We start from the raw sequence: 72,089 nt of genomic DNA, 5'->3' as shown, positions 1-72,089 counted from the left end.
AACTCTTCATACATAATATGTGAGAGGTAACATTTAGATTTATTTTACACAATGGTATCAAATTCAAAGAGTTTCTCGAGTTTCATCCTCCTGCCATCGGAGTCGCAGTTTCTCATTTCTCCAGTATGGGTCAAAGTGTCCGTGGAGGACCGCACATTCTCTGTGTAAGGGTCAAATAGCCCTTACACAGCCTAGAGGTGTGTTGGGTCATTGTCCTGTTGAAAAACAAATGATAGTCCCACTAAGTCCCACAAACCAGAAGGGATGGCGTATCGCTGAAGAATGCTGTGGTAGCCATGCTGGTTAAGTGTGACTTGAGTTCTAAATAAATCACTGACAGTGTCACCAGCAAAGCCCCCCCACACCATCAGACATCCTCCTTCATGCTTCACGGTGGGAACCACACATGCAGAGATCATCCGTTCACCTACTCTGCGTCTCACAAAGACACAGAGTAGGTCTCACAAAGACACAGACATATTTACACCGGTCTAATGTCCATTACTCAAGTTTTTTGGCCCAAGCAACTTTCTTCTTTTTTTTGGTGTCCTTTAGTAGTAGTTTCTTTGCAGCAATTCGACCATGAAGGCCTGATTCAAACAGTCTCCTCTGAACAGTTGATGTTGAGATGTGTCTGTTACTTGAACTCTGTGAAGCATTTATTTGGGCTGCAATCTGATGTGCAGTTAACTCTAATGAACTTATCCTCTGCAGCACAGGTAACTCTGGGTCTTCTTTTCCTGTGGTGGTCCTCATGAGAGCCAGTTTCATCATAGCGCTTAAAGGTTTTTGCGACTGCACTTGAAGAAACTTTAAAAGTTCTTTACATTTTCCGCATTGACTGATCTTCATGTCTTAAAGTAATGATGGACTGTCATTTTCCTTTGATTATTTGAGTTGTTCTTGCCATAGAATGGACTTGGTCTTTTACCAAATAGGGCTATCTTCTGTATACCACCCCTACCTTGTCACACCGCAACTGATTGGCTCAAACGCATTAAGAAGGAAAGAAATTCCACAAATTAACTTTTAAGAAGGCACACCTGTTAATTGAAATGCATTCCAGGTGACTACCTCATGAAGCTGGTTGAGAGAATGCAAAGAGTGTGCAAAACTGTCAAGGCAAAGGGTGGCTACTTTGAAGAATCTCAAATATAAAATATATTTTGATTTGTCTAACACTGTTTTGGTTACTACATGATTCCAAATGTGTTATTTCATAGTTTTGATGTCTCCACTACTATTCTACAATGTAGAAAATAGTAAAAATAAAGAAAAACCCTTGAATGAGTAGATGTGTCCAACATTTTGACTGGTACTTTATATAAACAAAGTGTAAGACAAAAATTGCTTTTCCAGTAAATTCTTCTTTTGTATAACTTCATATTATCTTCTTACTCACCTGCAAGTAATTTCCCACTCGAAGTACTGGGTGCATTTCCTTTTAAAGACTCACAATTTGTTTAAGAGATGCTTGTATTAAAGCATGGTTGAGCATCTAACAGTTTTCTCTGCTCTGTCTCCTGTGTGTCAGGGCCTGCTTTGAGGAGCTGCAGCATAATCACCTAGTCACCTGGATGATTCTGGACTACATCTCTGATGTCCTCTACCTGGCTGACATGGCCTTCAGGACCAGGACAGGTGTGTGTGTGTGTGTATGAGTGTGTTTTAATTTCCTTTCATTTAATGTTTTATGTCCGCACTTTCAAATTGATACATCACATGTCGCAGTTCTATTATTACGCATGATACTTTTATTATTTCTTACAATATATTTTCTCAGCCTACCTGGAGCAAGGCCTGCTGGTCAAAGACAAGAAGCTGCTGTGGGAACGTTATATCAGCAGCCTCCAGTTCAAGCTGGACGCCATCTCCATGCTGCCCACCGATGTGTTTTACATCTACCTGGGGATCAACTACCCCGAGATCCGCCTCAACAAGCTCCTCCGAATCACGCGTATGATGGAGTTTTTCACCCGCACCGAGACCAAGACCAACTACACCAACCTCTTCCGCATCTCCAACCTGGTCATGTACATCATCATCATCATCCACTGGAACGCCTGCCTCTACTACTCCTTCTCTAAGGTCTTTGAGTTTCTCAGCTGCTGGATGTACTTATTGTGATGTCGATATCTGCTTGTCATATGCATTTCTTAGACGTGTTTTGTCCTATGCCCAAAAGTACTTGTTTAATGCTTTCATTTCTTTGTGCTTTTATGGTGTACATTTATTATACAAAAATCGGGTAATCAATTAATCAATTAATCTAGTCCATCGGCTTCGGCTCTGACCCCTGGGTCTACCCGGACCTGAATGACCCAGAAGAGCCAGAGTTCGGCGAACTGGGGAGGAAGTACTCCTTCAGCCTCTACTGGTCCACGCTGACGCTGACCACCATCGGCGAGACGCCATCACCGGAGCTAGACTCAGAGTTCTTCTTCCATGTGCTGGACTTCCTTGTGGGTGTGCTTATCTTCGCCACCCTGGTGGGAAACATCAGCTCCATGATCTCCAACATCAGCGCTGCGAGGGTCGAGTTTCAGGCACGCATCGACAACATCAAGCAGTACATGCAGGTGCGTGTGTGGGGTTCGTAAAGGAGCCATCAAAGTACTGAGGATTTGTTGATTCAAATGTTGGTGCACTATTACACTTTATAGAAATTATGTTAGCGCCCATTGTGGGGTTGGAAGGGCAAGTGGTGCGTCACAACTGTAGTTAGTTGTCTTATATATCATGAATACGAGTCAATTTCTCCCTATAACACCTCTACAGAAGTGGAAGGTGGATAAGGACCTGGAGCTGCGAGTCATCACGTGGTTCGACTACCTGTGGACCAACGACAAGGCTCAGGACGAAAGGGAGACGCTGCGGTACCTGCCCGACAAGCTCAGGGCCGAAATCGCCATTAACGTCCACCTGGATACTCTCAAGAAGGTCCGCATCTTCGCTGACTGCGAAGCGGGCCTGCTGATTGAGCTGGTGCTCAAGTTGCAGCCCCAGGTCTTCAGCCCTGGCGACTACATCTGTAAGAAGGGCGACATCGGCCGTGAGATGTATATTGTCAAGGAGGGCAAGCTGGCGGTGGTGGCTGATGATGGCATCAAGCAGTTCTGCGTGCTGGGAGACGGCAGCTACTTTGGGGAGATCAGTATCCTAGCGATAAAGGGTTCTAAGGCAGGGAACCGGAGGACGGCCAACATCCGCAGCATTGGCTACTCAGATCTCTTCTGCCTGTCCAAGGATGACCTGATGGAGTCATTGACTGAGTACCCAGAAGCCAAGGGCATGCTGGAGGAGAAAGGTCGTCAGATCCTGCTGAAGGATGGCCTGCTGGAACTGGACCCTTCCAAAATTATCCCCGAAACCACAGAAATTGAGGAAAAGGTTGGAACTTTTAAAACTTGCCTTAAAATATATTTCCTTTACATAACTGCCTTTTTGAAGAGTTATCTGTTCTTGTTTTTAGTATTTTAATGCACAAACTGTAAGACTTAAAAAATGTTGTACAACGTAAAGTGCATTCTAAATGTGACATTTTATTATTATTATTTTTATTTAAGGTGAACCGCATGTACAGCAACCTGGAGTTGATGCAGGCCAAGCTGAAGAAGCTGCTGGGAGACTACAGCATCAGCCAGAGGGCCACGAGGGAACGCATCGCTGAGATAGAGCGGCTGACTGGAGAGGTTGTAGCAGAGGAGGACCTAGATGAGGAGGAGAAGGAGGGAGGGGAGGAGGAGAAAAAGGAAGGGGAGGCAGAAGAGAAGAAGGATGATGAGAAGAAAGAGGAGGAGGAGGAGAAGTAGATTTCTTGTGAGGAAAAAACAGACACTTTTTTGTGTGGTCTTAACACAATTTGAGCTAACTGGATATAGACCATTAGAAAAATAAAAACTGCTTGAATTGAAGTCTGCTGGAATATTGGTTAAAACTATTTTTTTCTGGTTGAAGGGTTTTCAGCTTTTGGGAAATCTATGATTTTTGAAACCTGATGTAACAGACTTATTACACTATTTGTATTAAGATAATTCAACTACTAGAGGGCACCAGAGGCCATAAAACTGTGGATCACTTTCACACTGGTCTTTTTAAAGTGTTTGGACCCCATATGTAACACACAAACTGACCACATGAAGAAAGTATATGATATGAATTGGCAAACTGCCAGTCGGAAAGAAATACTGCCCAAGCTTGACTATTGTGCTGTAGTTAACCCTCAAACTACTCAAACTACTATCAATATTTTTTAGCATAGCCCAAAGTTAGTTTATTAAATTCTTCAAATGTTTCATGACTTTGTCAATCAAAGGGATCTGTTGGAGTGATCTCTACCTGATAGACAGATAACCTGCACAGATGGAGCATGTTATGTTCTCACCTTTGGTTATAACTAAGTATGATCGCGTAAAAAATCTAAATTGCCTTAGATATATGCTTAGTTGCAGTCAAAACAGCTCATAAATGTCTGTCAATGGCATAAATACTTGGTAGAACTGTGATACAATAACCAACTACCCTCTGAATGTAGACATAGTGCTGTATTGGTGTGTATTCATAAAAAAATACCGGAATTCCTATAATGCCCTTCAACATTCTATGTATGCAACTTCTTATGGTATTTTGATTGCTATAACATTTGGTTTAAAGTGACTTTGAGGATTTAGGCATGCTTTTTGAAGCTTCCTGCCATAGACCATACTACTCCCATTGCTTCACTAGCAGTAAATAAAGAAAACTAAGACATATTTTTGGTCATTGTCTTGAGGGATCAATAAAATTAAGTGTATTTAAAATGTTGGTGTACCGCCCATTTGTACCACATAAATGTAACAAAATGTGTTTTTACAACAAAATTCTAAAAACTAAATGATACAACAATCAAATAATGGTAAATCTTCTTTATAGTACTTATGTGGATTCTACTTTGGAAAAAAGTTGCACATTATATAAAGGAAAAATATATATTTCATTTGACAGAATTAATTTGACAGAATTTTTCAAAAATAACTATGTATTTTGGTACATTTTTATTTTAGATTACATTATTTACATGTCTAATGATGTTTTGATAAGAATTAACTTGATAATTTTGCTATTATTGTTGCTTTTTCCAGTAATTTCTTATTGTGTGTGCGTGTTAGATCGAACGACCTCCTATAACTCCTCAACTCACATTTTCAATCTGATTTTAATCTCAACCCCTGCCAATGGTTTCCTCTTATAATTGTGAACTGGGCTGATGTTATTGAATTTAATATACAGTGCCTTTGGAAAGTATTCAGACCCCTTGACTTTTTATAAATGTTGTAACGTTACAGCTGTATTCTAAAATTGATTAAATCGCTATTTCCCTCATCATTCTACACACAATACCCCACAATGACAAAGCAAAAATATGTTTTTTCCAAATTTTTGCAAATTTATTACAAATAAAAATGGAAATATTACATTTACATAAGTATTCAGACCCTTTACTCAGTACTTTGTTGAAGCACCTTTGGCAGCAATTGCAGAATCAAGTCTTCTTGGGTATGACGCTACAAGCTTGGCACACCTGTATTTGGTGAGTTTCTCCCATTCTTCTCTGCAGATTCTTTCAAGCTGTGTCAGGTTGGATGTGGAGCGTTGCTGCACAGCTATCTCTGGCTGGGCCACTCAAGGGCATTCAGAGACTTGTCCCGAAGCCACTCCTGCATTGTCTTGGCTGTGTTCTTAGGGTCGTTGTCCTGAGCACTCTGGAGCAGGTTTTCATAAAGGATCTCTCTGTACGTTGCTCCGTTCATCTTTGCCTCGACCCTGACTAGTCTTCCAGTCCCTGCCACTGAAAAACATCCCCACAGCATGATGCTGCCACCACCATCCTTCACCGTAGGGATGGTGCCAGGTTTCCTCCAGACGTGATGCTTGGCATTCAGGCCAAAGAGTTCAATCTTGGTTTCATCACACCAGAGAATCTTGTTTCTCATGGTCTGAGAGTCTTTAGGTGCCTTTTGGCGGGCTGTCATGTGCCTTTTACAGAGGAGTTGCTTCTGTCTGGCCACTCTACCATAAAGGCCTGATTGGTGGAGTGCTGCAGAGATGGTTGCCCTTCTGGAAGTTTCTCCCATCTCTACAAAGGAACTCTAGAGCTCTGTCAGAGTGACCATCAGGTTCTTGGTCACCTCCCTGACCAAGGCCCTTCTCCCCCGATTGCTCAGTTTGGCTGAGCGGACAGCTCTAGGAAGAGCCTTGGTTCGTTCCAAACTTTTTCCATTTAATGATGGAGACCATTGTGTTCTTGGGGACCTTCAATGCTGCAGAAATGTTTTGTTACCCTTCCCCAGATCTGTGCCTCGACACAATCCTTTCTCGGAGCTCTACATACAATTCCTTTGACCTCATGGCTTGGTTTTTGCTCTGACATGTACTGTCAACTGTGGGACCTTACAGTATATAGACAGGTGTGTGCTTTTCCAAATCATGTCCAATCAATTTAATTGACCACAGGTGGACTCCAATCAAGTTGTAGAAACATCTCAAGGATGATCAATGGAAACAGGATGCACCTGAGTTGAATTTCGAGTCTCATAGCAAAGGGTCTGAATACTTATGTAATAAGGTATTTCTGTTTATTATTTTTAATACATTTGGTAACATTTAAAAAATACGGTTTTCACTTTGTAATTATGGGTTATTTGTGTAGATTGCTGAGGATTGTATTTTATTTAATCCATTTTAGAATAAGGCTGTAACAACAAAATGTGGAAAAATGAAAGGGGTCTGAATACTTTCCGAAGGCACTGTATATGCTGCTCGAATAGCCTCACATTTTACCGTAAACCACATAGTATAATGACCTCTACCTTATGGTAATGCTTCCATTGTTAGTGTAACTATCCTAAGCTCCACATCCTTTTACTGTCATGCTGTATTTGGCCATTAACTTTAATGTGTTTAGTGGCAAGAACTGATAGGTGGGAGAAAAGAGAGGAGAAAAACAATTACCCATGATGACAGACGTGACACAGGGCATTAGGTCCTGTCTCACGTCTCATGGGAAGCCCCAGTATGAATCTCATTAATTAATCTATATTCTTCCTCAATTGCCTTGTCATTATTCATAGAAACCAGAGAAAGCCCTTTGGTTCAAATAATTGTCTTGTTAAAGTTTACATAGTATTGAAGAAAGGGAAAAAACTGGTGTGTGCATTTGCACGCGCGTGTGTGCATGCGTGTGTGTGTGTGTCTGTATGTGTATAATATTTTGCACTTCACATGAATGTTTAAAACCATGTTCCCCAGCAAAAAACATGTACAAGTACATTGCTTTACATGGTGACACCCTGGCTGCATTCTTTCCTGTTCAAGGAAACATTTGATTGTTTATTCTAGCCTTGGTGTAGGCCAAATGTGTGTGTGTGTGTGTTATATTTCAGTGTGTGTGTGTATGTTATCTGTGCAGATTTGTGCAGATGTGAACATTGCTTTTGTCATTAGACAAGTGTAGGAAAATACATTTTCAACACTGAGTTTGTTACAGACATGTGTAGGTAACTTCAGGACAAAGACTATGAAAGAAAACAGAAAGAGTGATTGCATCTCCCACCACCACTGCGGTAAAAACACAATTTATCAGAGATGGTATCGCACCTCTGCTGCACTGCCAGAGGGTCTACCCAGGAGGTCCAAGCCATGGGACCGAAAAACTAAACAGATGGCGACAGAGCATAAATTGACAATAAACATACTTGCATTTTATCGATGGTTATTTGACTGCACAGAGAAACCGTGACGAGATCCTGAGGCCTATTGTTGTGCCATTTATCCGCCGCCATCACCTCATATTTCATGATAATGCACGGCCCCATGTTCAAGGATCTGTACACAATTCCTGGAAGCTGAAAATGTCCCAGTTCTTCCATGGCCTGCATACTCACCAGACATGTCACCCATTGAGCATGTTTGGGATGCTCTGGATCGACGTGTACGACAGCGTGTTCCAGTTCCCGTTAATACCTAACAGATGCATATCTGCATTCCCAGTCATGTGAAATCCATAGATTAGTGTCACGTTCGTCGTAAGGATGGGACCAAGGCGCAGCGGGAATGTGAATACTCATCTTCTTTATTGTGAAGAAAACCAAAACAAACACTTAAACAAAAACAACGACAAAAAACAGTCCTGTAAGGAACATAGCTTACACTTGGAACAACTACCCACAAAAACCCATAGAAAAACACCCCTACTAAATAGGACCTTCAATTAGAGGCAACGAGGAATAGCTGCCTCCAATTGAAGGTCAACCCAATAAACTAAACATAGAAATAGAAAAACTAGAACGAACATAGAAATAACTAACATAGAGCATTAACCAAAAAACCCAGAAACACATAAAACAAACACCCCCTGTCACGCCCTGACCAAACTACAATAACAAACAACCCCTTTTACTGGTCAGGACGTGACAATTAGGGCTTAATGACTTGATTTAAATTGACTGATTTCCTTATATGAACTGTAAAATCTTTGAAATTGTTGCATGTTGCGTTTATAATTTTGTACAGTATAGATAGCGGTGGCCGACGTGAGTGCAGCCGAGCATTGACTATGAGAGAAAGAATGCCTATTCTATTTTACAGCCTTTTTGGACATTCATCCCTGATTTCTCAGTGGCTCGAAGTGAGACTCCACCGACAGAGTCCCTCTGCAGCAATCAGACTGGTGATAGTGGCGTCAAACAGATAGTTTTAAACTACCAATTTAGCTCTTGCTTTGAAATATCTCATATCCCTGTAATGATATAGACAGGAGACAGACTCCAAGGGAGCATACAACAATCTCCACTCACCAATGTAGCATTTTAGCTTCCTAACTGAGCCACAGTAGGCCTAATAACTAAGCACAGCAGGACATAAAGAGAAGTAGGCTAGCCTAGGCTAAAGGTACGGTAGTGAAACAGACAGGAAAAGGAGCATACACACAGGGACACTCATTTCATTCCACAAATGTATCGTTTTGGGGTCGTTTGAGACGCAGTAATAACCACAGAAGCACGAAATGAAAAGCAGTCTAGAAGGGAGTCTTAAGACCAGTAGCACGTTTCATTTGGGGCCAAGTGTGGTTCACATAGTTCTCCGAGGTGCCATATCCATGTGGATTGCAGTAGCTTGTTATGTGAATTCATTGTATTTCGAAGAGAGTTGTTATCTCGGACTAGGCTAATTCTTCACCTGTCTTTTCTTTTGTGTCCAAATTATAACAAGAAAGTTAACAATAAAACACATTGAAAGAACGTTTCAACCGTATCTATCTGCATGGATTGGATGCCAGTATCATCATCCTAATTCTTTTCAAGCTCAACGCTGCATTAGGAAGACCTGACCTGCTCCTATCTCTGTAAATAGTCAGTTTACGTATGCGTTATGCAGACCTCCTTATTTGTCTTTTTCCCTTTCAAGCTCAAGCTCAACATTCATATTATCCCTTGAAAAAGAGTTCATCTAGAGGCCACCTGTAGATTGAGTGTATGTGGTTCCTGGAAGACCCATATGCCTCCACTGAATTTTTTATTTAGGCATGTCAGTTAAGAACAAGTTTTTTTTTACAATGAGAGCCTACACAAGCCAAACCCAGATTACGCTGGGCCAGTTGTATGCTGCCCTACGAGACTCCCAATCATAGCCGGTTATGATACAGCCTGGAATCGAACCAGGATGTCTGTAGTGATGCCTCAAGTACTGAGATGCAGTGCCTTAGACCGCTGCGCCACTCGGGAGCCCAAAGGGTGGTGTTCAGTAATGCACACCATAGCAAAACTTTTTAAGAACAAAAAAACGATTTCTTAGTCCAGGTAGTCCCTCCCTATTTCAGTCCGCTTTCTGAGGAACCCAACCTTATGCTTGACTACCTCTTTAATATAGAACCAAGGCTCTCATAGATACTGTATGTAGGCTTACAACTGGGCTATACAGTATACACGCCCACATAAAGTACACACAATATCGAAAGAGGTAATTAGTTGGCTCTGTTCTAGCCTATTCTTCGGCCCTTATTCTCATCACGTTAAACTACTTTTTTGTCGGCCCTATAATTCTGCATTGGTGCAAAGGACCCAAACCATTGAAATACTTTTGTGTGTTGGTTAGTTAGCTAACATTGTTTCGTTCGCACACTCCTTGTGGAAAGGAACAGTAGCCTTTGTGTTGGTAATAGGGACGGCAGGTTGCCTAGTGGTTAGAGCGTTGGGCCAGTAACTGAAAGGTTGCTAGATTGAATCCCTGAGCTGACAAGGCAAAAATCTGTCGTTCTTTCCCTGAACAAGGCAGTTAACCCACTGTTCCTAGGCTGTCATTGTAAATAATAATTTGTTCTTAACTGACTTGCCTTGTTAAATAAAGGTAAAATTGAGAAATGCCCCTGTAGACACAAATCTATTCAACCCATGGTGAGAGAATCATGGTTTCTCTAGAGTGTGGATAGGATAAATGGTATGCACGAGGTGATTTCCCAAAGGAGACCTAATTGTGTTCTCCTACAGTATGGATATAATTGGGTGATGGGTCTAGAGCAGTACCACACTATTGAAATATCTGTGAGAAAACCAGAGTTAACACACACTGCTGCACAATATGGCCTTAGGAGTCTTAAATGTATTGAATGAATATAACATGACTGTAGCATTTGGGAAGTGGACTGAAAATCTGACTTTTGTAGTGGGGTGCAAGACTTGTAGTTTTGATGGTATCTCAAGACCGGTTAAGCCTTGTTCACACTGCAGGCCTTAATGCTCAAATAAGTTTTGCTTTTCAAAAACGTTTTGGAATACTGACTGTCCAAACAGCAAGTTACAAGTGACCAAATCAGATTTATCTGGGTTCAGGCAGTACTCATTGCCGACATGGCTACGCTAGTTGTCATAGTAACAACGGGTGTTTGCGCAGTGGTGTAGGCTGATTGGTGGTGGTGCTCATGCTTCATATCACGCAGAAGTTATGTAGCAAGCTAAGGTGACAACAATGTCTGCCATGGACTTTTCCCAGTAGCTTCGTATGTTCAAAATCATAGTGTAAAAACACTTTTAAAGCCTCAAAGGATAAGATGATCCAACTTTCAAAAAGATTATTTTTTGGCTAGCCACAGCAGTCAACTAGCTATCTAGGTAGCTGTTTCTCTTTCTAGAACATTCACTTATTTGTTTGTAAACAATTAATAAGCTAGTTTAGCTACCACACGTTCTTGTCAAAACTGTCAACAGAGTAACTAGGAAGCAACAAGATATGCTAAAACCACTTGAGGGGAAATAAATCAGATTTGACTGTTCAGAAACAAGTCACAAGGCCAGGAATGAGATTTGTATCTGATTTCAAACCACCTACGAAGGTGGTTTGACATTGTCCCTGCTATACGCAAGTACAGCTTGGCTTCTTCCAAGGGACTTGGTCCTTTATGGACTACACATTGACCCCGAAGGCATGGGTTTAAACCCGACTGCGCCACTGCAGCAAAGTAAGTGGATATTAGATCAGGGGGATTTAAGCAATTATTCTCCTAACTCCCCTCCACTTTGGCAATATCCATTTTGGGCAGTCAGTGCGTAACGAACGAGACAGGGAGGGAGAAAACTCTTCGCCTCATCAGAACCCGAGTGACAGCCATGAAATCTCTGCCAATGCCCCTGTCACTTGCATTTACCAGAGCGTTTCTGAAAGGAGGGGAAGTTCCCGCCGTGCGCTGCTCGGCAAAAGCCTTTGCTCACAGGTCGTCACGGCGTTAAACCTTCCACCCAACGAGTCCCAGCCAGCGCAGGTGCGCTGCTTTACTAAAGTGCTTGATGATTGGTTTTCCTCTTACAAATCATGTAGCTTATTGTTCAAATCATTACCATCGAACTGGTCGAAAAGACATTTGAGCCAGTGAAACATTGATCCCTCTTGAGTAATCATTCAATTTATGTGAGCATCACTCCTGGTATGCTAAATGTGAGATTGTAATTAGGATAGGCTACTCAGTAATTGCATTAGAAAACAGCTGATGCATTTTCTATGAATTCATTAAGTCTGATTTAGGTGAAGTGGGTAGACCCTATTCTGTTCATCAATTTATTGGTTCTGACCTGTTGCACCCTCTACAACTACTGTGATTAATATTTAACCCTGCTGGTCATCTATTAATGTTTGAACATCTTGAAGAGCAATCTAGCCTTTTTTTATTTATTTTTTATTTAACCTTTATTTAATGACCATGTACTTAATGACTATGTACTCTTATAATCTCCAACCAGCACAGTCAGAAGAGGACTGGCCACCCCTCAGAGTCTGTTTCCTCTCTAGGTTTCTTTCTAGGTTCCAGCCTTTCTAGGGAGTTTTTCCTAACCACCGAGCTTCAACATTTGTATTGCTTGCTCTCTGGGGTTTTAGGCTCGGTCTCTATGTAAGCACTTTGTGACAACTGCTGATGTAAAAAGGGCTTTATAAATACATTTGATTGACTGATTGATTGGTGGTGAGAGAGAAGGCGGGAATAAGAGATGGAAGTAACGGAAAACTTAATATGCTCGACTTCAGATACAGAGATAGGGATACGTAGGCAATATGATATGTTTACTCCCTACCAAACCCGACGCCCTCCAGGCTACAATATAATGTCCATACCTACATAGACCTACCACATAGAATGCAGGGTCCAATACAATGCTTCACTCCAAGGCAGTGGTATTCAAAGTTGGGGTCGTGGGGGAACTGCAGTGAGGTCGCCAAAATATAAAAAATATTACATTTTATTCATTACATGTATTTATTGGTTTCTTTTCATTTTGATAAGAGATGAAAATGCTGTGACAGCATGGGCAGCGCCATTGAGGCAATCTCATTTTAAAGTATTCAATGTTCTTCTTCTTCATTGGCCCATTGTTCCCAACTCATAAGAATCCCCACCCAGTTGACTACTTTAAAATGGTGAAAGCCCTCAACCGCAATGTCCATGCAAAAAAATGGGTGTGCCTGTTGTCATAAAGATAGATAAGTTATATGCATAATGAGTCCTCTTTCTATCTCTATGACAACAGGCACAACCCCGATATAATGTCAATTTTATCAAAGTTGCCGAAATGCCATGTGAGTCCGCTTATATCAGTGCATTTCTAACATTTTAGTCATTTAAAATTTAACAATCTAACCACTACGAAACTTCTATGCGATCAAATGAGCCTCACGTAGCAAATTAGCAATTACATTTTTTGTTGACCAAATTCGACACTATCTCATTGACCTCACTTCGTGGGCTTATTTTGGTGGACAGATTTTGGGCGGAGTAAAACATCTCACCACTATATGCCTGTAGTGCATGCACAACCGGTTTATGTTCTGATTAGACAGCCCCTACCACTGCCTAGATAATGGAGCCCCAAATGTGTTGTTGTAACTCATCTTATGCTTCTTCTTATTATTATTCTTAGCTCACCAACTTTCTTCTAATTTCCAATTGTCTTTTCGGTGACACTTTACTTGACACCCAGTGTCATAACATGTTAAGACACAGTCATAACCATGTCATAATATGTCATAACTGCTGACATAACTTGTCATAACATGTCATATTTTGGACATCACACTGTAAAGACACATACAGTTGAAGTCGGAAGTTTACATACACTCAGGTTGGAGTCATTAAAACTTGTTTTTTAACCACTTCAATAACTTCTTGTTCGCAAACTATAGTTTTGGCAAGTCGGTTAGGACATCTACTTTGTGCATGACTAAAATGTAAATGTAAATGTAGAACGAGAGGACCAGTGTGCACTTCCAGAGAGGTGAAAAGCAGAAGGGAAGAGAGAAAAGCTTACTGTAGGTGCTAATAGGATGACGCGTTTATACTGTAAAACAACAAATGCTAATGCTGCCATAATGCAACCCTGAAGAAGCCCATGAGCTGAAATAACAATAAATACACTTTTCTATCAACTTCCACTGTCCTCCAAGAGTTGCTGAATATCCTCCTCACTTCAGTTTGCTCCTCAATTCATGCACCTTGGTTGGAGAGCGAGGTAGCGGCAGTGTTCCCATAATGCATAAGCTACCATAAAGTGTAACCATGTAAAACTGAGTGAAATGAAGAGGCTTATGATGATGAAAGAGGGTGTTAAACACGTCTCATATGAAGTAGTCGTATAGATGTCTAGAATGAGGTGGCCTGGTGTGATGTACCGCGGCCAGCATGAGTTCAAATCTGTCCTACTGCTTTTTCAGCACGCTCTCTCTTATCTTTCACCTCTATCTCTCTCTATCCAATAAACAAAGAAACTTTAAAGATACAATTGAAGTCGGAAGTTTACATATACTTAGGTTGGAGTCATTAAAACTCATTTTTCAACCATTCCACAAATTTCTTGTTAACAAACTATAGTTTTGGCAAGTCGGTTAGGACATCTACTTTGTGCATGACACAAGTAATTTTTCCAACAATTGTTTACAGACAGATTATTTCACTTATAATTCACTGTATCACAATTCTAGTGGGTCAGAAGTTTACATACACTAAGTTGACTGTGCCTTTAAACAGCTTGGAAAATTCCAGAAAATGATGTCATGGCTTTAGAAGCTTCTGATAGGCTAATTGACATAATTTGAGTCAATTTGGAGGTGGACCTGTGGATGTATTTCAAGGCCTACCTTCAAACTCAGTGCCTCTTTGCTTGACATCATGGGAAAATCAACAGAAATCAGCCAAGACCTCAGACAAAAAATTGTAGACCTCCACAAGTCTGGTTCATCCCTGGGAGCAATTTCTAAATGCCTGAAGGTACCACGTTCATCTGTACAAACAATAGTACGCAAGTATAAACACCATGGGACCAAGCTGCCGTCATTCCGCTCAGGAAGGAGACACGTTCTGTCTCCTAGAGATGAACGTACTTTGGTGCGAAAAGTGCAAATCAATCCCAGAGCAACAGCAAAGGACCTTGTGAAGATGCTGGAGGAAACAGGTACAAACGTATCTACCTGTAAAACGAGTCCTATATCGACATAACCTGAAAGGCCGCTCAGCAAGGAAGAAGCCACTGCTCCAAAACTGCCATAAAAAAATCCAGACTACGGTTTGCAACTGCACATGGGGACAAAGATCGTACTTTTTGGAGAAATGTCCTCTGGTCTGATGAAACAAAAATAGAACTGTTTGGCCATAATGACCATCGTTATGTTTGGAGGAAAAAGGGGGAGGCTTGCAATCCGAAGAACACCATCCCAGCCTTGAAGCACGGCGGGGGTGGCAGCATCATGTTGTGGGGGTGCTTTGCTGCAGGAGAGACTGGTGCACTTCACAAAATAGATGGCATCATGAAGCAGGAAAATTATGTGGATGTATTGAAGCAACATCTCAAGACATCAGTCAGGAAGTTAAAGCTTGTTGCAAATGGGTCTTCCAAATGGAAAATGACCACAAGCATACTTCCAAAGTTGTGGCAAAATGGCTTAAGGACAACAAAGTCAAGGTATTGGAGTGGCCAACACAAAGCCCTGACCTCAATCCCATAGAAAACTTTTGGGCAGAACTGAAAAAGCATGTGCGAGCATGGAGGCCTTACAAACCTGAGTCAGGTACACCAGCTCTGTCAGGAGGAATGGGCCAAAATTCACCCAAATTATTGTGGGAAGCTTGTGGAAAGCTACCCGAAACGTTTGACCCAAGTTAAACAATTTTAAGGCAATGCTACCAAATACTAATTGAGCATATGTTAACTTCTGACCCATTGGGAATGTGATGAAATAAATACAAGCTGAAATAAATAATTCTCTTTACTATTATTCTGACATTTGACATTCTTAAAATAAAGTGGTGATCCTAACTGACCTAAGACAGGACATTTTACTAGGATTAAATGTCAAGAATTGTGAAAAACTGAGTTTAAATGTATTTGGCTAAGGTGTATGTAAACTTCCGACTCCAACTGTATATTTTGGCTTGACATATATTGCATTGTTTTATGGCTGGTTATGACACCTACATAAGAGTGTATAAACCAACAAAACCTACCACACAAGGCAAAACATTCTATTACACCATAGCCTACTTGTCAACACTATGTTTATGTTATATACAATTTTCAGAAATTTACCATATTATATTATCATTGTAATTGCGCACACATTGAAGGAATTCTGGATTAGTACCTCTTCTGTTAGTGAGAAAGCCATTTGAATATGTATGCTGTTACTACTTTGAATTTTTATATTTTATTGTTCTCAGGCTGCTGAGGTATGCTCCTTAATGTCACAGTAAGTCGTACTACTCCTCACTGAGAAAAGCAGTAGATTCAGGTATGAACAGGGAACAGTATTACTTTCATTGTAAATGTACCTCAAAGTCACAGCATGGTTACTGTAATATGCTTTCTTGTCTATAGGAACAGATAACACTCATTTAGTGGAGAAGCGCCTATACTGTGTCTGGACTGGTGTACATCTTATGTAATTCTAAAGTACAAATGCATTACCTGTTTTCAGAGGGATCAATTATGCAATTAAGTTAACTGCACCAGTTAGTTGCAGTAATTGCATAGGCCCACAGGTTTTTGGGACACTAATGTGAAGTGTGACTGAAATCCACAATAAAAAAAGATTCTGCTCTTTCAAAACCAGATTACAGAAACTTCACATTCACACTCGTATGCACGCACATGCACGCATGCACACATTCCTCACCTGGCATAGTTGCACTACTCTTCTAAGGATTACTCTTGGGTGAGTTTGTGTTCAGTATTCACACACCATCAAACGTTATTTTGGGTTTCATTATCAGGCAATTTAACAGCAAAACCCCATTGATTCAGTACATCATGAGCAAATCTTCTGGCATTAACGATTACTATGTCTAAACCTGGGTTCAGATAGTTCTTGTTTTCTTTCAAACACTATCTGTGCTTGATTGAGTTTGCCTGGTGCAAAAAGTGCAAACCCCACCCATCTGGCTTTATAGGCAGGCTCAATGAAACTCTCCCAAAGTATTTTAAAGAAAACAAATAACTACTTGAACCCAGATCATACTCATCACATGCACTCAGACCTTGTATTCATAAAAATCAGTATCCCCCTGCTCTGTTGGGCTTACATTTACATTTTAGTCATTTAGCAGCCACTCTTATCCAGAGGGACTTACAGTGGTGAATGCATACATTTCATACATTTTTTTACTTTTTCGTACTGGACCCCCGTGGGAATCGAACCCACAACCCTGGCGTTGCAAACACCATGCTCTACCAACTGAGCCACACGGGACCATGTGACTTATTGATGATGTTGGGAGTAAGGCTGAATAATTTACCCACATCCCAGCAGGTTTGACCGGAGGCATGGAGCCAGGCAGACAGTGAAGGAAATGCATTCCTGTGATACACAAACATTTCAGTTTCAATTCAATTCAATTCAAGGGCTTTATTGGCTTGGGAAACATATGTTAACATTGCCAAAGCAAGTGAAGTAGATAATAAACAAAAGTGAAATAAACAATAAAAATTAACAGTAAACATTACACTCAGAGAAGTTCCAAAAGAATAAAAGACATTTGAAATGTCATATGTCTATATACAGTGTTGAAACTCTCAACCTTAATTAGCCTCCAGTAGCTAAGCAGCAGAGTCACCTTGGTTGTGTTGTGTTGAGGGGCCAATAGAAGGCCAACTGGGATGTTGACACTTGACAGACAGGTGGACTGTCAACTCAACACATAGTTTGAGTTTAACGTGTTTGCCCTTACACAAAACATCACATGAAACAATCACAAGTGAAACTTTAAAAATATATATATCCTGATTAAAAAAATAAAAAATACGTGTGGTTTTCACATGCATCTTTCACATAAAAAAAATCACATATCAATTTCGCTCAATCTCAGAATATTGACTGTTCAATTCAAGTTCATCTTCTTGTAGAAAGTATTTGTTTACATTAATTCCAATAGAAAACACATTCATACATTTTAAAATACATTAAAATAGGCCTTTGCATTAAAACCAAATGGACAGCTAACAATATCAGAAGGTTAAAAAGCAAGCTACGACAACATGGCAGGCTAGCTAGTGGTTAGCAATTAGCATGCAACCATTAGATAAAAATTCCATCAAATTATCCTTCAAAAATAAATATATAAGAAGAGTGTAAATGCAAATAAATACACTCACTATGAGCCCTTGTTGGTAAAAAATAAAACCATTGATGAGCCAAAATATTTTTTACAGAAATAAAAAAATCATCCGAGACGCCATATAGTTTTCATTGACTTGCATACAAAAGTGAGCTAGCTAGCTACACATGTAAAGGGGAAAATATCACTATTTCTTCACTCAGTCAAAACAATTTAATAATACATCATGTGACCAGAAAACTCATCACCGTTTATTTAAACATGGTATCTCTAGATTTTGAAAATATAACCATGTGTACAAACCAGAAAACAGGATCAAAATGAAGGAGACACAGAGCGCTATCTTCTCTGTTCTTTTCATTGCACTTCTTCCAATGGTCACCGAACAACATAGAGAGAGAGAGAGAGAGAGAGAGAGAGAGAGAGAGAGAGAGAGAGAGAGAGAGAGAGAGAGAGAGAGAGAGAGAGAGAGGCGTGCGCCCGCAGCAGTAACATTCCAAATGCCTCCTCCTAGTCGTAACGCTAAGTATGCCAAACATTAGGAACACCTTCCTAACATTGAGTTGCACACTCGCCCCACTCTCTTGCCCTCAGAACAGCCTCCCTTTTTTACAGAAGGGCATTACAGAATTTGCAGAATGTGGAAAGATTGCTACCAGGGTTGGGCTCAATTCAGAATTCTGGAATTCTATAATAAGAATTTGAGTTTGAATGACAGGAAGTAGAATTTTATTTAGGGCAATTGAAATACATTTCACTCATAGAACATTTATTAAATCTGACAGGTCACACTTCCAGATACCAAAAAATATGTCACTATTCTTTGGAAACAATATTCGTATACATTTTTTTAACCATTTAATTAGTTTGGCTTCTTTTTGAAGGCATTAGGGTCAACTTGAGGGTTAAACTAATGCATTCTGGGAAATGTAGTATTTTCCCCATATTGAACAAAATTAAAGTGATTAATGAAATATAATACCTTAGAATATTTGCATACAGGTTTTGTTTTCCTTGAACATTAATATTAAGTTTGTCCCGCAAATCAATTGTTTCAACAATATTTTATATAACGTATATAACGACATGTTTTATGTACAAGATGCATATCTGTATAGACTACACCTAATATAGAATAGATGAGGCATTTGAAATTCATTGAATTTCACTGAATTTAATTATATTTCATTTAATTCAAATATGAATTGCAATTCGGTATCCTGTTTACTACTTCAATTCAAATTCAATTCAACACTATTTCACCCCCACATGTAAACTTGCAATTTCACATGTGGAAGTTAGATTTTCAAATGTGAATGGGAAACTTCAACAACAACAAAAACACATATGTTTGTTTTTCACACGTGAACTAGGAATTCCACATGTGACTGTTAGATTTTCACATTTGAAAGCTTCTGTTATGTAAAACTGCAAATGGGATTTTGACGCGAATCAGCAAAAAAAAATCTCGTAAGGGTGGGGTGCTGTGTATACATTGTAGTATGTTTGATCTACAGTATGTGTTTTTATTGAGATGCCCTCTTGGCCAGCTCTCCCTCATAAAAGAGGTCTTCTGACCTCAATGGGACTCAGTATGCATGCCTATGCAGACCTATACATACATTGCTTCATACTTAGTGATATGCTAGTGTGGATATTAGAACAGAGCCAGCCACAACATCCCTTGTTCCCTCCCCCCTTTAAATATTGTATATCGAATTTGGGGGGGGTGGGGCCGGGCCGGGCCTAACGACTGTCAACCCAACACCTCAGCCATTACGTCAAGAGAGCCGAACCTCTTGACAAGGTCACTAGGTGTTGGGCTAAGGCTGCTATAATACAATAAACCCTTAGCCTCCTGATGAGTGTTGCCTTTTTTGTTATACATTTTTACAATACATTTTATAGCAATTCTTTTCAATAATTTGTATCCAATGGCAGGTTGTGAGCATTTTGAGCAATATGTCATTCTTACAGTTTTATTATCCTTATACAATACTGTTTTAATTCTCAGAGTAAAAAACTCAACGGACACTATGAAAGCTTAACCAAGTTTAATTCTTCCCAGAGGATCAATACAGCTGCATTAGACAACGACATTTCACACAAGCCCTGATATTTAACCCTTCCTCCTGAGTCTCCTCCTACACATCTGAACAGCCAATGCATCTCTGTTGCTAGACAAAACCTTAGTGATATCTGTTCTTCCTCACTTCATCTGACCTAACTTCTACCCCAAAGTGCTCACTCCTCCCCAACTCATGGCTGTCATGGTGCCTGGTACCAGACTGTGCCTCTTCTCCTCCGAGAGGATCCCTCCCATAGGATCCCTGATGGCTATCAATAACATATCCTGACATAATGTAAACGTTATACATTACCCTCTCTCCCTCAGTGACATGAATAAGTATATTTCATATTCTCAGAACCCAACAATACATACTGAACGTAGGACAAATCATCAGAAATAGGAGTATTGTAAAACAGTTGGCTACTGTAAAAACAACACAGTGTTGTATGCCATTTCTGCCCTGTGCAACATTGTACAATATCACCTTTTCTACATGTCAACTGATGCAGTATAGCCTGTCTCTCTGCTTGAAATTCATTTCAGCAGTGCATTGTACACCACACTATAATTCCAACACCATCTGGTCTCTCATCCAGGAGCCAAGCAGGACCAACCCTGTTGAGCTTCAGAGGGAAGTCAGCAGTGGGATGCAGGGTGGTGTCAAGCCTACTCCTGCTCCCTCCCTCTGGCGCCTGACGTTGCCGGTCTACTAACCACAGGTTCTGGCAACCATCATTGCGCACACCTGCTCACCATCATTAAGCACACCTGGACTTCATCACCATCCAGTCATCAGGCAGTATTGGTTTTGGCTCTGTTCAGTACGCTTCTCCTGTTTGGGTTTTCGTCATGTTTATTATTACCTTCTGCTTCCTGACTCCCTGCGTGTACGTTACAGGTGGTATGCTGCTGGCATATACTGTATGGATGTAGTATTTACTGCCATATCCATATATGATTTGGTTTTACCTTCCAAAGTAAATTATGCCAAATTGATACATGGTAAAAATAGACATTTACAGTGTTCAGAAGTTATCGAACTAGATATGTTAACTAGGCACTACATTTTGCTTTAGTAGTTATACATTTTGAGCAGTTTGATTAAGTGATAGTTAATTGTATTGTTAATATATCGAAAGTTAAGTAAATACTGCATTTTGAAAAGCAGATACTACTAGCCCAGTTTTTTAAATATATTTTTCACTAATTGGTCTTTTGACCAATCAGATCAGATGTTTTGCCAATAACTGAAAAAAATATCAGAATTGGGCTTCCAGTGTAAACACAGCCTTTTATTGAATATATATCCAAATTGAAAGAGTGATATGGTGCAGGGAACAAGTTACTGTGAATTTGTTTGATGCCACTTTGTTTCGATTTTTGTGCTTAGAGTTGTGAAAATGTATCACATACTTGTAAAAATTACACCAACATGATTGCAAAGAACCGTAATATGTCTAAACCTGGGTTCAAATCGTTCTGGTTATCTTTAAAACACTATATCTGCATTTGGTTGAGCATGCCTCCTGCAATTGACCAGTTGAATCCTCCCAAAAGTGCAAACCCCTCCCATCTGGCTCTATAGGCAGGCTCATTGAAACTCTCTCTAAGTATTTTAAAGAAAACAAATAACTACTTGAACCCAGATCATATTCATCACGTGCACTCAAACCTTGTGATCCTAAATCAGAACCCCCCCCCCCCCTTATCTGCTCTGTTGGACCTGTTGATGATGTTGGAATAATCCTGAGTAATTGACCCACAACCCAGCGGGTTTGACCAGAGGCATGCAGCCAGGCAGACAGTGAAGGAAATGCATTCCTGTGATACACAAACATTTCCGTTTTTCTCAACCTTAATTAGCTTCCTGAAGCTAAGCAACAGAGTGGCCTTGGTTGTGTTGAGGGGCCAATCGAAGGCCAACTGGGATGTAGACACTTGACAGACAAGTGGACTGTCAACTCAATTCATAGTTTGAGTTTAATATGTTTCGGGTGCTGTGCATGCACTGAAATCTGTTTGATCTATGTGTTTTTTATTGAGCTGCCTTCTTGGCGAGGTCTCTTGTAAAATAAGTATTCTGACCTCAATGTGACCTAGTATGCATCCTTATGCAGGCCTGTATATACAAGAGGAGACCCTTAATTGCATTTCTTTGATTCCTCGCATCCTCTCTCCACGTCTCCTCAAAACCCATTGGATAAGAAGGTCAGAGGTTCCTCCGCTTTGACCTTCTCATCCAAAGGATTTTGAAGGTGCCCCTGCTGTAAGTTGGAAAATTTCAAATTTTTCAAATGCCGGAACCAGATTTTCCCAGCAATCTAGAGCCATAATCATTATGCTGAATTCTATGTCAGAAATATGTTTATTTTTCTGTATATCTAAGCATATATCTTGAGCTGTCTGTATCGGCCTGACTGGTGGTATTTTTTTGGGAGAAACTAAACATGCTTCTCTGCATCACTGCTAAAATATGTGTAAAATATTGAAAGGAATGTGACTCTTATTCAGTATAAAAAATTATCATTTAGCAGATGCTCTTATCCAGAGCGAGTTACAGTAGTGAGTCGACCAGCAGTAAGTCTACCAGTAGGCATGCTAGCTACTCTAACTTGACTGATAGCCAGAAATTACTTATTGGTAGCTACTTATGAGGTTAGGAGATTGGGACCCTATCTGGGCTAGCTAAAGCCAACTTCATAAAATTTCTAGGTGGATAGTAATAGTATGCTAGTAGTATTACAGAGAAATTACAACAAAAAATATATACATACTGAACAAAAATATAAACATGTAAAGTGTTTCATGAGCTGAAATAAAAGATCTTAGAAATGTTCCTTCTGCACAAAAAGCTTATATCTACAATTTTGTGCACAAATTTGTTTATGTCCCTGTTAGTGAGCCTTTGCCAAGACAATCCACATGACCCTTGTGGCATATCAAGAAGCCGATTAAACAGCATGATCATTACACAGGTGCACCTTGTGCTAGGGACAATTAAAGGCCTCTCTAAAATGTGTACTTTTGTCACACAACACAATGCCACCGATGTTTCAAGTTTTGAGGGAGCCTGCAATTGGCATGCTGACTACAGGAATGTCCACCAGACCTGTTGCCAGATAATTGAATGTTCCTTTCTCTACCATAAACCACCTCCAATGTCGTTTTAGAGAATTTGACAGTACGTCCAACCGGCCTCACAACCGCAGACCACGTGTAACTATGCCAGCCTAGGTCCTCCACATCCGGCTTCTTCACTTGTGGGATTGTCTGAGACCAGCTGATGAAAATGTGGGTTTGCACAACTGAAGAAAATCTGCACAAACTGTCAGAAAGCATCTCCGGGAAACTCATCTGTGTACTCGTTGTCCTCACCAGGGCCTTGACCTGACTGCAGTTTGGCGTTGTAACCAACTTCAGTGGGCAAATTCTCACCTCGATGGCGACTGGCATGCTGGAGAAGTGTGCTCATCACTGATGAATCCAAGTTTCAACTGTGGCGGGCAGACGGCAGACCGTGTATGGTGTCCTGTGGGCGAGCGGTTTGCTAATGTCAACATTGTGAACAGAGTGCCCCATGGTGGCAATGGGGTTATGGTATGGGCAGGCATAAGCTACGGACAATGAACACAATTGCATTTTATCGATGGCAATTTGAATGCACAGTGATACTGTGATGAGATCCTGAGTCCCATTGTCGTGTCATTCATCTGCCGCCATTACCTCATGTTTCAGCATGATAATACACAGCCCCATGTTGCAAGGATCTGTACACAATTCCTGGAAGCTGAAAATGTCCCAGTTCTTGCAAGGCCTGCATACTCACCAGACATATCACCCATTGAGTATGTTTTTTGGGATGTTCTGGGTCGACATGTATGACAGCGTGTTCCAGCAACGTTGCACAGCCGTTGAAGAGGAGTCGGACAACATTCCACAGGCCACTATCAACAGCCTGATCAACTCTATGTGAAGGAGATGTATCATGCTGCATGAGGCAAATGGTGGTCACACCAGATACTGACAGGCTTTCTGATACACACCCTTACATTTGTTTAAGGTATCTGTGACCAACAGATGCATATCTGTATTCTAAGTCATGTGAAATCAATAGATTAGGGCCTAATGAAGGTATTGAAATGTACTGATTTCCTTATATGAACTGTAACTCTGTAAAATCTTTTAAATTGTTGCATGTTGCTTCTACATTTTTGTTCAGTGTATATATTTTGTAAACAGGACAAATCTAATGGGTGTACGTGCCCCTGTGCCCCTTGGGGCATGACACCTCTGCCTTGGCCATTATGCCAATTGTCACGAGTGCTGTCTTCGAATTCCCTGTCATAACCCGAACCCGAACCCGAACAAAACAAGAAACAGGTGAAACTGAAACAAACGTGACGTTCTGGGGCTGCTCAAACACAGCTGCACAAAAACAAGATCCCACAAAAACACAGGGAAAAACAGGCTGCCTAAGTATGGCTTCCAATCAGAGACAACGATAGACAACTGCCTCTGATTGGAAACCATACCCGGCCAAAACATAGAAAACAAAACATAGAATGCCCACCCACCTATCACACCTAGGTCAGAGCGTGACACCAATAGATCCGAACCTCATGACGATATCACTAGGTGTTGGGTTAGGGTTGCAACAATATCCAAACCTCTTGTTCAGTGTTGCCCCTCACCTTGTTATACATGTATATTTTAGAAACATACAAGAAATACACAGAATGAATGCAAAAAACTGAATTTTGGCACCTGGGCCCCTTCACATCTTTTGGCGCATGACCCCACTGGGTTTAACATTCCTAATGGAACAATTACGTACTTACAAAGTTAACTGCTCTAGTTAATTTCAGAAATTGCATAAGCCCAAAGATTTTTGTGAAACTAATGTGAAGTCCTAGATTAGAGAAACTTCATACTCGAATGTGGAGGACACACCAACTCATTCAAGGGTTTTTCTTTATTTTTACTATTTTCTACGTTGTAGAATAGTAGTGAAGACATCAAAACTATGAAATTGTAATGGTTTTCTTTAGAGAAGTAGAGGAGTCAGGCGCAGGACACAGGGATAAATGTAAACAAACGTGTTTACTCAAAATATCAATAAATCTTCTCATAGAAAAATACATAGTTAGGAGAAACACATCCAACTACACAAAACGGGAAACAATCACCGACAAGACAAACAGGAAAAGCAGAGGTTAAATAATTAACATAATTAGGGAAATCAAAAACAGGTGTACACAATAAAGACAAAACCAAACGAACAGTGAAACATCGATCGGTGGCAACTAGTAAGCCGCTGACGTCAACCGCCGAACGCCGCCCGAACAAGGAGAGGGGCCGACTTCGGCGGGAGTCGTGACAGTACCCCCCTCCTGACGCGCGGCTCCAGCTGCGCGCCGACACAGGCCTCGGGGACGACCCGGAGGACGGGGAGCAGGGCGATCCGGATGGAAGCGGTGAAAATCCTGGATTAACGACGGGTCCAGGATGTCTTCCACCGGTACCCAGCTTCGCTCCTCCGGGCCGTACCCCTCCCACTCCACGAGGTACTGAAGGCCCCTCGCCCGACGTCTGGAGTCCATAATGGCTCGTACTGTATACGCCGGGGCCCCCTCGATGTCCAGAGGGGGCGGAGGAACCTCCCGTACCTCAGACTGCTGGAGCGGACCAGTCACCACCGGCCTGAGGAGAGACACATGGAACGAGGGGTTAATATGATAATCAGGGGGAGTTGTAACCTATAACAAACCTTGTTCAATCTCCTCGGGACTTTAAATGGCCCCACAAACCGCGGACCCAGCTTCCGGCAGGGCAGGTGAAGGGGCAGCTTTCGGGTCGAGAGCCAGACCCGATCCCCCGGTGCATAAACCGGGGCCTCACTGCGGTGGCTGTTGGCACTCGCCTTTTGCCGCCTGATGGCTCATTGAAGACGTACATGGGCAGCGTTCCATGTCTCCTCCGAGTGCTGAAACCATTCATCCACCGCAGGAGCCTCGATCTGGCTCTGATGCCATGGTGCCAGGACCGGCTGATACCCTAGCACACACTGAAAAGGGGTAAGGTTAGTGGAAGTGTGGCGTAGGGAATTTTGGGCCATCTCTGCCCAGGGGATAAACGATGCCCACTCTCCCGGCCGGTCCTATCAATAGGACCGCAGAAACCTACCCACCTCTTGGTTGACTCTTTCCACCTGCCCTTTACTTTCGGGGTGGAACCCCGAGGTAAGGCTGACTGAGACCCCCAGGCGTTCCATAAACGCCCTCCAGACTCTAGACGTAAATTGGGGACCCCGATCAGACACTATATCCTCAGGCACCCCGTAGTGCTGGAATACATGGGTGAATAGGGCCTCCGCAGTCTGTAGAGCCGTAGGGAGACCGGGCAAAGGAAGGAGACGGCAGGACTTAGAAAACCGATCCACAACGACCAGGATCGTGGTGTTACCCCGTGACGGGGGAAGATCCGTCACGAAATCCACCGACAGGTGTGACCACGGTCGTTGCGGAACGGGAAGGGGTTGTAATTTCCCTCTGGGCAGATGTCTAGGTGCCTTGCACTGTGCGCATACCGAACAGGAGGAGACATAAACCCTCACGTCCTTGGCTAACGTGGGCCACCAGTACTTCCCCGTAAGGCAGTGCACCGTCCGACCGATACCAGGATGACCAGAGGAGGGTGATGTGTGGGCCCAACAGATCAAACGATCGCGAACATCAAACGGCACGTACACGCGCCCAACGGGACACTGAGAGGGAGTGGCTTCTGCACGTGACGCCCGTTCGATGTCCGAGTCCACCTCCCATACCACCAGTGCCACCAGGCATGAGGCTGGAATTATGGGAGTGGGCTCTGTGGACCGCTCCTCTGTATCATACAGCCGGGACAGTGCGTCTGCCTTGACGTTCTGGGAACCTGGTTTGTAGGAAAGAGTGAAAGAAAAGCGTGTGAAAAACATAGCCCACCTAGTCTGGCGAGGGTTCAGTCTCCTCGCTGTCCGAATATACTCCAAATTTCGGTGGTCAGTCCAAATGAGGAAAGGGTGTCTAGCCCCCTCAAGCCAATGTCTCCACGCTTTCAGAGCCCCGACAACAGCTAACAACTCCCTATCCCCCACATCATAGTTTCGCTCCGCCGGGCTGAGCTTCTTCGAAAAGAAAGCACAGGGGCGGAGTTTTGGTGGTTTACCCGAGCACTGAGATAGCACAGCGGATGCGTCCACCTCAACTATGAACGCTAAGGAGGGATCAGGATGCGCCAGCACTGGAGCTGTGGTAAACAGAGCCTTCAGGTTACCAAAAGCTCTGTCCGCCTCAGCTGACCACCGCAATCGCACCGGTCCCCCCTTCAGTAAGGAGGTAATGGGAGCCGCCACCTGGCCAAAACTCCGGATAAACCTCCGGTAGTAGTTGGCAAACCCTAAAAACCGCTGCACCTCCTTTACCGTGGTTGGAGTCGGCCAATTACGCACGGCTGAAATGCGGTCAGTCTCCATCTCCACCCCTGACGCGTTGAAAGAACAGACATTTCTCCGCCTTGACGTAAAGGTAATGCTCCAACAGTCGACCAAGCACCGTACGTACAAGGAGCACATGCTCAGCGCGGGTGGTGGAGTATATTAGAATATCATCTATATACACCACTACACCCCGCCCGTGCAGGTCCCTGAAGATCTCATCCACAAATGATTGGAAGACGGATGGAGCATTCATTAACCCATACGGCATGACGAGGTACTCATAGTGCCCAGAAGTAGTGCTAAATGCTGTCTTCCACTCATCCCCTCCCCTGATACGCACCAGGTTGTATGCGCTCCTGAGGTCCAATTTTGTGAAGAAGCGCGCCCCGAGCAATGACTCTGTCATACTGGCGATCAGAGGCAGCGGGTAACTGTATTTAACAGTAATCTGGTTCAAACCTCGATAGTCAATGCACGGGCGTAAACCTCCATCCTTCTTCACAAAAAAGAAACTCGAGGAGACGGGTGAAATGGAGGGCCGAATGTATCCCTGTCCCAGAGATTCAGCGACATATGTTTCCATAGCCGCCGTCTCCTCCTGTGACAGAGGATACACGTGACTCCTGGGAAGTGCAGCGCCCTCCAGGAGATTTATCGCACAATCCCCCGGTCGATGGGGTGGTAATTGAGTCGCCTTCCTTTTACAGAAGGCGATTGCCAAATCGGCATATTCGGTAGGAATGTGCATGGTGGAAACCTGGTTTGGACTTTCCCCCGTAGTGGCACCTAAGGAAACACCTAAACACCTCCCTGAACACTGACAGGACCATCCCTTGAGAACCCTCTGTTGCCACGAAATAATAGGATCATGAGAAGCCAACCAGGGAAGACCCAACACAACGGGAAATGCAGGAGCGTCAATCAGAAAGAGACTAATACTCTCTTCATGACTCCCCTGCGTTACCATAGCAATGGGAGCTGTGACCTCCCTAATCAGCCTCGACCCCAACGGACGACTATCTAGGGCATGTACAGGGAAGGGAACATCAACGGGAACAATAGGAATCCCTGATCTATGGGCCAAGGACCGATCAATAAAGTTCCCAGCTGCGCCTGAATCTACTAGTGCCTTATGCTGGGAATGCGGGGAAAACCCCGGAAATCCTATAGATAACCACATGTGAGCAACAGGGGGGTCTGGGTGAGTCGTGTGCCTACTCACCTGAGATGTATCTCCAGTGTTCCGCCTACCACCTCGACTACCTGGAAAACCTCCCCAGCACCGACCAACAGTGTGCCCTCTGCGGTCACCTCTGGTGCATGGAATGGTTCCCCCTCCGGTCTCCCTAGTACCAGACCCGCCCAACTCCATCGGTGTTGGGTCTAAGGGACAGGATGGAACCAACGGACCCCGATCCGGACGTCCGCGGGAGGCCAGCATGTTATCCAGCTGGATCGATAAGTCCACCAGCTGGTCCAGGTGGAGGGTGGTGTCCCTGCAGGCTAGCTCCCCACGAACGTCCTCTCGCAAACCACACCTGTAGTGATCGATCAGGGCCCGCTCATTCCATCCCGCACCAGCCGCCAGAGTTCTAAAATCCAGTGCAAACTCCTGAGCGCTCCTCATCTCTTGCCTTAAATGTAATAAGCGCTCTCCCGCCGCTCTTCCTTCTGGTGGATGATCAAATACTGCCCGAAAGCGGCGGGAGAAGTCCTCGTAGTCATCCCGATTCGGGCCTTCCTCCTCCCAGATGGCGTTGGCCCACTCCAGGGCTTTACCAGTCAGACAGGAGCTGAGGGCGCTCACTCTCTCGCGTCCCGAGGGTGGCAGCTGGACAGGTAGAGCTCCAGCTGGAGTAGGAACCCCTGACACCCGGCAGCTGTTCCGTCATACGCTCCCGGGAGCGAGAGCCGAATCCCACCGGATATAGACAACGGTTGGGTATGATCCAGAGGTGCGCCTGGCGGTGGTGTGGCTGGGTCGACGGGACATTCTTTTCTCTCCACTCTCTCCATGGTCTGCAGCACGCAATCCATGGCAGTCATGAGACTCTGGATCATGCTCGCCTGCTGCTGAACGCGCTCCTCTATACGAATAGGAGGGCTGGCTGCTTCTGCTGACTCCATTGTGTGGTCGGTGATTCTGTAATGGTTTTCTTTAGAGAAGTAGAGGAGTCAGGCGCAGGACACAGGGATAAATGTAAACAAACGTGTTTAATCAAAATATCTATAAATCTTCTCATAGAAAAATACATAGTTAGGAGAAACACCTCCAACTACACAAAACAGGAAACAATCACTGACAAGACAAACAGGAAATGCAGAGGTTAAATAATTAACATAATTAGGGAAATCAAAAACAGGTGTACACAATAAAGATAAAACCAAACGAACAGTGAAACATCGATCGGTGGCAACTAGTAAGCCGGTGACGTCGACCGCCGAACGTCGCCCGAACAAGGAGAGGGGCCGACTTCGGCGGGAGTCGTGACAGAAATAACACATAGGAAATCAAGTAGTGACCAAAAAAGTGTTAAACAAATCAAAATATATTTTATATTTGAGATTCCTCAAAGTAGCCACCCTTTGCCTTGATGACAGCTTTGCACAATCTTTTTTATCAGATTTTTCATGGGGTGCTGCAGCTATACTAGTGGAATGGGAAGCAGTTTAACATATCATAAAACATATTAATATAATTTAACTAATATATGAAATATGCATGTACTGTATCTTTAGATACTCTCGTGCCAGAAGAGCACATCATTTACAGTGTCGTGTAAAAGTACTGCCCCCTTTCTGATTTTCTTTATTTTTATGCTTAATGTTATCCAATCTTCAACCAAAACCTAATATTAGACAAAGGGAACCTGAGTTTACGAATGCATACTTATTTTATTTATTTAATTAACAAAGTTATGCAACACCCAATTTCTCTGTGTGAAAAAGTAATTGCCCCCTTATATGGCATTGGTTGTGCCATCTTTAGCTGCAATGACTGCAACCAAATGCTTCCTGTAGTTGTTGATCAGTCTCTCACATCGCTGTGGAGGAATTTTGGCCCACTCTTGCATTCAGAACTGCTTTAACTCAGCGACATTTTCAAGCATCAACTGCTCGTTTCAAGTCCTTCCACAACATCTCAATTGGGATTAGGTCTGGACTTTGACTAGGCCATTGCAAAACTTCAAATGTGTTAATTTTTAACCATTTTCATGTTGACTTGATTGTGTGTTTTGGATCATTTGTCTTGCTGCATGACCCAGCTGCGCCTCAGGTCACACACTGGTCGCCTGATATTCTCCTGTAGAATTCTCCGATACAGAGCAGATTTCATGGTTCCTTCAATTAAGGCAAGTCGTCCAGGTCACGAGGTAGCAAAGCATCCCCAAACCATCACACTACCACCACCATGCTTGAACATTGGTATGAGGTTCTTACTGTGGAATGCAATGTTTGATTTTGGCAGACATACTGGGACCCATTTCTTCCAAAAAGTTGACTCAAGTTTGACAAAAAGAACCTGGATGATCATCAAGACTCTTGGAAGAATGTTCTATGGACAGATGAGTAAAAAGTATAACTTTTTAGACGTCATGGGTCCCATTATGCCTGGCGAAAAGTGGTATAGCAGTCTAAGGCACTGTATCGCAGTGCTAGAGGCATCACTACAGATCCTGGTTCGGGTTCGATCCCAGCATCATCCGGGTCAGAGGAGGGTTTGGCCGGCTAGGATGTCCCATCGCGCTCTAGCGACTCCTTCGGTGGCCAGCTGTACGGTGTGTCCTCCGACACATTGGTGAGGCTGGCTTCCGGGTTAAGCGAGCAGTGTGTCAAGAAGGACACATGGCTCTCAACCTTTGCCTCTCCCGAGTCCATACGGGAGTTGCAGCATGGGACAAGACTGTAACTACTAATTTCATATCACGGAATTGAGGAGAAAAAGGGGTAAAAAGTACCCAAAAAATCAATAAAAAAAACCAGATACCAACGGTCAAGCATGCTGGTGTTAGTGTGATAGTTTGGGGATGCACGCACTTGTCCTTGATCTCGCATCTTCAGTCTTGCAAACACGTGACTGCCCGCTTCACAACTCCAGCTGCGCCAGCAACAAGATAGCAATTCCATAGCACAGGTAGAGACATTTCAAGCTGGGGAGTGAGGTTACGAATCCTGACTACTAAAGATTCTTTGTTCCAATGGTAAAAAATGATTGGTAGCACTTTATCATGAGACTTAGTGAGTCCATAATATTCAAACCTACCCGGAATTGAGCCCTGAGAAACACATTTCAAAATACAAACTGTATTTTCTTTATGCCATGCCCATGTCCTTTTGCTTTATGATGGATCCTTTGCATGGGAAAAAGGCAACATGAGAGAAACAATGAGTATACCAAACATTAGGAGCACCCCCCTTTGCCCTCAGAACAGTCTCAATTTGTCAGGTCATGGACTCTACAAGGTGTCTAAAGCGTTCCACAGGGATGCTGACCTCCTCACCTTCATCTTGGAACCCTTGTTAGTGAACAGCTAAAATCGTTTTTATATAGTAACTCTATTTATCACATGATATCACTGATGCCCTTGACAAAAAACAGCATTGTGTCTCAATTTTTATTGATTTTGATACAGTTGATCATGCTATGCTGAGGCAGAGATTGTCAAGCGTAGGTTTTTCGGAGCATCCAGTTGCATGGTCTGATTGAAGTGGATTTAACAAGTGACATCACTAAGGGATCACACCTTTCACCTGGATTCCCTTGATCAGTCTATGTCATGGAAGGAGCAGGTGTTCTTAATGTTTTGTACACTTAGTTTAAATGCAAATTATATTCAGTTTCAGCTGTTGCTGTGGTGTTGGTAGTACCAAAGGGCACATAGGTGGTTGAGTGAGACTGAGCTGGTGTGAAAGGTTGATGTGTCTAGACGGGACTCTGTCAGGTTGTGCCGGTTGGTGCTGACATGATGCTTCCTCTCTCAAGGAGGTGCAGTACTACAGCTTAGTTTCCACCCTGAATATTGCTCTGTTTTACTATTGTTTCACGTCATTGACTGATTCAGTCTGGAGTCAGGTTGTGCAGGTTGGAGCTAGGGGTGTGCCAAGTAGTCAGACAAAATTAGTATCGTAACGGATGTGGGCAATTTTCTGGATTTGATTATTATCTGAATATTTTTTGTAATTATCCATGATCTAGAAAAACATTTATTTCTGGGTGAAAGCATGCAGCTTTCTCATGTCAGTCAGTCATGTGCGAGGTTCTACGTGATCTAAATAACTCAACTGGCTAGTTTGCCTGTCTGTAAAGAGAAGGGCTGGCTGTACGTTGATGCTGCTACTCTGATTGGAAAGGGAAAGGGGGATACCTAGTTAGATGGATAGAGGGAAGCTGTATTTCTCTGTCCACTCGCTTCATAATTTCACAAGATCAATATTCCCTTTCGGTCTGATCATTCAGATTGCTGCTGCCTGCTACTATAATAAATCATATGGCAAGGACGTTTGCTATCAGGCTATGAATGTGCATAATATCTAACAATATGAAACGCTTATGTGCAATCTGACTGTGTGACAGCGAATTTGACTACCTGCTGCAAGTTGAGGACAGACACACACACACACACACACACACACACATTTGTTTGCGCTCTGCTCCTAATATGCAGCTTTTTTGCAGTGAGAACACGCAGGGAGTTATTTTGCACAAATCTATTCAAACCAAATCAAATTGTATTGGTCACATACACGTGATTAGCAGATGTTATTGCGGGTGTAGCGAAATGCTTGTGCTTCTAGTTCCGATATTACTTGTTAGATATTACTGCACTATCTAACAAACTGCACAACATACAGTATACCCAATACACACAAATCTAAGTAGGAATGGATATACATATGGACGAGCGATGTCAGAGCAGAACGGACTAAGATACCGTAGAACATTATAGAAAACAGTATATACATATGAGATGAGTAATTCAAGATATGTAAACATTAAGTAAATGAGATACCGTAGAATAGTATAGAATACAGTATATGCATACGAGATGAGTAATGCAAGATATGTAAACATATTCAGGCATATTAAAACACTTCCGCTTTTTCTGATCACGAGTATCATCTAATCCGACCCGACTATTAACTGTCAATTTACGTACACGAACATGGCCATGTCGGCACACCCCTAGTTGGAGCTGACAGAATTCTTACTCTCTCAGGGAAGTGCAGTACGATAGCCTGGTTTCCATCCAGAATATCACCGCACTGTTGCACTATTGTTTTATGTCATTCACTGATTCAGTCTGGAGTCCGGTTGTAGAGGGTAAAGCTAACAAGAGATGGAGGAGGATGCTTACTCTCTGTGGGAGTTGCAATACTATAGACTGGTTTCCCACATTGGATATCGCTCTGTTTCCCTATTGTTTTACATCCATTCTCTGACTCAGCCTGGAGTCATATAAGCTCGCCTGATCCCCCAGGTGGGAGGAGATTTCACTTCACAGAATCAATGAAATGTTCTGAAACTCTGCTCATCCAGTGGACCTGTTTCAGTAGAGTGACTGGGGACTGAGAAGAAAATGAACTACCAAATCAGATTCCTTTTGGAAACTATTGTCTGGTTTAGATACATGAAAGCTCCAGCCTGAATCAGCGGATGAAGGGAAACTTCAGGGTGGATTCCAGGCTAGTGCTACCTCAGTTTATTTTCGGTTGCATAAGATTCGAGATAAGGGTTCGCTTACAAAAACAACCGTATTTCCACATGTATTACATTTAGAGTTCAACATGTTAACATCACATTTTCTTATGTGAGGAGAATCACGTTTTTACCTCACATGTGAATTGCAGCTTCACATGTGAAATTGCAAGTTCAAGTGTGTAAAACAATCACGTGAAAAACACATTTGCAGTTTCACATGTAAAAAAACTCCATATGTAAAACCTCACGTTCACATGTTATCCTTATTTTTTCTCCTGTTTTCCGGTTTGTGTGCATGGTTACGTTTAAAAAATCGAGATATAGCATGTTTAACTAAACTGTATTGAGATTCCTGGTCATTTTGGTGTATAACTTATTTGTTTCCACAGGGTGAAAAAATGGTCAGATTTTCCCATTTGCAGTGCATTCAGAAAGTATTCAGACCTCTTGACTTTTTCCACATTTTCTTACGTTACAGCCTTATTCTAAAATTGATTAAATTGTATTTTTTACTCATCAATCTACACACAATACCCCATAATGACAAAGCAAAAACAGGTTTTTAAACATTTTTGCAAATGTATTAAAAATGTAAAACTGAAATATAACATTTACATATTCAGACCCTTTACTCAGTACTTTGTTGAAGCAACTTTGGCAGCGATTACAGCCTCGAGTCTTCTTGGATATAACGTTACATATTTGGCATACCTGTATTTGGGGAGTTTCTCCCATTCTTCACCACATATCTTCTCAAACTCTGTCAGATTGGATGGGGGGTTTCGCTGCACAACTATTTCAGGTCTCCTAGTCCCTGCCTCTGAAAAACATCCCCGCAACATCAGACCAGAGAATCTTGTTTCTCATGGTCTGAGTCCTTTAGGTGCCTCTTGGCAAACTCCAAGTTGGCTGTCGTGCCTTTTACTGAGGAGTTGCTTCCGTCTGGCCACTCTACCATAATGGCCTGATTGGTAGAGTGCTGCAGATATGGTTGTCCTTCTGGGAGGTTTTTCCATCTCCACAGAGGAACTCTGGAGCTCTGTCAGAGTGACCATCGGATTCTTGGTCACCTCCCTGACCAAGGCCCTTCTCCCAAGATTGCTCAGTTTGGCCAGGCGGCCAGCTTTAGGAAGAGTATTGGTGGTTCCAAACTTCTTCCATTTAAGAATGATGAAGGCCACTTTGTTCTTGGGGACCTTCAATGCCGCAGAAATGTTTTGCTACCATTCCCCTGACTTGGAGCTCTACGTACAATTCCTTTGACCTCATGGCTTGGTTTTTGCTCTGACATGCACTGTCAACTGTGAGACCTTATATAAACTGGTGTGTGCCTTTCCAAATCCTGTCCAATCAATTGAATTTACCACAGGTGGACTCCAAGTTGTAGAAAGGTCTCAAGGATGATCAATGGAAACAGGACGCACTTGAGCTCAACTTCGAGTCTCATTGCAAAGGGTGTGAATACTTACACTACGGGTCAAAAGTTTTAGAACACCTACTCATTCAAGGGTTTTTCTTTATTTTTACTATTTTGTACATTGTAGAATGATAGTGAAGACATCAAAACTATGAAATAACACATATGAAATCATGTAGTAACCAAAAAGTGTTAAACAAATCAAAATATATTTTATATTTGAGATTCTTCAAATAGCCACCCTTTGCCTTGATGATAGCTTTGAACAATCTTGGCATTCTCTCAACCAGCTTCATGAGGTAGTCACCTGGAATGCATTTTTCTTGAAAGTTAATTTGTGGAATAACACTTTTTTGGTTGCTACATGATTCCATATGTGTTATTTCCTAGTTTTGATGTCTTCACTATTATTCTACAATGTAGGAAATAGTAAAAATAAAGAAAACCCCTTGAATGAGTAAGTGTTCTAAAACTTTTGACTGGTAGCATATATAAATAAGGTATTCTAAAAACCTGTTTTTGTCACGTCCTGGCCAGTATAAGGTTAATTGTTTTTGTAGTTTGGTCAGGGCGTGGCAGAGGGTATTTGTTTTATGTGGTTCAGGGTGGTGTGTTTTGTTAAACGGGTGGTTGATTTAGTAATTCCGGGTTTTGGTTTATGTTTAAGTATTTCTATCTGGAGTCTAGTGAGTGTATGTCTATGTTTGGTTAATTGGGGTTGGGACTCTCAGTTGAAGGCAGGTGTTGTCTATCTGCCTTTGATTGAGAGTCCCATATAGTAGGGTGTGTTTGTGTTTGGTATTTGTGGGTGATTGTTCTGTGTTGAGCCTATGCTAGCCAGACTGTTTGTAGTTGTTCGTTCGTTATTTTGTTTTTTTGTTATTTTGTACGTTCATTTTTTGAAGTTAATAAATTCTCAAGATGAGCATACACATACCTGCTGCGTTTTGGTCCTCCATCACCGACGACAACCGTGACAGTTTTCACTTTGTCGTTATGTGGTATTGTGTGTAGATTGATGAGAGAAAAAAAGTATTAAATACATTTTTTAATAAGGCTGTAATGTAACTAAATGTGGAAAACGTCAAGTGGTCTGAATGCTTTCTGAATGCACTGTATTTGAGTGTAGCTATGCCAAATAGCTACAAAAGTAAATACACTTTTGTATGAGTGTATTTACATGTGCACATATGAACCACGCTAATGATATGTATTTTAGAAGGTTACATTTTAAGAAATGTGTATCTAGTGGTTGCATGCTAATTGCTAACTGCTAGCTAGCTTTGTGATAGGCGATGGCTAGTCTTCCATTTCGTCCTAGCTAGCTATTTTTAGCTTCTGTTATTGTTAGCTATCCATTGGTTTTTGATATATTTAATATTCAGGCATAAAATGTATTTGAATGTATTTGAAAATGTGTGTTTGCTACTGGAATTAATGTGACCAGATACTTTTCTACAAATAAATAATTTTGAATTATGGTTGTCAGAGTTAATCAGTTAATTCAAGTTAGTTAGTGCTAAGCGATTAGTGCTTTTTGAAGTCGGCCCGGTTTCGGTTCGATTAAAAAAGAATAAACACGGTATTCACAATTATTTGTAATTTTTTTTTACATTAAATGCACTATGCATTATGTGGGTTGAATGCTGCAACATCACAGAATAAAACTATTATTAACAGTTCCATGAGGGTAGTGACTGCACATTACTGTCTGCTTATCAACCATCATTTATTCAGATGACTTTACTTTAATAAAAAATGTCAGTTGTGTATATTACATTTGTTTTAGGCCTGTTTGATGACCTTATTATTTCATTCCAAGTCATCATCTCATCTCTATAGAGCTGCTTCATATGCTGTCTGACAAAAATGTCCTATTTTAGTAGTTCTTTAAAGTAAATAAGGCATACTTTTATGACTGCTGAATACCAACTATTATTTTAAGATCAAGTCATTTCAGGTAGAGATACATCAAGAACCAACTATTCTATCCCTCTCGATCGAGCATTCTTCGGCTTCTTCTCTCTGTCTCAGACTGGACAAGTAGGGGCGCAATGGATTATGGTCATTGTAATTACTTACCATGTTTTCTGGGCTAAACTATGTAGAATATTGGCCTTTTGGAAACTACAACTCCCTACTACATCGCACAGTTCGGGCTTGATCTTGATTTATCTCTTGAGAAACTGCGCATTGCGGTCACTGAAAAAAATCTCAAATTATAGAACCGTCATCGGTCCATTAGTTGTTTAAAAAACAAAAAATAACCAACATTTCGGGTAATTGCTCAGCACTCAATTTTAGTGCACTCTTTTCTTTTATCGTGATTAATCACATGGTCTGAAAGCATTTAAAATACACTGAAAACATCCAAAATACATAATCTATACAGCAAAAAACAATGATGCAATGGAAAAAAATTGACATTGAGTCTAAAGAAAGTGTGCTTTATCAATTTACCAAAAATTGCTAACAGATACTTTACACAAAGTCAAGACATATTCTTGTTATGCTTTTGATGTAAAAAAAATCTTAAATTACAGCTCAACTCGAGCAAATTCTGAATTTGGAATTAACTCCATTTAAATATACAGTACATTGGAAGAGAAACCCATTCTTGGCCTTCTTGGTCTAATGGTCAAGACATTGGCTACTCCAGTGGGAGACCTGGGTGCTAATCCTGCCATTTACAAAGCACATACCGTATGTCAAATTTAGAATATCACATGTGAAATGTTGGGAAACAACCTCTGAGTCATGTGAAACTTCACAGGTGTCCAAAAACCATGTGTCTGATTGGTGACATTTTTCACGTGATTTATTCAAACATGTCTTCATACCTATATCCGAAAACCACATGTATTTTTTTTCTGGTGATTTTGTTGACGTTATTTTTGTAAGGCTTGGGCTGCATCAACCTAACATGAGATGCATGCCATCATGCCATGGTGGAAACATTTAGGGTATATGACTAACAGGCTACTGTTTGCACTTATACATTAAACATATCTCTCAAAAGTTAATATTTGCAAAGATATCAGTAACAATTCAAAGCCCTAATTATTTGACAGAATTGATCAAATGTGGTAAGAAGATTCGACCTGATCCGACCTTTTTGTCCAGCACCGAGTTTAAAATTAGCAGTGCCAGAATCAATCGAGTTTTCTAGCCTATTTGTGCCAGCTTCTACTGGTGGTACGTCATTATCTGCGCGCACAGTTTATACTGCATATGCTTGGGGGCCCCGCGGTGCCATCGCGCTCACATTCAACAGGAGGCAAGTGGTGGATGCGGATGGAAACTTATACTTCGTATTTTGCCATCTTCACCGAAGTAGAGGCATGCACTCAAAGCTAAAATTCTAAACGGGATGCGTTCAGGCGACTGCGGTGGAGTCGAAGCTGACAGGTCTTTTTATTCAAAGTTGAGATAATTTTTACTGGCGTATTGCGGAGAGGTGCGTTGCGCGCGGTGGTGCAGCTATCTACTCTGTTTCTCTAAAGATTAAGGACACAGCCTGAAAAAACTACTTATTCCACAGTAGGAAGTTACAATTTAAGTCACAATGGCAGCTGTGGCACTCAATGGATCGAACATAACAACCGGGAACTTTACGAATCAGTTTGTTCAGCCGCCTTGGCAAGTTGCCCTGTGGTCGGTTGCCTACAGCTCCGTTTTGGCTGTGGCTGTGTTCGGAAACCTCATTGTCATATGGATAATTCTCGCCCACAAACGAATGCGGACAGTCACCAACTATTTCCTTTTGAACTTGGCATTTTCGGACGCATCCATGGCCGCCTTCAACACATTAATTAATTTCATATATGCTGCCCACGGTGACTGGTACTTTGGAGAGGCTTATTGCAGGTTTCACAACTTTTTCCCGGTCACCTCCGTGTTCGCAAGCATCTATTCGATGACTGCAATTGCCGTTGATAGGTAGGCAACTGATGCTGATCATGCCTACTTTTTAAATCAATAATGGTATTTATGTATTATGATTAATTATGAATTATTATGATTATGATGGTGATCTATACACTTTATTATTCAGCACTTCTCATGATTCTTTACAAGCATTTTCCACCAGTAAAAAAAAACATAGGATTCACTCTTCATGGTGATGCTGATGAGATTGTAGGGGACTGGTATCCCCCCCCCCCCCCTCAAGTTGTTATTGAATGGAGATCACACACCATGGCTGAATTTTTTCCTGTTTAAGGAAATGTACGTTTCTTTGTTTATTCTATCTAGGCAGTAGATTGTGTGTGTGTGTGTGTGTGTGTGTGTGTGTGTGTGTGTGTGTGTGTGTGTGTATGTGTGTGTGTGTGTGTGTGTGTGTGTGTGTGTGTGCATACCTGCATGTGTAGGATGACAGTGTGTTGTGTGAGTTACAGTGTGTGTGTGTGTGTGTGTGTGTGCGTGTATATGTGTGTGTGTGTGTGCATGCCTGTGTGTGTGTGTGCATGCCTGTGTGTGTGTGTATGCCTGTGTGTGTGTGTGTGTGTGTGTGTGTGTAGGGTATATATTGTGTGTGAGCGTGTGTCTGTGCATGCATGCATGAATGTTAATTTGTGTGTGTGTGTGCATGCCTACGTGTGTCTATGCTGGGGAGGGCAGTCTATTGCATGTGTAATCATGAGTTTGTGTGTGTGCATGATGCGTGCCTGTGTGTCTGTGTATGTGGATGCCTACGTACATGCATGTGTGTACACTTATGCCTCTGGAGTCAGTGGAGAGGTTCAAAGCAGCACCGACCACAGAGGATAATGAAAAGATAAAAAAGATTAGTAACCGTGAAATTAACCACGCTTTTCATCTTCTTGATGGAGGTCAGGGAGGTGAAAAATATTTTGAACTTACCTTGGCAGTCATGTCAAGAGACATGGAATATCCAGACTACTGCCATCTATCCAGACCATCAGAGCACAGTTGTATTACAGGTTCTATGTTGGAAATGTAAATCTAAATGGAGCCGGTGTCAGGTTTCTGCAGCGTATTCTGGCATATCAGTAACTGCAGGTTTGTCATCATTATGGCCCTGCTACACTATAGCTATCGGGCGTCTGGTATTGCCGTCAGTCATCAGCCATTGGGGGGATGCTTCCTTTGAAATCACTGAAAGCCTCTATACTGTCCATGTTGTGCTCGCGTTGCGTCACGTCCAATGGCAGCGTCCAAGCTCAAGAATCTCTTGAGGTTCAGTTCTCCATGGCTGACACACGTGTTCATTCTATCTTGTGAATTTAAATCATTAGAAATCAAGTTGATTTTGGTTGCGTATGGCCTCCACTAGACACCATTGGTTATTTTACTAAGATTTACGAAGCCAAGAAGATACTGGCGAGAAGAAACCAACAAGCTACAAGGATTATTTTCACATTGTATACAAAAGCAACTTGTGTAATTAGAGGATCATTTAGTACAACCACTAGCAAAAATTGAATGAGTACTTGTGAGAAACTGGACTAAAGCTATTGCACTTCTGCATAATCAATGAATATGGTACAGTAGGGGAAAAAAATAGAATAAGGACGCTCTTCCCCTCTGCTCCTCTGCTCTCAAAACAACACGCTCTGTGTAGCAGGTAGAACGTCACATTGACCATGACGGTGATGGCCTAGTTGCATGTGGGGTGGCAGAGTATTTTGTGTGTGTGTGTGTGAACGGGCGATCATGTGCTTGCATCTGTGTAGGGGGTGGCAGTGTAGCGTGGGAGTGCGTGCGTGTGTTTGTGTGTGTAGGTATACACTCATATGACCAAACCAGTAATCACTCTTCACTGGGCTTTACTTACACTCGAGGAAACCAAAACCTACATTTGGACAACGCCCCTAATTACAGTCGTTTGACAAATTGGCACAAGCGCACACTATTATTGGACGTTTTCAGATGCTAATATCTTATTAATGGAGGTCTTCAGGGGGTGTCACTGGGAAAGCCTACACACATCCATTCCGGTGATGGAGGTGCCTCTGAGGGTTGTGTTAGTGTGCATCCACTTCACATCAGTTGACCATTCAGAGAAACGCTACCCCTTAGATAAATGTGTAGTTAAATATGTATAGTATTCTTGGATCTGCGCTGCCTTGCCAACTCCTATGGTCATTATTATGCCTTGTCATGCCAATACATGGCTTGATTATGATCAGAGGAGCTGGCTATAGCACAAACGGATCTGGTGTTAACTATGAAGTGCATTGATATACACTGTGTTCACAGAGAGTCATCTCTCCTCTTATTTCTATAAGAAATTGATTGGTTGATTGGTTGATTGGTTTCAGTGAATTTAAATGATTCACTCATTTGACAGCAGATTGATTGGAATTGGCGTTTTAACTGAATCGTATTCACTCAACGGGGTGTCAGTCAAACACTATGAGTTGCTGTCTTACTGTTGACACCATTCTCCGATAGTCTGCTAAAGAGATGAGACAGACAAGACAGGACTTGTTGTTTTGACCTCAAAGTGAATTGTTTCCCGACACAACAGGCCTGAAGGGTTGTTTATACCCTAGCCAAAGCCAGATGCCAGACTTGGTTTGTAAAAATAACACACACACACACACACACACACACACACACACACACACACACACACACACACACACACACACACACACACACACACACACACACACACACACACACACACACACACAAGCACTTCCATAAAAGGCATGCATGTACGCACACACACCCTTGCATCAAACACAAGTGGCTTGGCACACACAAAACACACACACATCCCCCAATGACTCTCTTGTCACTTAATGAGATTATCATTTCAAATGGGACTCTGGCTGATTTGATGTTGATCAATATCCCCATGTTACATCATATACTGCAGAGCTATGGTGTGATAATGGAGGAGAAGTAGTGAGTGTGAGCCACTGGTATCTCCTGCAGCGCTGCGACAACACAAAAGGAGCATCCTTTAGGCTCTGCTCTCCATGACCTTCCTGCAGCCGAGGCAGACAAATTCCATCTTTTTTAAGTGTCCCTTCGATTTGATCCCCCCCATGCCAGAGATGAAGAGAACAAGAGGACAAGAGAACATAGATTTGACCCAGATTGAAACACATAACCTCCAGTCCTACTTGTTGCATGGCTGAACTGATGTGCAGCGCAATCCAGACAGTCTGTCGCATTGGAAATGGCACAGGGTTGCAATGTGGTGGCCAACCGTAAATGTGCCCCACCTTCTATTAAGGGCAGAATGTGCCCCCATTCCACCCCTCCATCCCTATTTCCTGTGGAAGTAAAACTCATTTCCTGAGTGAACAGCACTTCAGATAAGACTCCTACACACACCTATTATAATAAAAACGGCAAGACATCCTCCCACACACACTCACGTTTAGCGGGAAGAGTGTGACGAGGTGCCAGTCTGTCAGCGAGTGTATTCTTTGAGATGGGACTGATTTGATTTACCATTGTTGGTCGTTGACACTCTTCGAGCAAGTCCCTCACTTCATTATTCTTCGTTATTCTTAGATGGTCATGTTAGGCGTAGCAGCCCATAACTGATGTTACCGGCTGAGACTATGCAAGTTACAAAATCATTTAAGATCCAATGCAGACGTTTTTATCTCAATATCAAATCATTTCTGCATAAAAATTAAGTACCTTACTGTGATTGTTTCAATTAATCCCTGTGGCTCAGTTGGTAGAGCATGGTGTTTGCAATGCCAGCATGGTGTGTGCAACGCCAGGGTTGTGGGTTCAATTCCCACAGGGGGCCAGTACAAATTTTTTTAAATAATGCATTAAAATGAAATGTATGTATTCACTACTGTAAGTTGCTCTGGATAAAAGCGTCTGCTAAAATGACTAAAATGTGAAATAGTCAAAAAGAGACAAGAATAGCTTCTTAGCAAAAAGCAATTTCTCAAGTAAGTCAGCTGTTATTGGCAGAGAGGTGGTGTCACCAGGCAGGATAAAACTCCATCCCACCAAAACAGGCTGAGTTTAGGCAGTCTTTTCAAACAGCTCTTACACTTAAAGGTCATTATCACAATTTCACAGTATTATTCCAACCTCATAGTGTGGAAATATATATAGAACACAGATAAATCCAGTGTTTCACTGCACTGGGCCTTTAATGAATGAAATGCTCAAATTCTTTCATTGCTAATTTTGTGATGCAAAGGGAGCGTAAGACATTTTGGAAGACTGATGTGTAGGCTACTGCAGGATTTTCACCCTCTACCCTTTTCATGCATTACTTCCACCCTTTATCCCTTTTATGCCTAAAGAAATGACGAAATGCTTCATTGCAAGTATCAATTTTGGTCTTGGCTGCCCTTGGGTATTGCTTTCGCCTAAGAAAAGGACCTCAGGAAAACACCATAATGAGATTTCTGTGATCAAATACAATGAAGCCCTGAAAGAGCAGCCCCCTGCGTGGTTCGGCTCTTTTAATCAACCAGTAGCACTGTACGTACTCGCACAGACACACACACACACACACACACACACACACACACACACACACACACACACACACACACACACACACACACACACACACACACACACACACACACTTCATTCACCTGGACTGCTACTGAAGTTAAATGGACTAATTCTGAATTCCTCTCATCTCAATACCAGGGCCCAAGTGCCACTCAGATTAAATGCCAAGATTATAGACGAGTTAAGGGACTGCACGGACTGCTCTCTAGCGACGGCCCTTTGGGGGATTTCCGAATGTCATTGAGGTGGCAGCCAGGGCTCTGAAAGTTATCAGAAACAGAGTCCGGAGGGGAACTTGTCTGTTAGCGAGGCGCTTCATTCAAGGAAAGGAGATAATAATTAGCATTAGCATCAACGAGCCGTGGCTCTCAGTAATGGACAGTCATAAAGTGAGGCAAATCAGAGGACACAGAAGCATAATAAAGTGTGTCCCCAGGCTTACAGCGTGTTTAGAGTAATCTCCCACTAATTTGGACGATCCATTGTTTCAGCTTTGTCCGTGGCTTTGTTCTAAAGCCTCTGGTTTGATATGAATGAATCCATGTTACAATAGAGACCACCAGACCTCAAGTGGATTTCTGAACATCTTTGTGTTTTAGTAACACAGGAGCAATGTTGCAGTCAATTCCTTCTCAATTCAGTACAGGAATTGAATGAAATCATTCAAATTGCATGTCAAACATGTTATATAACCTTCACACATTCATTTATGTAATTTGCCACTACAAAAACTAAATTAATGAATGGGACATCCAATTAATTCCCTGACTCCACACACCCTGAATGAGCGGACTTCCTCTGATTCAGAGGGGTTGGGTTAAATGCGAAGACACATTTCAGTTGAATGCACTCAGTTGTACAACTGACTAGGTATCCCCCTTTCCCTTTCCTTATGTTTGACCTTCAACCCCATTTCGACATCTTGACCCCTGCAGGTACATGGCCATCATCCACCCTCTGAAGCCACGGCTGTCGGCCACAGCCACCAAGGTGGTGATCATGTGTATCTGGGCGCTGGCCGTGGTGCTGGCCTTCCCCCTCTGCTTCTACTCCACCATCCGCATCCTGCCCCGCCGGACCATCTGCTATGTGGCCTGGCCCCGCAAGGAGGACGACCCCTTCATGTGAGTAACGGCACCTTTAGCCCAGGAGCCTCCTTTGTAGACTAGCCTCCGTCAAGCCTTATAAAAAATACAGTATATACAGTTGAAGTCGGAAGTTTACATACACCTTAGCCAAATACATTTAAACTCAGTTTTTCACAATTCCTGACTTTTAATCCTGGTAAGAATTCCTTGTCTTAGGTCAGTTAGGATCACCACTTTATTTTAAGAACGTGAAATGTCAGAATAATAGTAGAGAGAATGATTTATTTCAGCTTTTATTTCTTTCATCAATTTCCCAGTGGGTCAGAAGTTTACATACACTCAATTAGTATTTGGTAGCATTGCCTTTAAATTGTTTAACTTGGGTCAAACATTTCGGGTAGCCTTCCACAAGCTTCCCACAATAAGTTGGGTAAATTTTGTCCCATTCCTCCTGACAGAGCTGGTGTAATTGAGTCAGGTTTGTAGGCCTCCATGCTCACACACACTTGTTCAGTTCTGCCCACACATTTTCTATAGGATTTATAGGTCAGGGCTTTGTGATGGTCACTCCAATACCTTGACTTTGTTGTCCTTAAGCCATTTTGCCACAACTTTGGAAGTATGCTTGGGGTAATTGTCCATTTGGAAGACCCATTTGTGACCAAGCTTTAACTTCCTGACTGATGTCTTGAGATGTTGCTTCAATATATAATTTCCCTTCCTCATGATTCCATCTATTTTGTGAAGTGCACCAGTCCCTCCTGCAGCAAAGCACCCCCAAACACGATGCTGCCATGCCCATGCTTCAAGGTTGGGATGGTGTTCTTTGGCTTGCAAGCCTCCCCCTTTTTCCTACAAATGTAACGATGGTCATTATGGCCAAACAGTTCTATTTTTCTTTCATCAGACCAGAGGACATTTCTCCAAAAAGTACGATCTTTGTCCCCATGTGCAGTTGCAAACCGTAGTCTGGCTTTTTTATGGCGGTTGTGGAGCAGTGGCTTCTTCCTTGCTGAGCGGCCTCTCAGGTTATGTCGATATAGGACTCGTTTTACTGTGGATTTATATACTTTTGTACCTGTTTCCTCCAGCATCTTCACAAGGTCCTTTGCTGTTGTTCTGGGATTGATTTGCACTTTTCGCACCAAAGTACGTTCATCTCTAGAAGACAGAACGCGTCTCCTTCCTGAGCGGAATGACGGCTGCATGGTCCCATAGTGTTTATACTTGCGTACTATTGTTTGTACAGATGAACGTGGTACCTTCAGGCGTTTGGAAATTGCTCCCAAGGATGAACCAGACTTGTGGAGGTCTACAAAAAAGGTAGGCCTTGAAATACATCCACAGGTATACTTCCAATTGACTCAAATTATGTCAATTAGCCTATCAGAAGCTTCTAAAGCCATGACATAATTTTCTGGAATTTTCCAAGCTGTTTAAAGGCACAGTCAACTTAGTGTATGTAAACTTCTGACCCACTGGAATTGTGATACAGTGAATTATAAGAGAAATAATCTGTCTGTAAACAATTGTTGGAAAAATTACTTGTGTCATGCACAAAGTAGATGTCCTAACCGACTTGCCAAAACTATAGTTTGTTAACAAGAAATTTGTGGAATGGTTGAAAAATTAGTTTTAATGACTCCAACCTAAGTATATGTAAACTTCCGACTTCAATTGTATCTTTAAAGTTTCTTTGTTTATTGGATAGAGAGCGATAGAGGTGAACGATAAGAGAGAGAGTGCTGAAAAAGCAGTAGGACAGATTTGAACTCATGCTGGCCGTGGTACATCGCACCAGGCCACCTCATTCTAGCCGTCTATACGACTACTTCATATGAAGAGGGTGTTTAACACCCTCTTTCATCATCATAAGCCTCTTCATTTCACTCAGTTTTACATGGTTACACTTTATGGTAGCTTATGCATTATGGGAACACTGCCGCTACCTCGCTCTCCAACCAAGGTGCATAAATTGAGGAGCAAACTGAAGTGAGGAGGATATTCAGCAACTATTGGAGGACAGTGGAAGTTGATAGAAAAGTGTATTTATTGTTATTTCAGCTCATGGGCTTCTTCAGGGTTGCATTATGGCAGCATTAGCATTTGTTGTTTTACAGTATAAACGCGTCATCCTATTAGCACCTACAGTAAGCTTTTCTCTCTTCCCTTCTGCTTTTCACCTCTCTGGAAGTGCACACTGGTCCTCTCGTTCTACATTTACATTTTAGTCATTTAGCAGACGCTCTTATCCAGAGCGACTTACAGTAGTGAATGCATACATTTCATTTCATGCATTTTTTTTTTTTTGTACAGGCCCCCCGTGGGAATCGAACCCACAACCCTGGCGTTGCACACACCATGCTGGCATTGCAAACACCATGCTCTACCAACCATGCTCTACCAACTGAGTTCTCTATCTCTCCACCTCTCCTCTCTCTCTCTGTATCGCTCTCCCTCTCCTCTCTCTCTCTCCTCTCTCTCCCTCACCCTCCCTCTCTCTCCCTCTCTCTCCTCTCTCTCTCCTCTCTCTCTCTCTACTCTCTCTCTACTCTCTTTCTCTCTCTCCCTCTCCTCTCTCTCTCTACTCTCTTTCTCTCTCATCTCTCTCTCTCTTTCTCTCCTCTCTCTGAGATTTGAACTGCTCTTTTTATCATGTCTAGTTTACCTTACCCTTATTTTCCTCCCTCCTCTCATGCCTTACTTCTCTGCCCGCATATATATCCTCTTTAAAAATGGGCCAGAGCCCTTTTGCTCATTGTTGTTTCTAATCAATCATCTTTGTTTACATTCTGGTTTTCTTCTCCCTGTCGTGCCCAGGTTTCATATCATTGTGATGCTACTGGTCTACCTACTGCCCCTAATGGTAATGGGCATCACCTACACCATCGTCGGGGTGACGCTGTGGGGGGGAGAGATCCCGGGGGATTCATCTGACAACTACCACAGCCAGCTCCGGGCCAAGAGGAAGGTAAATCCAGATCAGACCCGAGATTATAACCCACGACACAACAAACACAACGTATTTACGATGCTCTGTCAGTACCACTGACCCAGAAAAGGCATCTCTGGTTCTGGGGCGACAGCGCTTCAGGTCTCAGGAACCTTAAGGCAGTAGCAATGCTATATACGCCATCCACTAGGATTTTCACAGACAGATAGATGTGATTATTGTGAGTTTTTGACTGTATCTTCAAAGTACCAAAAAATCACTCAAGTGAGTTGGCAAAGGGTTAGTGTACTACGGCGACATACAATACATCAAAACACACATACTACACCCATACTGTACTATGGGGACAAACTCAGAGTGTGTTTATAACAAGATAATGGAGGATTTACTGTGTCTTTATGGGTTTCGACATTCACAATAACTATTGCGTTACAGTCTGGGTCACCTAATCCAGCACATTGGTCAATCTCCGCAGACGAAAACCTAGCAACACAACCTGATCGCTGCAACACAGCACAGACCTTTAAGTCTATGAAAAACCAATTTGAGACGTTAGTTTTTTCTGACTCGTGGTCGCCGTTCCTCCATCGACCTTGTTTTTTTGACGTAGTTGCTTTTTGACATGCAGCGCTAGCTTTGAATGCTAATGGACTCCTGAGGCACTGTGAGCTTGGCCCTCCATCTCGTACTGATGTCAAAAGTCAACACTTGGATATACTCTCTGGACTGTCTACTCTGTGAGTCACAGGCATACTCAGACCGTCAGAACAGTTGACTTGTCAGTGTTGTTTTCTGGTTTTGAGAATAAAATGTGCTTCCTAAGAAAGTAGTTGTGTTAAACAGAAACCGGAAACATTTATTGGAAACTGCTCCAGATTTTTGGTACACACTCCAATAAACAGATTACATTTTGTTTGGGATTTTGACCCATTTTGTCTCTTAGAAATTTGTGCCAATGGGATTCAGTATCGACCACAGTGGGTGGGTCAGGCCCTGTCCATCCTGGCAGTAAGACTAAGAGGCTCCTTAAAGGGGCAATCTGGGATTCAAACAACAACAAAGCTGTCACCCTACCACCTTTTTGCTAAACAGCTAAGGTATGGGGCTGGATAAATGTAACAACTCTCAAATTCATAGATGAAGATATGGAAGCAAGAACTGGCCATCCATTTGAGTTAAAACATGTTTGTACTAATTCCAGATTGCCCCTTTAAACTGGGAGCCCTGCTGGGTAAATGGCCTTAGGCCGACAGGAAATATGGGAGATGCACCTCCACTGGGAATTAATATGAGTGATAAGGATTGGACTGGAGGCACTAGAGTGTCCACACTCTAGAGACAAGAGAGATGGAGCGTGAAGTTGGCTAAAACACGAACGGACTGGAGCACCAGGTTAGGCTATTGTATATGAAGAGACCTTTCTATGTATCAGAACAATACCTCTGGATAAACCATAGAGTTTCAACAGTGAGAAGGTCACCTCCACCCCCAGGCCCATATTCATAAAGCATCTCGGAGTTGGAGTGCTGATCTAGTATAAGTTTTGCCTGTAAGATCACAATGAACTAGATGGTAACTTTACATGAAGTAAAGTAGTTGGGCTTGATTTAGCTCTTTAAAAGTATTTTTTGTGGTAGTGGAAGAAGTTATACTTTACTATTTAAAGCAAAGCAGTTACTGTACCTATAGTCAAAGTTAAATGTAGAAAAATAATTGGTCTGATTACTTTGACATACTACTATATATCAATTGTATTACTTTGGACTGTGCGACAGTTAGATCACACATTTCATCAGAGTTAACTACACTAGGACTACTACACTTGTATACACTCTGCTACTAGAACACAACAGTATTTGCAAACTGTAATAATAGAACACAGAAGACAATGTTTTATACAAATAAACCCCCCAAAATCACTATGTATTTGGATGAGAGTCCTCTCTGGACTGGAGGGAGATCAGTGGGACCCACTGGCCAGAAAAGGGGAACCCCTTCCCTCTGGCACCTTTAAACCCAAGGGACACACACATGTTAACTGAGCATAGCATACATAGGGCCCTATAAAATCTATTTTATTTTTTGCCTGATTTGTCTTGTTTCTTCCCATATTCTGTTTTCTCCAATTTGTTTTTTCAGGTTTCATTCCCCCCCATTTTTTTTTTTAGGTTTTTGCTCTCAAAACCACACTTTTTAAAGAGAAAAACAACACAATTGGATGTTCTAAGTCCACAACAATGCGTAAACCACATCAAGGGCTGCTTTTGAGGTCTGGAAAAAATATACATTTAGATTTTGGTTGTGTTTTGCAAGAGTTTGCAAAACAAAAGGCCATTAGATTGATATCATTCTACCAGGTACAGTATGCATAGGCCACTTCGTAGTTAACATTTAATTGAGAAGGTCTTTCATTTCCACCAGAAGTAGTTTATCATTAAGCATCATCACTATTGGCTGTGCCGTTTCAGAAAGTTGCCGGAAAATACAAATCACTGATGCTGACTGACTGAACCAAATAGACTACACAACTCTCCTTCATATTAAAATGTCTATGTTGACCTTGTGTAAAAACTGAAAGAAGTTTTCACACGCAATAAAAAACTGAAAAAGGTTTTCCCCTTTAGCTTACGTATCAGATTCTAGTGTGTTGTTATTAGGGGTGTGGCAACCTGGCTATACTCGTATTCTTATCCATAAATTGACAGTTGATACTCTTGAACGGAAAAGTGATTTATTATGCCTAAATAGATGTTGGAAAAATATCTATCTGCAGGTTTATAGAACAAAACAGCTGTAGATTAGGAGCAGCATGCAGATGTGTGTGTGTGACTGTGTGTCTTGTCCTCCAAACTTGGAGGACAAGCTGGCAGACAAGTTTGCTGTCACTCAGTCAGAATGCAGATCAGCGTTTCTTCTTCTTTCCCTACTCTCACATCGCTTGTTAGATATAATTCACATTGATAGCTACTAGCAAACGTCCTCGCCTATTGATTTATCATAGTAGCAGGCTGACAGGAGGCCGCAGTAATTTAAATGATTAGACCGAAACGTGCGATCAGAAGTGATTAGGTGAAATGTGAAGGGAGACGGCTTCCATCTATCCAATCAGGGTAGCAGGATCAATGTACAACCCACTCTTCTCTTTACAGACAGGAAAACTAGCCAGTTGAGTTATTTAGAGCATACGATACTGAGAAGGAAGACAACGCGCTCTTGACTTGGCTGCCTCCTTGTAGCTTCTTTCTTTGTGTTCACAAGAGAGCTGTTAGCTGACGTTAGCTAGTTACTTTACATCACTTTAAACTCCGACAAACTGCTGTAACTTTTGATTGCTAGCAGATATTTTTGTTCAGATTTGAATAGTAGAGAAGTAGTGTAAGATTTCATATGCTCTAACTTGTTGTCGAACTTGTTGGGAAAGTGGGTGTCACGTAAACGTCTGTCAGACCAAAGATGTTAAATTGAGGTGAAGGAATGGTTCTCTCATCTTTCAAGTGAAAAACAAACATGGCGGCGCGCACAAACTACCCATCATCGGATAACTTCAGATTGCTAGAAAGTGTTTTACTCAATTATTTCGATCAATGGTGAGCTCACCCGTGATGTGATGAATTATAAATAGTAATTGCTATTGCCTAATTCATATTGTGGTTTCTGTCAGCCGAGAGTTATCTAAATATGACTGCTTGTGTTATGTTAATCTTTTTTTGCGGTTTGGAGGATTGTGTAATGTTGTCGCTACTTCTCTGAATGTCTGAACATTACATCCGAAAATAAACTGGTCACATTCAGGACATAACTTTGTAAGGACTGTGTTTGTGCAAAATGTTTCTGTGAAAAAACAGTGTGGCCAGCTCAAATGCTGGCTGTTGCATCAATCGAAACTGGACCTTCTAAATAAGCATTCTAATCACATCGGTTTGAGCGTACGCTGCAGGGACCACTGTACAATGATCACACCTGTTTGTTGGCACGTGTGAAAAGGTTAAAAAGTATAAAATATATTTTGTTTATTTAAAAAGTATAAGATCAGCACTCCTACTCTGAAGCGCTTTATAAATATGGGCCCAGGTGAATGGGGTTCAGATAAGGTTAGGTGCTCAGAGACTGAGTAGGGAGTTAGTGGCCTCAGGTACTGTTCTGCTCTGTCAAGCCGCACTGAGCCTAGCTTAGCGCCATCACTGTTTTCCTCGTAAGTTTCTTATTATCCTGTTTTCCAAAATGAAATCAAAATTAGCTTGAGGAGTAGAGAGCACTGTTTTGTCATAATCTGGATCTATTTGATGCGTACAGACTGTATTATCTTTACAAGCTTAAGGTACTGTTAGGCGAATGACTGAATAATGAAACATTGTGGGTGTACCCATGGTGGTGATCAATAGGGACTGTGGATGTTCTTTGGGCATCAAACATATCTTGAATTGAACTGGCGCGGTCTAAAGGTTTCCTCTATTCCTCTATTCTGGGTCATTCTCTAGCTAGAGGACCCCTGATATCTCCAGGATTGAAAAGTATAATTTTTGTCTTTTATATTTTGTTGTCTGGTATTGTCTTTTTTTGAACTGTCTTTCTACTTTAAGTGCTGCCTGTCTTCCCAGCAGCCTACTTGGTGGTTAACGTGCAGATGATTGTTGGCAAATCAACCAGGATTAAAGGGCAGGGCAATTTGTGACTGTTTTGGTAATCAGTGGATGTGTTTGAGGGGGAGTGGTTTCTCCTCTCCTAGGCAATTCGTACCGACCAGGAGGTGTGCTCTTCACCTTTGCAAGGCAATTAGCAATTAGTATTAGTTCTTCAGTCTCCCCTGTTTCCTCAGCGGCAGCTGAAACCGATGATCTCGTTGCAAAACTAAGACCGTCACCGAAACAAAGACGGTTCTGCCGAGTTGTTTGAGGTAGGAAAGAGAGGAAGGCTCCACACCACTCGCTCACTTGAGTATCTTACCTAGTTATTTTCAGATGTGTGTGTTTTTTATACCTGTTCACTCATCTCACTGTAAGCTGTCCAGATCCTCCCCACCCCTTGGCTGCAACCCTTCTAATTTAGTGTACCCTGTGTGCACAACCCATGTGGAATTCCTGGTCTCTGCCGATCTGCTGTCAAAAACGCGGAGTTCATCTCAGCCTATTGTGCCCTTCAGTCCCTTGACTTTTTGGCCCTCACGGAGACATGGATCCCCACAGAGAATACTGCTACTCCAGCTGCTCTCTCTTCATCTGACTATGTTTTCTCTCATAGTTTGAGAGATTCTTGACACCTTGATAAACTAATTTCCTGACAATGGCTCACAGCTCTTTGTACTTGGTGACTTCAACCTCCTGATGTCTGCCTTCAGTTAATTTATTTCTTACTCTTTCTTTCTCCTCCTTGCCTCTTCTGACCTCACCCTTTCCCAGTCCCCTCCCATTCACAAGGCAGGTAATACGCTTGACCTCATCTTTACTAGAGGCTGTTCGGCCCTTCCTTCCTGCTTCGTGGCTGAGTGACTAATTGCGAGCTTACAGAACAAGGCTGCGGGCAGCTGAGTGAAAATGGAGGAAAACAAAACTTCCAGAGGACCTATCAACCTTTCACTTCCTCCTCTCTACCTTCTCTTCCTCTGTATGCACTGCTAAAGCCACGTTATATCATTCTAAATGTCAAGCTTCTGCCTCTAACCCTAGGAAACTATTTACCATCTTCTTGGTCACCTCCCTGATCAAGGCCCCAATCTCACCCAATTACTCAGCTCTAGGAAGAGTCTTGGTGGTTCCAAACTTCTTGCATTTAAGAATGATGGAGGCCACTGTGACCTTCAATGCTGCTGACATTTTTTGGTACCCTTCCACAGATCTGTGCATCGACACAATCCTGTCTCAACACTCAACACTGTCTCAACAGGTGTGTGCCTTTCCAAATCATGTCCAATCAATTGAAATTACCACAGGTGGACTCCAATGAAGTTGTAGAAACATCTCAAGGATGAACAATGGGAACAGAATAAACCTGAGCTCAATTTCTAGTCTCATAGCAAAGGGTCTGAATACTTACTCTATAGAGTGCTAAGGTATTTCTGTTATTTCAACAACAACAAAAATCGTTTCAACCTTTTTTTTCTTTTTCATAATTGGGTATCGTGTGTAGATTGAGGCCATTTTTTAATTTAACCCATTTTAAAGTAAGGCTGTAACATAACAAAATGCGGAAAAAGTCAAGGGGCCTGAAAACGTTCCGAATGCACTGTTTATCATCTTGGATGTTGGCCCACCACCTCAAGCTCAACAAGACGAAGCTGCTCTTCCTCCCGGGGAAGGCCTGTCCACTCCAACACTTCTCCATCACGGTTGACAATTCCACGGTCCTAATCCAGGTGTTTGTCATCTCCCGTCTGGACTACTGCGACTTGCTGTTGTCTGGGCTCCCCGCTTGTGCCATCAAACACCTGCAACTTATCCAGAACACTGCAGCCCGCCTGGTTTTCAACCTTCCGAAGTTCTCCCATGTCGCCCTGCTCCCCAGCACTCTCCACTGGATTCCAGTTGAAGCTCGCATCCACTACAAGACCATTGTACTTGCCTATGAAGCAGCAAGAGGAACTGCCCCTCCATACCTTCAGGCCATGCTCAAACCCTACACCCCAACCCGAGCACTCCATTCTGCCACCTCTGATCTCTTGACCCCTCCACTCCTACGGGAGGGCAGCTCCTGCTCAGCCCAGTCCAAGCTCTTCTCTGTCCTGGCACCCCAATGGTGGAACCAGCTTCCCCCTGAAGCTAGGCCAGCAGAGGCCCTGCCCATCTTCCCGAAAACATCTGAAACCCTACCTCTTCAATGAGTATCTTAAATAATCCCACCTCACCCCGATCCACATACCCCATGTTAATATACATGTAAAGTATTGCAGCTTAATTTTATGCACATTTACTTCAGCAGTGCTGAAGCTATGAATCAAGCTCCAACACTACTTTTTATTCAACTAGAACACCTAAACCAGGGGGGTGCATTGCAGCCAACAGGCAGTATGCAGCACTGTGCTAAGCAATACCACTGGCCCTGTGTTTCTTAAAATGCTACTAATGGAAGGTCACATGCACCTGCATGTTAAAGAAAACTTGCTTGCAACCAAAAACTCACAAGAATAAGCCAGGAAAAAAAGTTCATCTCTCGTTGTTACCGTGCCAAGTGATTATGATACCAGACAGCTGCATCTCGGTTCTCTACTCCCGCCTCCAATGAAATGTCGACCTATTAGGAGCATCAGAAACTGTAAGGATGCTAAATGTAACAACACTTATTGGAGTATAATAGGCCTATATTTCATTCAAACGTTTCACGTTAAATGGCAAAATAATATAATATATGCCATTTGAAATAACTTTATTAGCCTACATTTTCATTTGATAAAGTATAGGCTGTATAACTCAATCACGGTTGACATGATTTAGTTACACATTTCAAATATGGACAGTCAAGGGATATTTTACCCCCGATCTTGATAGGAAATTACCATACCAGAATTTGTTTCAGTTAAAGAAAGTTGTATTTAATGAATTACATCAATTGGAATCGAATAAAAAAAAGTAAGAGTAGGCTACACCAATGTCATGTCATTGCTCTGTGGTTTTATACAGGCTAGATAGAGCCCAATCATAAACCTTTAAGCTGAACAAATACCACTTTCTCTATAGAGTTCTCCAGCTTGTAGTCTTAAAACCTGGAAATGACTTACCTCTGGTTCCGTCAGCCAATCCCATGGTGAAAATTAATGGGGAAAGAATAGGGTTTTGGGATAAATGCCAAAAATAAGGTCTGAGGTTAACACAAACTTAGGAGATCTTATACATTTTCTTCTTTGAGGTAATGTCAGTTAACATGACCTTTATGAATTATGAAGGCTTCATGTGCTTTGTGTTTTATTTTATTATAATGAACAAAAATATAAACACAACATGTAAAGTGATGGTCCCATGCTTCATGAGCTGAAATAAAAGATCCCAGAAATTGTTAATATGCACAAAAAGCTTATTTTTCTCAAATGTTGCGCAAATATTAGTTTATATCCCTGTTAGTGAACATTTCTCCTTTGCCAAGATAATCCATCCACCTGACAGGTCTGGCATATGAAGAAGCTGATAAAACAGCATGATCATTACACAGGCGCACCTTGTGCTGGGGACAATAAAATGTTCATTTCTCTACCGTAAGCCGCCTCCAATGTCGTTTTAGAGAATTTGGCAGTATGTCCAACCGGCTTCACAACCGCAGAACACGTGTAACCACGCCAGCTCAGGTCCTCCACATCTGGCTTCTTCACGTGTGGGATCGTCTGAGACCAGCCACCCGGACAGCTGATGAAACTGTGTGTTTGCATAACCGAAGAATTTCTGCACAAACTGTCAGAAACCATCACTGGGAAGCTCATCTGTGTGCTCGTCGTATTCACCAGGGTCTTGACCTGACTGCAGTTTGTCGTCATAGCCGACTTCAGTGGGCAAATGCTCACCTTCGATGGCCACTGGCATGCTGGAGATGTGTGCTCTTCATGGATGAATCCCGGTTTCAACTGTACCAGGCAAATGACAGACCAGGCAGGCAGTATGGCATCGTGTGGGCGAGCAGTTTGCTGATGTCAACGTTGTGAACAGAGTTCCTCATGGTGGTGGTGGGGTTATGGTATGGGCAGGTATAAGCCACGGACAACAAACACAATTGAATTTTATCGATGTCAATTTGAATGCACAGAGATACTGTGACGAGATCCCGAGGCCCATTGTTGTGCCATTCATCCGCCACCATGACCGCATGTTTCAGCATGATAATACACAGCCCCATGTCGCAAGGATCTGTACCCAATTCCTAGAAGCTGAAAATGTCCCAGTTCTTCCATGGCCTGCATACTCACCAGACATGTCACCCATTGAGCACGTTTGGGATGCTCTGGATCAACGTGTACGACAGAATGTTCCAATTCCCGCCAATATCCAGCAACTTCGCACAGCCATTGGAGAGTAGTGGGACAACATTCCACAGGCCACAATCAACAGCCTGATCAACTCTATGCAAAGTAGATGCGTCGCGCTGCATGAGGAAAATGGTAGTCACACCAGATACTGACTGATCCACGCCCCTACTTTTTTTTTTTTTAAAGGTATCTGTTACCAACAGATGCATATCTGTATTCCCAGTCATGTGAAATCCATAGATTAGGGCCTAATGAATTTATTTCAATTGACTGATTTCCTTATATGAACTGTAACTCAGTAAAATCTTTGAAATTGTTGCATGTTGCATTTATATTTTTGTTCAGTGTACATAAATTCTTAAATTATTTTAGCTGTTATCCAAATAACGTCCAAAATCACCATTCATTTCCACATTTGCTTTGTCCATGGCGGAGTTAGTGCATACAAAAAGACGCCATTACTATTTCTCTCCATAGTATGTCCTCTAATTTTTAAATAGTTAGCAGCAGCTGTCAATAATTAGAACAGAGAAAAAGCAATATACTCCGTTATGTTTTGTTAAAAGTGGAAGCCTACTTCTTTTACCTCAGCAGACACCAGAGGCTGTTCGTGTTCACCCATTGAAGTGGAGTGGTACATATAATAGGCATTGGTACAGATAATGGGCGCAAGAGTTCAAGATCTTCCAATAGGGTCCCTGAATGGACATCTTTTGACTTGCCCACTCTGTCATATTTTTGTTTATCATCCCTCAGTTACATAGCAAACCAATTGGCTGGGCTACCGTTTTGTTGTGGGCCTTTGTTTGAAAGGCTTTGAAGTTAGATCATTTCTTCTGATGTATTTTTTTAAGGGCATTCCATCGCCATCGCGAGGTCATGAGAAAGGTGAACAGTATATACAGTGAATTAAATGCTAATCTCGGGTCACCAGCAGCCTAATTGATCTTTCTCGCGTTCTCAGCCAGGTGAGATGGACATGTTATTGTTAACATGAGCACAGGTCAGGTCAGAAGTGTGTCAGGAAGCATTGAATAGCAATAAAAGCCATAATTCCCATCATTATTATCTCCCGTCATCTCCATTCAACTGAAATGACGTCGGAGGAGGCTTGCATCTCCTTTTGTTGCTTGAACCTCCACTGTGCAGACCAGGCCTGGTAGTCCAGGTCATATTTGGTCCCTGTCTTGTGGCGTACACAAAAGCTCTATCTCTGGGAAAAATGACATAAGGCTTTTGACAAATGCCTCGTAATGACACCTGCGAATCCATTATTCCATCTGGGTAAAGAGTGGAGTCGCTCGAAGAATCATCGATTCAGAGTGTCTGGCAGCGAAGCAGAATTTGAAAGCAGTTGGATGCATGTTGCTGTTGATGTGTGGGTGGTGGATAGATGGATTACCTGGGGAGACCTGGATTTTTACCTTTTAAAAAATCCAATAAGACTGTTTGGTAATCCCCATGGTACACACACGTGATACACGGGCTCCTTCTGAGCTGGGAAGATAGGAGGGCAGGAGCAGCAGGTGTAATCCTCCCAGTCTGACTGTTTCCTGCATTCCAAATGGCACCCTATTCCCTATATAATGTGCCCAGCGAAAGTCTACACATCCGTTGCATAGTCTTCACATGTTGCTGCCTTTCTATCAACTTGGCACAACTCTTAGGACAACATCTATCCATTGTTTTTGTCAACATTGCTCAGTATATTTGGTTGGGAACCATTGTCGGACAGCAATATTCTAGCCTTGTCTCAGATTTTTAGGCAGATTTAAGTCAGGACTGAGGCTGGATCATTTAGGAACACTCAACACCTCTTGGAAAGCCTTTGGCATTAAATGTATGTAATTGTTCCGCTGAAAAATCTAACTATCCCAGGGTTAGGTATTCAGAAAACTGAGGCAGAGTTTCCTCTACCTTTTTACCGAGGCTTTGCTCCTTTCATTTTTCTTTTGATCCTGAAACTCACTTTGCTGGTGACAAGCATACCCATAACACGATGCTTCCACCACAAAACTTTAAAATGCTTTTTCTGTATCTCTTTTTCTCTCACTATTTATCTATCTCATCATTGTTAGTAGCGTTACATCCTCTGGTTTTCCTCTAGTCTAACTTATTGTTAGTCACTTACCGACATTACCATGCAATATCAATCTTATGTCCGGGACGACATGCCCCAAGACCGTTCAGCTCTCTTACTGAATAATTCAATATCCATTATCCAAATTTAAATGATCATTAACATTCAGTATTTATAACACAAGGTTTCTCCCCCGGTGTTAGTTTAAATCAACTGTTGTTCGTTTTCTATCTGCTTCCAAGTGGTTATTATGAAATGTGAGGTCTTGAGGGCATAATATGGTAATATTGATAATAATAGGAATAAAAAGAAAGGATAGACAGTTTATTCATTGTAGCTTCTGGGTGTGTAAATATATTTTCTCTGGTTATTTGAGTAGACTGTATATTCAAATCAGTAGGTGTTCTGTAGGACTGAATTCAAAGGATTTGTAGCTTCTTTGGGTCGAGCCAGGGTGAATTAAATATACTGTATTTGTTTTGGGCTTTTGAAGGATTTCATGTCCTTACCAGGACTTGTCTTAGAAATGAATTGATCCCACATTAAACAGTACATTTGGTTGACATAGTTTTTTTTTCTAAACTTTGTTTGTCTCCTATTGTCTTGAAGCTGTAATCAGCATGTCACATTCATAAATGTCTGTCACAATGTCACTCAAAAAGCAGAAAGTACTGTACAGTCTTTCACATCAGTTGCATTGATGTTTTTGAAAGAGCATTTTTCAGTACAGTTTTTGTTCTTTGAACAAATGAGCCTTTGAAACCAAAAAGACAAAATTGGTCAGTTGCTATTGAAGGCCTCAGGGAATGAGAGTTGGCCATTTATTTTCGTAATTTAATTTAATAACCATTCTCTTAGTTCTCTTTTGTGCGAAGGAAAGAAAAACATGAAAATGGACTGCATTGAACATTCTTCTCTTAAGAGTTTTCTAAACTCTACAAAACAGATGGCCTGGAAAGTGCTTATCTCAACAGAAGACTCCTTTTGAGGTTTGAAAACACCCTTTAACTTACCCAGCTTAGAGTGATGAGGTTGGTGTTGTGTTTTACCTCGCAATCATTGAACCCTAAAATCACAAAGTCTCTTCCTTCAGAGAGGATTGTGTGGAAAACACTATTTCCGAACATTTCCATCAGAGTTCCGGAGGCATCAATAGAGACCATTAGAAGAAACCCACTGGGCAAACACTGGTTGAATCATAGTTGGAGTGCCATGAGATGGGCGGTGTTTGGAACTACACCATTGGTTCCATTGTACAAGGCTCAAACAAGTGCACCTGAAGTGCTCTATTTGAAAGTTAACACATACTATTTGAACCCAGGTCTAGCAGGGTGAAAAAACAGAAACACCAGGTTGTCAAAACCCTGTATGGGGTGTGTGTGTGTGTGTGCCTGCCTGCCTGCCTGCCTGCCTGCCTGCAAGGGGTCATACGGTCCAGATAACTGAGTCACCACCAACACTAATGATTGCTGACAGCAGGCGGTTGCTTCAGATTGCGTAAATGGGGAGGGCAAAAATTTGGCAAATTGGGCGTAATCAACCCACCTCATCACCTACCTAATCAGACAGTTACTCTTTCTGCGGGACACATCGCTCCTTCCCTGCCACCCTACGGCGAGTGACACTTATGAGTAAATACATCCCACTGCTCTCCCTATGAATGAATGCATACCTGATCCATTCTTGATAACCCCGCAGACTTTTAGGTTGTATTTATTCTTGCTTTTTTTTGAGTCTCTAGCTCCTCTGCTCTTCAATGTGTGTGCTCGAGTGTTGAGCGAGATGCCAGTTCATTTGCTTTTTACTAGGATAGTCATTGGGATGAATGATGGTTCATTCGTGGTTCATTCAGCTGGTTCGGGGTTATACTGTCCTTTCCATTTAGTTTTGAGCTGCTGTGTGTGTGTGTGTGTGTGTGTGTGTGTGTGTGTGTGTGCGTGCGTGCGTGAACATTTTTATGCGTTCTCGTGTGTGTGTGTGTCTGCGTGCGTGAACATTTGTATGCATCCTCGTGTGTGTGTGTGTGTGCGCTCGCATGTGTTTGTTGCTGTGTCTGTGTCTCTTTTCCCTAGTGGTCAATAGATCCCCTAGCTCTTTATTTTCATGGCGTACAGATCAATAACAGGGAACCAACCCACTTAACGCAGACCGACAGAATCCATATGGCCTTAGCTGACCAGCCCAGCAGTAGTGTTACTAACACATTGTGTGACCGCTCGAGTCGTCGTCTCCCCCCTCCCAATTAATGCTAAAACAGAATCCATATGGCCTTAGCTGACCATGCCAGCAGTAGTGTTACTAACACATTCTGCGACCTCTCTAGTTTTCTCCCACCCACAGGCTTTTGTTTTGTTGAGCTGTCCATTCATTTTAGCAACAAGTGTCCTCTAGCAAGGACATGTCTTTTCTCCTTGTCAGAGAACAACCACCCCTCCATTATTTACTTGACATGGAAAAGGAGAAAATAATTTAGTCTGTTTTTATCTATATTTTCTGATATTTAAAGTGTAAACGCTTCTTTAAGGCATGTGTTGCTGTTATTTGCTAGGAGTAACATTTCTTAAACATTTCTTTCAGATTACAAATACAGATTGTCCTGGAAAAATCTGAGATAAGTGATTGAAAATAGCAGTTGTCCGCTTATCTTACTAAAACTTAAAAACCCTGACTTATCATCTGCTGTTGTCACGTGTGCTCCCTCTCCGGCCTCTAGGTCACCAGGCTGCTCGTTATGGCGCACACCTGTCACCATCGTTACGCGCACCAGCGCGTCATCAGACTCACCTGGACCCATCACTTCCCTTTGGCTCCTTCCACAGGCGTTATTGTTTCTGTGTCATTGCTGTGCATTGTTTGTGTTTTCTTGTTTGGATTGTTACTTTTATTTATTAAAACACTCACTCCCTCAGCTGTCCTCAACTGGTCAGAAGTAGTTGACTTTAAAGGGAATAGAGTGCCATTTGGTACACCAAGTTTGTCTGTGACATGATGACTACCTGATCATTGTTTCTATTGGTTATTATAGGACATAACCTCATGTAGCCACAGGCAGTGACCGGCATTTTACTAGGTATGCTAGTATGGCTTTCTTAGCCTCCCAAGAAACACTGAAAACAACACATTCCATGTACTGTCCTTTTGTACAATACTGTCAATATGCCAGCCAGACCTGGGTTTAAGTAGCATTTGTTTTCACTGAAATACTTTGAGAGCTTGATTGGGCATTGCCTAGAGTGCCAAGTAGGTTAGGGTTTGCAGTTTTGGAATTATGCCATTGGTTCCAATGGCTACATCAAGCCACACAAGCTCAATCAAGGACAGAAAGAAAACAAGTACTATCCACGTCATGGACATGAGAAATATAAGATTGTCTTGCCTTGTTTCAATTATTGCGCAGGCATCCGTGAACTTTTCTGTCACTCCATATTGGCTGCCAGAAATAGAGATGAGGAACATTTTATTTTCGTTTTCTCTCCAGGTTGTTTTCCTTTACTTCTTTTTGCTCTTTTGCTCTCTGCCTGTCTGGGCTCAGTCGTGTGGCGTGCTCTGAACTTTGCTCTTCTGAGCCTCTGAGCTTTTATGAAAATCCCTTCTGTTGAATCACCCACTGTGAGAAGACAGCCCGACTCTTTTCCCATGCTCGTTCACCGTCCACTTGTTGCTGTCAGAGAGAGAGAGAGAGAGAGTGCGTGTGTCGTGTGTACGCTACCTGTATCCACAATGCAACAGGACAGGGAAGATGGGTATATTTCCAGAATAAGGGAATCTTTCTACCTAGATGCTTTTGATATTCAACAGTTTTCAGTATTATTTTTAATTTGACAGTGACATTGCTGCTTTTGTACCATACTGTCACGTCCAGGTCTGTATAAGGGTTAATTAGTATTGTAGTTTGGTCAGGACGTGGCAGAGGGTATTTGTTTTATGTGGTTCAGGGTGGTGTGTTTGTTAAAAGGGTGTTTGAATAAGTATTCCGGGGTTTTTGTGCACTGTTTGGTTTTCATGTATTTCTATGTTTAGTCTAGTGTGTGTGGTTCTATGTTGAGTTAATTGGGGTTGGACTTCCAATTGAAGGCAGCTGTTTGGTGTTGCCTTTGATTGGAAGTCCTATATTAGTTGGGTGTGTTTGTCTTGTATTTTGTGGGAGATTGTTCTGTGTTTAGCTTTGTGCCTTGCCAGACTGTTGGTTGTTCGTTCATTTTCTTGTTTTGGTATTCATTTTGGAAGTTAAATAAACGTCAAGATGAGCCTGCACATACCTGCTGCGTTTTGGTCCTCCTTAACCAACGACAACCGTGACAGAATCTCCCACCACCAAAGGACCAAGCAGCAGAGGAAGGAGCAGAGGGAATTTGGATTGGATACATGGAGCAAAGACCGGGAATGCTACCGAGGAACACGACTGGCGATTAAACCCGAGAGGCAACCCCAATAATTTTTTTTGGGGGGGGCATATGGGTAGTTTGGCGGGGCAAGTTTGGAGCCCCAGGCCAAATCCCCGGACTGTTTCTCGGAGGCCAGTTAATGGACAGGTCTTATGCTTCGGGGTAATGGGTGTTATGGCGAGGCCAAGTGTTTTTAGGCCAGTACGCGCTATACCAGCGCCCCGCAGTTACCAGGGGGTAGTAGGCATTCAGCCAGAAAGGGCGATGCCAGATTTAAGCTCGAGACCGCTAGTAAGCCTCCATGGTCCTATATATCCTGTTCCTGCTCCACGCACTAGCCTAGAGGTGCGTGTTCCCAAGCTGGCATATCCGGTACCAGCACCATGCACCAGGATTATAGTGCGTCAGCCCGCCAGTCAACAGATCTGCCCGCCAGTCAACAGTCGTCAGTGTTGCCCACCAGTCAACAGTCGTCAGTGTTGCCCGCCAGTCAACAGTCGTCAGTGTTGCCCGCCAGTCAACAGTCGTCAGTGCTGCCCGCCAGTCAACAGTCGTCAGTGCTGCCCGCCAGTCAACAGTCGTCAGAGCTGCCCGCCAGTCAACAGTCGTCAGAGCTGCCCGCCAGTCAACAGTCGCCAGAGAGGCCAGACTGCCCCGAACTGCCGGAGTGGCCAGACTGCCCCGAACGGCCGGAGTGGCCAGACTGCCCCGAACGGCCGGAGTGGCCAGACTGCCCCGAACGGCCGGAGTGGCCAGACTGCCCCGAACTGCCCAGACTGTCCAGACTGCCCCGAGCTGCCAGACTGTCCCGAGCTGCCAGACTGCCCCGAGCTGCCAGACTGGCCAGACTGCCCCGAGCTGCCAGACTGGCCAGACTGCCCCGAACTGCCAGAGTGGCCCGACTGCCCGGCACGGCCAGAACCGGAGCCACCTCCTGATATAGGTGGGTTGGGGAGGGGGGGTGTAGCACAGTGCTGTCGTTGACGGCAGCCACCCTCCCTTCCCTCCCTTTTAGTAGAGGGGAAATTTGTTTTGTTGCTTGGGGTTGTTTTTTTGTTTAAGGTGCTTCCGGGGTTAGCACCTTTTAAGGGGGGGGTACTGTCACGTCCTGGCCAGTATAAGGGTTAATTAGTATTGTAGTTTGGTCAGGACGTGGCAGAGGGTATTTGTTTTATGTGGTTCAGGGTGGTGTGTTTGTTAAAAGGGTGTTTGAATAAGTATTCCGGGGTTTTTGTGCACTGTTTGGTTTTCATGTATTTCTATGTTTAGTCTAGTGTGTGTGGTTCTATGTTGAGTTAATTGGGGTTGAACTTCCAATTGAAGGCAGCTGTTTGGTGTTGCCTTTGATTGGAAGTCCTATATTAGTTGGGTGTGTTTGTCTTGTATTTTGTGGGAGATTGTTCTGTGTTTAGCCTTGTGCCTTGCCAGACTGTTGGTTGTTCGTTCATTTTCTTGTTTTGGTATTCATTTTGGAAGTTAAATAAACGTCAAGATGAGCCTGCACATACCTGCTGCGTTTTGGTCCTCCTTAACCAACGACAACCGTGACACATACATTTGCTCATCCTTCTATTTTGCATTAACACTGATCTAGTAAGTCTTTAGGTGTAGATTTTCCTTGCTGTTATTACGCTTTTGAATAAGTCCGTTCAACCTTGGACATGACCATATTTGCTTTTGCGATAACAACTCTTACCACCATCTAGCACCCACACCATTGTGCAGTCTACCTACACAAAGCTAAGGGCTTAATCCCAAATTGCTCCCTATTTAACCTAACCCATAGGGCTCTGGTCAACAGTAGTGCACTATATAGGGAATATGGTGACATTTGGGACAAATCCAAGCTCTCTCTTCAGAAGCGAAGCCATGTCCCGGGGATTGAAAGGGTAACTAAGATCAAAGAAGACAAAAGGAGCGGAAGTCTTTTCTCAGCTTTCCTGCCAGTCTCTCGGTAGGCCGAATGGTCAGCTTCCATTTCTTTAATATTCGGTGCCACAGGTCCTTTTGAGGAGAAGAGAGAGCTGTGCAATCATAATAGCAGTCTTTCCGCAATGGACACACATACACACACACACACACACACACACACGAGCTCTGTTATTCTCTCCTGCCTGTCGGATCTGACGCCCACCTGGAGCAAAGATCACCCTTTACTGTGAAGAGGATCGACCCTGAAAAACGTCTTCAGTTTCTGAAATACTTCTGGGACTGTGGTGCAGACTACAGAATACCACCAGCTGGTGATAAGAGACTTAAAGCTGGAGTTCACTTCTTCCCATTTCAAACGTGCTGTTGCTGTTGTGTCTTTCAGAAACTGTTTTTGTCACTAGTTTCTCCCTGATGGGAAATTAAGGTTTAAATGGATCTGGATCTGGAGTGTTTTTTTTTAAGCAAGAAAGGCGTTTTGATATCTAACCAACACTTTGATATACAGTGTCAAGAAAAAGTATGTGAACCCTTTGGAATTACCTGGACTTCTGCATAAATTGGTCATCAAATTTGATTTGATCTTCATCTAAATCACAACAATAGACAAACACAGTCTGCTGGAACTAATAACACACAAATTATTATATTTTTCTTGTCTATATTGAATACATCATTGAAACATTCTCAGTGTAGGTTAGAAATGTATATGTGAACCCCAAAGCTAATGACTTCTCCAAAAATCGAATTGGAGTCAGGAGTCAGCTAACCTGGAGTCCAATCAATGAGACGAGATTGGAGATGTTGGTTAGAGCTGACTTGCCCTATAAAAACACAAATTTGAGTTTGCTATTCACAAGAAGTATTGGCTGATGTGAATCATGCCTCAAACAAGAGAGATCTCAGAAGACCTAAGATTAAGAATTGTTGACTTGCATAAAGCTGGAAAGGGTTACAAAAGTATCTCTAAAAGCCTTAATGTCCATCAGTCCACGATAAGACAAATTGTCTATAAATGGAGAAAGTTCAGCACTGTTGCTACTCTCCCTAGGAGTGGCCGTCCTGCAAGATGACTGCAAGAGCACAGAGCAGAATGCTCAATGAGGTAAAGAAGAATCCTTACAGAAATCTCTGGAACATGCTAACATTTCTGTTGACGAGTCTACGATACGTAAAACATCAAACAAGAATGGTGTTCATGGGAGGACACCACGGAAGAAGCCACTGCTATCCAAAAAAAAACATTGCTGCATGTCTGAAGTTTGCAAAAGTGCACCTGGATGTTCTACAGCGCTACTGGCAAAATATTCTGTGGACAGATGAAACTACAGTTGAGTTGTTTGGAAGGAACACACAACACCATGTGTGGAGAAAAAATGGCACAGCACACCAACATCAAAACCTCATCCCAACTGTGAAGTATGGTGGAGGGAGCATCATGGTTTGGGGCTGCTTTGCTGCCTCAGGGCCTGGATAGCTTGCTATCATCGACTGAAAAATGAATTCCCAAGTTTATCAAGACATTTTGCAGGAGAATGTTAGGCTATCTGTCCGCCAATTGAAGCTCAACAGAAGTTGGGTGATGCAACAGCACAACGACCCAAAACACAGAAGTAAATCAACAACAGAATGGCTTCAACAGAAGAAAATACACCTTCTGGAGTGGCCCAGTCCTGACCTCAACCCAATTGAGATGCAGTGGCATGACCTCGAGAGCAGTTCACAACAGACACCCCAAGAATATTGCTGAACTGAAACAGTTTCGTAAAGAGGAATGGTCCAAAACTCCTCCTGACCGTTGTGCAGGTCTGATCCGCAACTACAGAAAATGTTTGGTTGAGGCCAAAGGAGGGTCAACCAGTTAATATATCCAAGGGTTCACATACTTTTTCCACCCTGCACTGTGAATGTTTAGACGGTGTGTTCAGTAAAGACATGAAAACGTATAATTGTATGTGTGTTATTAGTTTAAGCAGACTGTGTTTGTCTATTGTTGTGACCTAGATGAAGATCAGATCAAATTTTATTACGAATTTATGCAGAAATTCAGGTATTTCCAAAGGGTTCACATACTTTTTATTGCCACTGTATATCTACAGTAACATACATTTACAGTAACATACAGCTCTTACCAGGCTCACTAAAGCGCACACACACACACACACACACTCATTAAAGCCAATGCAGCGAGGTGATTTGGAAGAAGGAAACAGGCGAAAGCTTAATTTATCTTCTCCAAAGGAAGGAGAGACCGCTCTCTTTGCTCTCCCTTGAATAATAACTGCAGAGCACACTTCACAACCTAATTAGCTTCAGTTGTCTGGCTGATCAAGTGGCAGGAGAATTTGCCTCTTTATCAGCAGACGCCACACAGTGTCCAGACAGCTCGCCTCACAGGGTTGAACGAGAATTGAACTAATGTTACCCCCCCGCCTTCCTCCCTCACCTCCAGGTGGTCAAGATGATGATCATTGTGGTGGTGACCTTTGCCCTCTGCTGGCTGCCGTACCACGTCTACTTCATCGTGACGGGCCTCAACAAGGCTCTGATGAGGTGGAAGTCCATCCAGCAGGTGTACCTGTCAGTGATGTGGCTGGCCATGAGCTCCACCATGTACAATCCCATCATCTACTGCTGCCTGAACAGCAGGTAAGGAGAATACACACATGTGCACACAGGGAGACAGCTAGGCAAGCAGAAATGGGAGCATTCAAGGGCGGAGGCACATACACACACGTAGCTATATTTTCATGGTCGATGGTTGAAAAGGGCGGGGAAAGTATATTTATGCTGTTGGCCTGCATCTGCATAGGTTCATAACAATCCTTGAAAAGCAACTAAGGTGCATTAGAATTGTAACGGGCGTCGTATAGAGGGGACCAAGGCGCGGCGTGTTGAGTGCTCATGATTATTCTTTCATGAAAAACGAAACACTTTACAAAGAAACAAAACGACAGCAAACAGTTCCGTCAGGCAACATACAACTAAACGGAGAACTACCCACAAACACAATAGAAAAACCCCCAACTTAAATATGATCTCCAATTAGAGGCAACGAGTACCAGCTGCCTCCAATTGGAGATCAACCCAAAAAACAACAACATAGAAATAGAAAAACTAGAACTTAAACATAGAAAACCACCCAAAGCACCCCCTGTCACACCCAGACCTACTTTACTATAGAAAATGACATCTTACAAGGGTCAGGACGTGACAAGAATCTCCTATTTTAATGTCCTGTAATCCTCTGAACAGAGCACACGAGAGATGTGCTTCAACAAAGGTCCAGGCAATGGCAACCCTGATAACAGATCCTTTTGTGATGTTCATGCCCTCTTGAAAATGCCCAAAAAACTAAAAACATATTAGGTATTTTAGGACTGAGGCTTGAAAGTAAAGCTACTTCAAGGACATCACTGAGAAATGCTGAAGAGACCTGGAAATCAAAGCATAATTTAAATTGGTTACCATTGCATGCTTTCTGAACATGTTCTTTAAGCCACTCAGTGCTTAGGTGGGTAGTTCGGTACCTGTGTGACTCATTCTTTCAGGAACAATGCAGGTACAGAACATGGAGGTATGACGTCAGGTGTAGTCATATAAGACCCTCTCAGTGTCACCTCGTGTACACACACACAAACACTCGCACAAACCTACACATACGTAATGTAGCTGTATTTCCATGGTCAATTAATCCTAATGGCATGAAAAGAGCATGGAAATTGTATATCCATCTAAACAAGCTCTATGCCTTAGTCTGTCCTTTGCCCGGTCTCGGAAATCTCATAACCATATTAAACACAGAGCAAGGCCTCCTTGAAGAAGCTTCAGTGCTCTGAATCCAGACTCTGAGTGTTGATGAATGCTTGCTTGTGAATGAAGCTCCCCAGTGCACTTAGGCACACACAGGCAATTATCTAAAGCACATAGCACTCTTACCATCAACACAATCAGGCTATTTAGGAAGGATGTGCAGTGTGGTATGTTGTTGCTTTGCCCCCTTCATGATGTGAATATATAAAAACAACAATATTAAATCTTTCTTGGCTATTATAAGTAAGCCTTGTCCGAGCCAAAATCTCCACTTTCGGTAGAGTTTGGGAGTTTGAAGTATACCCCTGGACAGGACTCGAAATTACAAATGTTTTATTTTATGTATTTATTTAAGTACTGTATTTTGTTGTTTATTATCTGGGTCATTAGCTGACTTTAAATTGATGGAGAACACAGAGCTGTGTGTGTTGCAGTCGATTAGGTTTAGTTTCCTGTTTAATTGTTTATTTGTTGCTGTGTGCTTTCGGTTGATGTTGATGTTGATGTTTTATGTCATTATACAACTCTCTCTTCAACCTCACTGCACTGTACACATTGGTATGTCATTTGTTTACTGCCGCCTTATGAAAATCAGATCATCATATGAAACCTGGATTGTGTTCAGTAGGTAGAAAACGTAGTGACACAGGTGCTGTGCTACTTGAACTCGTCCAATAAGAACACAGAATTTCCTTTTCTGGTGAAAAACATTTTACAAACAGCGTGGCCTTGAACACTACCCGGTTCGCAAAATCACATTTCATTCACCCCCCCCCCTCTATTCGCCCAGGTTCCGGGCTGGCTTCAAGCGGGCGTTCCGCTGGTGCCCCTTCGTCCAGGTGTCCAGCTATGATGAGCTGGAGCTGAGGGCCACCCGCCTCCACCCGGCCCGCCAGAGCAGCATGTACACCCTGTCCCGCATGGATACCTCCGTGGTAGTGGTGTATGACCCTGTAGACGGAACAAACAACCAGAACCAGGCCAGGAAGAAGAGCTACGTCAACCAGAGAGTGGAAAACGGGCTTGGTTGCAATGGGAACGGGGCCAAGGCTAAGGCAGGCTGCGCCCCCAATGCTGAGGCTGAGGACTTCTCCTAAAGGAGGGCATGCTGGATGCAGACACACTGTCAGGCATGATCAAACACACAGGCATGTGTTCACACATGCAAGCATGTATAGAGTGGTAACATATACTGTGTACAATACATGCAAAGACAGGTAGACATTGCAAACATACATACATGCTGTCCCTATCAATACACACATGCAAACACACAATTTTCAAAGAGTTCAGAGAATATCGCTGAAAACACATTTTAGATGAGAAGCAGGAATTAATTGTCAAATATAACCATCAGATAGCATATTGTTGTACGGTCTGTAATACTATGAAAATCACTGAAGTGTACTGTATATAAAAACATGCATAAGAAAAAAAGATTTACAAAAAATGCCTGTCCAAGTAACATCCTGAATGCAATGGCTACTGAGTGTTTAAAACATTATGAATACCTGCTCTTTCCATGACATAGACTGACCAGATGAATCCAGGTGAAAGATATGATCCCTTATTGATCCACTTCAATCAGTGTAGATGAAGGGGAGGAGAAAGGTTAAAGGATTTTGCTGGGTTTTTCACACTCAACGTTTCCCGTGTGTATCAAGAATGGTCCACCGCCCAAAGGACATCCAGCCAACTTGACACAACTGTGGGAAGCATTGGAGTCAACATGGGCCACCATCCCTGTAGAATGTGTTCGACACCTTGAGACACCTAGATTCCATGCCCCGATGAATTGAGGCAATTCAATATTAGGAAGGTGTTCTTGATGTTTTGTACACTCAGCTCCAAAAGTATTGGGACAGTGAAAATGTGTTTGTTGTTTTGGCTCTGTACACCAGCACTTTGGATTTTAAATGATATGAGGTTAACGTGCAGACTGTCAGCTTTAATTGGAAGGTATTTTCATCCATATCGAGTGAACCGTTTAGACATTACCGCACTTTTAGATTCTCTCTGCTACACTAGATACTAGAGAGAGAACATTTTCTGGAGCAACCGATATCTTTAGGTAGTGTGTCCATAGTTACCATTTGTAGCAGTGGGTTTTAGCTGTAGTCTTATGTCATGTATAGAATGACTGGTCCCAGTTTAAACAAACTACAACTTATAAAGGCTTCATATGGCATGCTGAAGTGCAGACTGACCATATGGATGGTATTTCCATCCATATCGGGTGAACCGTTTAGAAATTACAGCACTGTTTGATTATGCACAAATACCATACCCCTCAAAAATGCTAACCTCCCCTGTTATTGTAATGGTGAGAGGCTAGCATGTCTTGGGGTATGATATTTGTGCGTCTCTAACGTTCTCACTCATCGTTATTCACGATTCATTCAGGATTATCCATAATCATGGTAGCATCCACATTCATGTAGAAGTGTTTAGAAATGTATTCTTATTGACGATAAAAGGACACAGTACATTACATTGTACACAAAACAATCTGAAACACCACCAAAACACAACCAAAACAGTCTCATCTCTATAGAGCTGCTGCCTATGCTGTCTAACAAAATCACTATTTTGTAGTTCTTCAAAGTAAATTAGGCATACTTTTATGACTGCTGAATACC

General features: G+C 42.4%; 2 protein-coding genes across 2 annotated transcripts in view; both read left to right on the top strand.

The window, feature by feature from the left end:
* cnga1a (cyclic nucleotide gated channel subunit alpha 1a) overlaps positions 1-3,911 on the top strand; it is a 10,607-nt gene extending 6,696 nt beyond the window's left edge. The window contains exons 7-11 of the mRNA XM_029750119.1: positions 1,535-1,641; positions 1,784-2,088; positions 2,274-2,579; positions 2,779-3,390; positions 3,567-3,911. Of these exons, the coding sequence (XP_029605979.1) occupies positions 1,535-1,641; positions 1,784-2,088; positions 2,274-2,579; positions 2,779-3,390; positions 3,567-3,812 (1,576 nt within the window). The 3' untranslated portion in view covers positions 3,813-3,911. The remainder of the gene's footprint in view (positions 1-1,534; positions 1,642-1,783; positions 2,089-2,273; positions 2,580-2,778; positions 3,391-3,566) is intronic.
* Positions 3,912-39,033: 35,122 nt separating this feature from the next.
* LOC115192031 (neuromedin-K receptor-like) lies at positions 39,034-70,887 on the top strand. Its single transcript, XM_029750118.1, has 5 exons — positions 39,034-39,722; positions 45,197-45,385; positions 48,170-48,320; positions 68,090-68,286; positions 70,241-70,887. The coding sequence occupies exons 1-5, from the start codon at positions 39,349-39,351 to the stop codon at positions 70,545-70,547; spliced, it is 1,218 nt and encodes a 405-aa protein (XP_029605978.1). The 5' UTR covers positions 39,034-39,348; the 3' UTR covers positions 70,548-70,887.
* The last annotated feature ends 1,202 nt before the right edge of the window (positions 70,888-72,089 follow it).

This window comes from Salmo trutta, chromosome 4, assembly GCF_901001165.1.
Source record: "Salmo trutta chromosome 4, fSalTru1.1, whole genome shotgun sequence".
NCBI lineage: Eukaryota > Metazoa > Chordata > Actinopteri > Salmoniformes > Salmonidae > Salmo > Salmo trutta.
Note: the sequence above shows the minus strand (reverse complement) of the source record. Positions and strands in the feature narration are given on the sequence as shown.

What these genes read in the sequence shown, in the direction of transcription:
- LOC115192031 (XM_029750118.1), top strand. Translation starts at nt 39,349, where the DNA reads ATGGCAGCTGTGGCACTCAATGGATCGAACATAACAACCGGGAACTTT. An exon ending in AAGGAGGACGACCCCTTCAT is followed by an intron (nt 45,386 to 48,169) that starts GTGAGTAACGGC and finishes TGTCGTGCCCAG; the next exon opens with GTTTCATATCATTGTGATGC. An exon ending in TACTGCTGCCTGAACAGCAG is followed by an intron (nt 68,287 to 70,240) that starts GTAAGGAGAATA and finishes CTATTCGCCCAG; the next exon opens with GTTCCGGGCTGGCTTCAAGC.